A 62,067-nucleotide genomic window follows, 5' to 3' on the forward strand; every position below is an offset into this window, starting at 1 on the left:
ATAATTTATTAACTTACGTTAGTTTATGATCAATGCAAACAATTTATCAGGTTTTGGTAAATGATAAACCATTGCAACCTGAACATATTTCGACTTGTATAATGAAACTTTTTTAATTGTTGAGTTGCTTATAAAAAATCTTATTCAAATATTTGGTGATATTCTCAAATCTACTATAACTATAATTAGATTACATTTTTCATTATTATTAGAATAATTATTTAACCAAAATAAATTCAGTTCAAAATAAATATACTGTGTTTTTAATATAATTTTTTTTTTTAGTGAAACTTTATCATTATCAGCGGCCACAGTGCACTGTAATATTAACTAAATATTTGTTTTGAAATTCTCCGTAGTTTTTTGTTGAGCCTAGAAAAACTAATTCCACGAAATTAAATTTTCTATCTAAAAAATTGAAGCATACAAGAATTATATATTCAAAATATTGGTTTAATACAAACCTAAAAAAAGGTCAATCATGTGTTTTTTTTATTTTTTTTTTGTGTCTGTCACAGACTTTTAGGACAGTAAAAGTGCTTGGATTTTCTTCAACAATATATTTTCTGATAGGAAAGTGAATCTAGTTGGTACTGTAGGGGGTCAAAAGTAAATGTCTCAGTAGTTTTCAAAAGCGCCGTGAAAAACAAAAGAAAAATTAAGGAAAAACCGGAATTTTTAAGCAAAATCGGTTTTTCTAGAAAATCGATTTTGATTTTTGGTGTAACTCTAAAACAAATGAACGTTTATACGTGAAATTTTCACTGATTGTTTATATTTAAAATTTCTATACACGATAAAATTTTGAAAATATTTTAATTTGTTTGAACTGTTTAGGAACATTTTCAGTTATCAATTTTATTAGTATTTTTTTCTATGGATATCAATAAAACTTTATTTGTTGGTTAAAAAAGCTTGAAAATTTAATACAAGGCTCCTACTACATTGTTACAATGATATTTGAAAAATATTAAAAACCCTTAGTCACAGTTTTTATTTATAAGCATTTAAAGTTCAAATTTTGACAAAATACGGAAAAATCACGACAATTAACAAATTATTTTGAGTTGAGAATTCATAACATTCTTATTTTTAAATCTAAGATTTGAAAATGTAATTCAAGATAATCCATAAATTTGTCCATCTTTATCAAAAACAAAAATGTCTACAATAAAGTCAAATTAAATTTTTACGAACGTTTGAAATTCAAAATTTGATATTTACTCGATGTCTCATGTAACGATTTTCTTATTTTGTTGTAATTAACAAACGAATGACTGTAGATACTTGAAAATTTCACTGAATGTTCATATTATATATACAATAACATTTATAAAATAATAAGACTCTTTTTGAACTATTTACGGACATAGTCAGTTTTCAATTTTTTTAGTTTTTTTTTTCTATAAATATCAATAAAATTTTATTTGTTAGATAAAAAAGCGTGACAATTTTATGTGAGTCTCCTGATATATTGTTACAATATCAGTCGAAAAATATTAAAAATACATTGGCACAATTTTTTTTTATAAGCATTTAAAGTTCAAATTTTCACAAAATTTATCAAATTTATAATTTAATAATTATTTTGTAGTTAAAAATGTATAAAATGTTCAACTTTTATAGCTGAGGATTGAAAATTGAAAACAAGGCTCCACGTAAATAGGTTATATATAAATTACTTTATTCACAATAATATCATCAAATATACTTGGTAATATCATAGGCTGACTGACCGTTTTCGCTCAGAATCGTTTTTCTTATACAATGATATTATATCATTGAATTCAAATTTAACACCATCCATTACAGTGACTCACTTGTAACCTACTATACAGCAGAGTGACATCCACTTACCCACCTTTTTTTTATTACACTTGTATATTTTAATTTTGAAATTTCCATTTTTTCCACATCAAGTATCAAAAAGTACTGGTTATAACAACATAAAATGCATCTTGTCAAACTATTTCTGTGTAGTCAATAACTAATTATCTACAATAAATAAAATGAGTTTAATTAAAAAGTTTTAAATGTTACACAAGATAAAAAAAAATCCTTCTTCTCTACTATTGTGTACTAAGCTATATACCAGAAAAAAAGTAATGCAATAAATAAATAGATAAAATAAATCTGAACAAAAAGCAAATCTTAGGTATAGGATCTAAATTATTGGAAACATAACATTTACTTTTTTTTTTGTGCTCATAACGATCTGTTTTTATAGGTTGTATGTCTAATTTATTTGTGGGGGCTTAAAGGTATATCAGTATCGATAAAGCCAGCGAGATTTGTCAACTATTAACGAAGCCCACATTAAAAAGATATTATATTATCAATGTTCTTGAGTGGATTTTCAATTAAACGAACCATACATTCATTTCAAAACATTAACCATTTCTGATTATCAAAAACATTTAAGATAAGCACTTATAATTGTTTTTATTTGAATGATTGAACTAAATACTCGAAGGTTGTCGGTTGAAATAGTTTTATACAAAACGAATCACCGATATATTGTTAAATAGTATGTGATGCGGTGAGTACTTATTCGTTTTATTTTATATTATTAACTGCGTCTATAATACTACTATAATAGCCATTAGCTAATTAATAAAATAATTAGTGATTTTCTATTCACAGTGAATAAACATATATTTTATGAAAACCATATTTTATTTTTAGTAGCCTCTGACGAAAATTGAATTTTTCTATATCAACATAATATCAGAATACTATAAAATACAATATGTGCCAAATCAGTTAAATGTTTGTTATATTTAGTTTGTTTTGTTTTGAATAAATTAATAATTAATATACATATTTATATACACTAATTTAATAAACGTAATCAAATTCAGAATTAATATAGTTATTGTGGTTTCGGTGTTTTTATAAATACATAACATAACGTTGATTGAAACAACAGTTGTTACAAACAATATATTCATATAAATAATTAATTTGTAAGTATACTTATGAAACTTGTTTACATACCATTTAATGTCATTTAACGATACAGAACTATTTTTTTTTTTATAAGAAACTCTTGGTTATAGTATAACTAATTGATAAGCAGGTGATTTTTTTTTATGTAAAAATCAAAAAAAACTTACCTGCTTTAATAAATTAACCTTAATTTAAACCAGTTGTTTCAATTTTATTAATCTCTATTTACTAAGAATAATGTTCTATGATTCTATTAGTTGATAAAGATAATATTGAGATAAATGATTTGAAAATTATAGGTAGTATTTGTTAATAAATAATAATATATTCCAGTTAGGTATATGATTTGCAAAAATTGTTTGAGTTTAGTATAAATACTAGACTAGGTATAAAACATATTAGATATATTCTATAATCTACGGAAAACTATTTTAAAATTTAAAGGACTCATCCTTAGTACACAAAGTTTAATAATTCAAAAACTATACATCCAAATTTTAATTCAGATATCTACATAGATATTGAAAAAAAAAACCATCTGCAACAATTCAGTATAAAATGTAAGTATTTATTTCAATAATCATATTTGTACCTACTTTTGTAGTGATACGAATACTCTTCCTTAAATTGTATAAAACAATGTTACCTACTATATGATGAACATTCTTGGATAAATCACCCAGTTTATTTATAGATGTAGCACATTATTTTGCATTGGTTAGATTGTTGGGAATGAAAAATACAGTAAAATATAAGGAATTGAAAAAATAAACGTGGAGGTAAACCTAAAAATACAACTTACGTGAATATGAAGTGTTTAAACATTGAAATTTAAAATTTATACTAAGCCCATTGAATATATAGAAATAAAGCTGAAGTGTCCAGAATAAAGATTTCCATCTAGTAACAAATGGTTAGTGATAAGTCCGTAAACTAATACTTTTTCGAATAACTTCACTACTTCAGGTATTCAGCACCATATGCTATATATGCAAATGCTGTATAGATAAACCGTAGTATTCAGTTTTCAACTATATTTATAATAAATAGTTTTGCTAGAATTTACTACTTCAAAATATCGATGGTAATTCAAGTATGAAGATCCTTGGTATGTATTATTTAATTCTAACTGTCGGTGGTTTTAGATATAGTTTGTTTTATGGAACTTTTAAGTTTTCAACATTTTACATAATATAATGTATTTAAATGTTCAATATACATAATATTATAGTCTGTATAGATAATATCACTCGGTAATATCACTGACAAAGAAATGCGTATGCCACTTACATTATTTTAATTTATATAAATTATACGCAAAAAGGAAAAGTTTTTTAATATTTTTTGTAGTTATTGTATAATAAGGTATTAAAATAATAATTATACCTATATATATATATATATTTGAATGATTAGTACTGTATTATTATTATTATTTTTTTTTTTATTGGTCTTTTAAAGCCCGGCGACTATGGCCATTAGCTGATTGTCAGGTTTTATGATTGTAGGTAGTAGGGTTTGTAACGGTAGGGTTTTTACACGTGTGTGATGTGTTTGGCAGAATTTTTGATTGGGCACCCGTAGGTATCTGCCATGCCCAGGTGGGGGATGGCGGCACTTGTTCACCAGACACCGTGACTTGTCCGAAGAAAAATGCCGCTGGGCCAAGGAATCGAATTCGGGTCGGCTGCGTCACAGGCGACGCCTTTGTTCGCTCGGCCATGTATTATTATTGTGTAAATGTACAATATATTATACTTATATAATAAGTAGTAAGACAAAATAAGTACAAAATAATGACAAATAATAATTTCAAAATTACATTGAAAACTGAAAAGGTTTGGGCAATTTATGTTTCGACAGTATATTATTAGTATCAAGTTTGAATTATCTTTAATTTCGTTTGTATTTGTTTTATTTTATTTTTGGTGGGTGGTTGTTATTTTTGAACATTTGACATCCACGGCGGTAGTTGGCGGGGTGATATCTATTGTATATTGCACATATTGCGGACAATCGCAACTTTTAGTGCATGAGTCAGTTCGGTGAATATAGTCGCAGCGGACTTATCTGGGGCGATTGTTAGTTGTTACAGTGTGCTCTGATTTGACCATTGTTTTTACTTTTTACAAATTAGACATTGAGCCATTGAGGTACATGTTTATTGATTCGAGATGATTCTATTTTAATTTTAGTTTACCATAAATATTCACATATATATAAATACATATCTTTGTTGTATATTGCATGCGTTCTAAATCAACAAACAAATAGAGGTGGGGTTCATAGTGTTTTGCGCTAAGACAACTTTTTGTTCAAGTTCATCTTTAATATAGTCGAGTTTCATAGTGGAATGAAAATTTTCAATAACAATACGATATGGTATTTTAAGTTATGGATAAAAAATACAGTTAATAATTATTTTAAGAACTTGATAATAGCTGTGTAGCCATTTTGTGATGAATTATTAAGTTTAAGTAGCTCAGTAGACTTTTTGCAAGTGAATTCATCAGTTTGTTTTATTTTTATTTTTTCACAAAACTCTTGATAATCTATTATTTTGGATTTCATGAATATTGAAAGGGATATTTTTTGATAGTTTCGTTTACCCCGGTGGTTTCCATTTATCTTAACGTAGGTTTCTGATAAACTTTCAAATCTATTTGGCGTAGACAATTTTGTGCGTTAGTGGTTTTAATTGACTTAGATATGATGATAATCCGACTGCATTTAGACGTTTAATATGAGATTTAGGCGAAACGACTTGAGTCTAATCGAAATCTAAGATACTGTTTATATTTATATCTGGGTACACCATTAATAAGGATTTTCTTATTAGATTGTTGAATGGCGTTTTGGTTTGTAATGTTAATCGATAGCACTTTTATTTAAAGTGGGTTGAGGTATGTTTATAGGTAGTGACGTTTTTCTGTTCATTTTAGCGGATATCGATGATAATGTACGTGTATGTAATATTGGTTGGTTAAAAAAAATTGTTTTTGGGGAATGGTTGATGGATAAATGCCCTTAGGGCAGTAATACTAGCAGAAACGTGTTAGTATTATAGCCTATAGGAGTATCACTTAAAATCATTAAATTTAAATTATGATCAGCACACATTTGAAATAATATGAAGAACAGCACACGTACAGATCCGTGTCCGTACAGTACGCGTAGACTGGTACGAAACTGGCCTGAAAGATTTAAACATAAAATATATACTTGCGTGCCTATGAGCTTAATACAAAGTTGCATTTTTGTTAGTACGTCAAGATTTCTATAGTTCTATCTTCTGTTACATACATTTATCTAAAACTGGCATTAAAATAAAGTACCTATATTCGATTATCAAAGCTAAAAACCGGGATCTTTGACAAAACCACAAGTAATTATAGTTTTATACGACGATAGAAATATTTAGATAGCCTTAAGAAATTATTTTAAAGGACAGCTCGACGCCCCAGTTCAGAACTTCAACAAGGAACTCAAAATATTGGTTAATGATGGGGTATAATGTGTTTTCTATATTGTTTCTCTATGTAACGTTATAGCTCGAGTTTTTGCAGTTCTGAACTAGGGCGTCGAGCTTTTGTCCTGCTCAAAATATTTACGTATTTTAATAACTATATTTGTTTTTCAAGTATATAATATATGTATTTAATTATTTAAACCGCACAAAATCGAAATACATAATGAACTAGCCACAAAAACGATGTCCTCATTTTTATAATAATTGAAAGTTACACAATACGGCCAAATAGCGTGAGAGGTTATTTCATGTTATCATGAATCATCTGATCATCTTTATTTTGTTTTTTTCAACATTACGTCATACACGAACACTGCAAAGCCGACTAATTTGATAATTTAATAATCAGCACAAGTTACCAAACCTAATCGGGGGCGTTTACGACTATTGCCCAGGGACAAATATTATAATATATTGTAGGTACATCCAAAAATTCCAATTTCGTAACCAATTTGCCTTTCCAAATATTTGAAAATTGCATATTTTTTTTTTACATAACGTATACAATTCGTTTTGATAAATTAACCAGATATCAAATCACAGTGACGTATATTCAAATCATTGACGTTTGTCTTTTTTTGATTGAAGATCATTGATCTTCGACATCTTCAAAAATAATTTATTACCATATAGTGAGTTGTATAAATTTTAAGTAAATTTTAATAATTACAAACGAACAGTACTTACATTATATTTTATTATTGTTTTATCATTGTTTTATTTGATTATACGTTACCCACTCGTCAAATAACTCGCGTGTAGAGGACTTTTTGAGAATCGGTCATTATAATATTATGTATTATAATTCACAAATCGGTTCGTAAAACACGATTTACAAATGTTCAATTAATATACATAATGGTTTTAATACGTATATGTATATTATAATTAATAACAAAAAAAAATTTTAAATAATATAATAATATTACAATCAACACGATGACACTCCACAGTTATTTGAAATCACACTGAAATGTGTTATTTCAAAATAAGTTGAAAACTTCAAATCAACTGAATTATAATCATTTTAAAACTTAATGTTGAAAAGTAATGAATTTAATCAAATTTGATTACAATTTAAAAGTTTTAAACATAACTACATCTATCTGGAAACTAATTATAACTATGAGATGTACATTTAATAATTAATAAGATTTTAATATTCCGTGTCATTAATGTTGCAACAAAATAATGTGATTATATTATAAATAAGAGTAAATGTTTAATGCACTAACTTATTCCATTTGAACAGTTTATTGTCTAAAAGCATAATTCTTCCGTACTTTGTAAACAGTATGCTTTATTTATAACTGTTTGTTATTAGACAATTTTTCCTCTGAATTTTCTTTCGTTTGATAAGTTACAATAACGAGTACCACCTACTAATAGCCATCAGTTCTGTATAAACACCACAGCACCATGTCGATTTCCAGTACTAGAATAATTTTATAATTTCAGTGAATTTTTATAAAGTTAACTGTTACAATTCTATATTTATAAATATTTTGTAGAAATAATTATAAAAAGGCGGGTAAGTGGATATCGCTCTGCTGTACAGTAGGTTACAAGTGGGTCACTGTAATGGATGGTGTTAAATTTGAATTCAATGATATAATATCATTGTATAAGAAAAACGATTCTAAGCGAAAACGGTCAGTCAGCCTATGATATTACCAAGTATATTTGATGATATTATTGTGAATAAGGTAATTTATACCAGGTGATTCTTTTATCAAACAACACTCATTATTTCAAAAAGTGTAAATTTTTTTGAAAATATTTTTTTACATAGTTTTAAGTCGCTTATAAAACAACGTTTTTATTAAAAAGTTATATTTTTAAATATTTTTTATCCTTGTAATTTTTTAACTTTTTAACATTTTTGAATGACAACATAGGGTTTTAATTTTATATTCCAAAACCGAATATTTTTCTTAGTATTTTGATACATGAAAATCGAATTTGGGGCGAGTAGTTAATGAGTTATAACTTTATAAGTATTTAAAGTATTGATGAACGGAGTGGAGTGGTACGGGGTTACCCCACGAAATGTTCGTCCACGTTAAAACTTTGAATATTTATAACTCATAAACTACTCACCCCAAATTCGATTTTCATGTATCGAAATACTAAGATAAATATTCTGCTTTGGAATATAAAATTAAAACCCTATGTTGTCATTCAAAAAAGTAAAAAACTTAAAAAAATATTTAAAAATATAATTTTTTAATAAAAACGTTGTTGTATAAGTGACTTGAAACTATGTAAAAAAATATTTTCAAAAAAATTTACACTTTTTGACATAATGAGTGTTGTTTGATAAATGAATCACCCGGTATATAACCTATTTACGTGGAGCCTTGTTTTAAATGTTCAATCCATAGTTATAAAAGTTGAACATTTAATACATTTTTAACTACATAATAATTATTAAATTTTAAATTTGATACATTTTGTCAAAATTCGAACATTAAATCCTTATAAAAAAAAAAATGTTGTAAAAGTATAAATTTCAAACGCTCATAAAAATTTAATTTGACTTTTTTATAGACATTTTTTCTTGATAAAGGTAGACAAACTTATGGATAATCTTGTATTACATTTTCAAATCTTTGATTTAAAAAGAAAATTTGTTATGTATTTCTAACTTAAAATAATTTGCAAATTTTAGTCATTTTACGTATTTTGTCAATATTTGAACTTTAGAAGCTTATAGAAAAAAATTGTGACTAAGGATTTTTAATATTTTTCAAATATCATTGTAACAATATAGTAGTAGTCTTGTATTAAATTTTCACGCTTTTTTACGTAACAAATAAAATGTTATTGATATTTATAGAAAACAAAATGGAAACTGAAAATGTCCGTAAAGAGCTCAAAACAAATTAAAATATTTTTAAAATTGTATCGTGTGTAGAAAATGCAAATATAAACAACCAGTGAAAATTTCACGTATATATTTCACGTTCATTTGTTTTAGAGTTACACCAAAAACCAAAATCGATTTTTTCGAAAACAGATTTTGCGTAAAAATTCCCGTTTTTCCTTAATTTTTCTTTTGTTTTTCCACGGCGCTTTCGAAAACTACTAGGAAATTTTTACTTTTGACCCCCCAAAGTACCAACTAGATTTACTTTCCTATCAGAAAAGATACTGTTGAAAAAAATCTAAGCATTTTTACTGTCCTAAAAGGTGATGACAGAGACAAAAAAAAAGGTGGGTAAGTGGATGTCGCTCTGCTGTACAGTAGGTTACAAGTGGTTCACTGTAATGGATGGTGTTAAATTTGAATTCAATGATATAATATCATTATATAAGAAAAACGATTCTGAGCGGGGATGGTTCATCGGTCTGGCTATTATATTTTATTATAGCCTATATTATGTTGATTTAATATTATAAATTACAACAAAATAACTAAAATCGTTATTTTAATTTTTTTTTATGGTTTTTATTTTTTTTAAGTCAGTCAGCCTATGACATTACCAAGTATATTTGATGATATTATTGTGAAGAAAGTAATATATATACATAACATATTTACGTGGAGCCTTCTTTTAAACCTTGTTTCAATCCTTACTAGATTGTATGGATAGGACATAATATTTTAATTTTTTGATTTTTCAGTTTCATATATCCCCGAATAATATTTTTAAATTACAACAAAAACCAAAATCGTTAATATTGATTTTAACATGTAATTTCGTCCAAATTTGAATTTAAAATGTCTGTAACAAATAACTGTGTTAATGTATATTTTAGATTTTTTGGTTACAGTATGAACTATTTATGAGAATCTTTGTTTTAGATTTTCAATCCTTAGTTATAAAAACTGAACATTTTATAATTTTTTAATTACAGTGATTGACAATTTTCGAGATTTTGATAAATTTTGTCAAAATTTGAACTTCAAATGCTTATAAAAAAATTGTGTGCCTATGTATTTTTAATATTTTAAAATTGCTATTGTAACAATATATCAGGAGCCTTTGAATTTTCCCGCAGTTTTAACCAACAAATAAAATTTTATTGATATTTATAGAAAAAAAACTAAAAAAATTGAAAACTGACAATGTCCGTAAACAGCTCAAAAACATCATTGTAAAATCAATACATTCATCGTTCCACTCAGAATCTAAAATATATATATATTATATATATATTCAAATTTGTTAATATACGCATTATAAACGTATTTTTATGTAAAAATTAATTCACAAATAATGTTTTTTGACAATGCCTACTAGATTTTTTTTTGTTGCTTTATGATACTGCAATATTGTTAGTTGCAAGCCACACTAGGTACAATAATATTATGTAACTAGATATTATTATTTTTTTTTTTTAATTCCTTATAATATTCAGTATAGAAATATCAATATGGTTTAATGGAAGAACTCCTAACATTAAATGTAGGTACTATTAGAACATTTTTGAAACTCAAGTTTAATTAATTGTTTACGATAAATTTTTTAATTTTATATCTCAACATTCAAAATTAATTAACAATAATTATCGACCACTTGCAATGGTACATTTACAAAGGTTCTACATTCAAATAGATTTACATATTATAAAATACATTTTTGATTATTTCATTCTTTAATCTCCAAAATCATAATTTATTGTACTATTATGGTTCATTTAACTTATACGGTTTGACCATTTGTCGAGTAAACGCTTTTTTATGGTTAGGTACCTATGTAAATGTATGCAAATTCGTATGATGTAATTTCATTGATTTAAGTATTACAAATAGGACATTCGGATTAACTATTTGATTAATTCAAATTATTCAGTTAATGAAATTTCGTAAACCAATTAATTTCTATATTCAAAACAATAGTTATAAACTAACGAGTATGTAATATGCATTGTATACTTGTCCCGTTTGTTGTTTTTAATAATAATTACTAAATGTATTGTCATATTATATAAATTGATTAATTTAACATAGGTACCTTAAAATAACAAATCTCATTTAACAAAAGCACATTGCATTTATTGTTTTTATTATTTTTTTCAATTGTTTGCTAAATCGTAAAAAAAAGTACGATAGTCTTTTAAAATTCTTATCAAACACTACCACTTAAAACGTCAAACAGTCGTATATTATTTTGGTACAGTAGACCAATTAAACATTTTTACCCACCTTTAGGTAACTTCATATTGATTTTCTGTTATTTTCCAATTTGAAAATGTATGGTGGTGTTCATCCCCCACTAGTCACTGCTAACTATAGCGTCCAATTAATGTTACATCACAGCCAAGCAATCCGTATAGGTGTGTATTATTTGTTCTAATGATGTACTCTTGTGGTTTTGTATGCATAATAAGTATAAAGCATTTCTATTGTGTGATGGGAAAATAGATTTTCACAAGAATATATATATATAGGTACACAATAATACATTACGAGACCGACTTTTCCCACCGTTGGTTGCAGTCGTTTAAAATATATAATCTTTATTTTAATCACCTAGTTAAAAAGAGTAAGTTGAGTCAAAAAGTTAATATTTTTTAAACCTTTTACTTTCCTAACTACCTAGTTGGTTAATTTTGTAATTAACTTAAGAACTTAACTAGTTAAATAAAATGCTGAAATGCTAAGCATTTTTCGGTTGATTTATCAAGTTAAAATTAAAAATTTTTGTAATTTTTGGTTTTATACATTATAATAAAAATAACGTACTGTATACCTATACGGTTTTTGAAAAAATAATCTAATAACTATAATAGTAATAATAATATTATAATATATGTTAAGTTTCTTGATAAAATTAGATAATATTATTATAGTATACTGATAGGCACAAAATAATCGATAATATGTGGTCCATGTACTAGGACACTGGGTAATAACAAAGTAGATAAACTTTTTTTAAACTGAGTTAAGTTAATATTTTTTTCCATATCAAATTTAATATCAACTTAGTGAGTCAAATTTATTGTTTGGTTACTTTTACTTTTAACTCACTTGTAACTTAATGAGCTTGTGTTCACTGAACTTCGTTTGAGTTAACTATTTTTATTAACTTACCCATCTTTGCACTAATGTATATTATGAAATCTACTGTTATTAATTATTATAATCAACTCTATTGCGATTATTGCGATTAAAAGGTGATAACTCCCTATAATAATATAATATTAATATGGTTTTAAACAAATAGGTACCTTGGGTAAATTGTACTATTAATTATTGGCACTGCTATAGTTATTGGCACCAAGTAATATTTTGTTTTTTGTATAAATAATGTTTGATTATGAATTTTAGAAATATTATTTTCTTTTAATTGTGATTTATACCATGAACACATTCACACAGTTTTACGGTTCGTCGCTATTTACTTATCAGTCAAGCCAGCTAGTAGTACCTAATATTGTATGTAATAATATTATAACAATAATTATTATAAAATATATGATATGATAGTATTAACATATTATGTTTTTGGCAAAAATTGTTTTGACGTACCTACCATTTGGCATGTATTACTAATAGAAAAATAAATTAATAATATCAACACAAATATTATATAATAAAATATTCATAAAAATAACAGACCGTTTCTACTCAGAATCGTTTTTCGCATGGAATAATTTATTATTGCATTAAAATGTAACACATCCATTACAATGCCCCTTACTCAATGACGAGGTACACTCAAAACCTAGGCACTGTACAGCAGAGCGACTTCTCCGGTTTTTTCTTATTTATGTTTTATACGATAGGTATTATAAATTACCTTTAGTTACACGTTTTCAAACAATATTCATTTTAAATTATTTGCTTTTATCAATTAATTATAGTACCTACGATCACTACCTACATCAAACATTCTTGTTCTAACTAAACAAATTACCCATTGTGTCTAAACGTATGGTTAATAAGAATAATGCTAAAACCTACTAGGAATTTGCTATATTGCTTCAATTTTGAATGAAATGAATAAGGTAAAATTTACCTAATAAAGGTACCTACAATGTACTATGTACTATATAATTTAATACATTATAATATAGAGATTATTTGGAAATAAATTATCATAGTGTTTTCTAAAGGTTTTTTTTAAACTTTATTTTAAAAACAAAAAATTTGTAATTTATTTATTACAACGAGCCTGTATGCAGAATATATATATTTATGACTTGAGACACGTGAGAAAAGTGGCCACCCAATGACAACACTTTACTTAGGGATTCAGATGATCTTGCTATGATCATACATATTAATTATATTGATTTAGGTATATATTTATTTATTTATTTATAGCTTCTTTAGGCTGCAAGGAGGATTTCCAGGAATGGTTTTATTTTTAAATCCGTATTTAGTGTGTCATTTGATTTATGGAATGAGTCATTTGTAATTATACGAAGAATTATAGATTGGTAAGTTTGAATTTTGTATACATTTTATTTCTTGCTAATTTGCTAACTCTTGCTAACCTAACTTGATACTGGCTAATTTTACAAATTCCAATTAATTTTTAAATAGTATAAAAAAATGTTGATAAAAGAATAAACATTTGAAATAAGTTCTTGATTTATCACATGTGATTCATGATTTCAATATCCGTTATTGCCAACCACCATAACTTCTGCGAACGTACCCCGATTCGAATTAGGAATGATAAAATCTATATAAATATTTCTGAAGCTTGTAAATGGAATCGTAGGTTTTCCGATGATTTATATTATATATGGCTAAGATCAAAATTCTAGAAGCCAATTTAGATTGAAAACATACATAAAAAAAAGTTAGAGTAAAATATCATGCCATGATAAGAAATTGTAATTTTAAAATTATGCGAAGTTCAAAACTAGTACATTTTTATAGCCTCATTCGTTCTATATAATAATACAGTTTTCCCATTATTTGGTGAAAATGCTCAAACTCTTCAATATTTTATTTCACAACATTGTGCAAAGTAAAATACTGTATAGTACTATCTAATCTCAATGATATTACAAATAAACGCAAATCAAAAGATCGTTTAAAATGATTATGTATAATTACTAATTAAATAATTATATACATATTTAAATATTGTATAAATATAAAAAAAATGATTATGTAATGCATATAAATATATGCAGGGTGATTTCCCAAGCATGTTTCACCTCCATTTTTCATTTGTTAATGAATTTATTCAAAATATAATTTTTTTTAAAGTAGTCATTTTAAAATTCTCAAAATTCTTTGTACTACTTTTTTTTGTTATAGGCTATATCAATACCAACACGATTCTGTTTTGTTAGAGTATTATTGAGTGGATCATTTTTACGAAACTGTTAAAGTACATAATTCAAAATTCTAACAAGTTAAGTTCTCAATTATTAAAATGTTTTTACTAATAAGAAAATAGTCCTTGAAAATGATTTTTCAAGAACTAATGGATGTGATATTAGAATAAACTTTATAGAATTTGAGCATTTTATCCCAATGTTTGAGTTACAAATTGTGGTGAATTATAATTATAGCCTGTAGGTACCGTAGATTCATGATGAATAAAAAAAATGAATTACATTTTCAATGAGAATGCTGTTTAATATATAGGTACATAAAAATATACTAATTTATAAAGCTCAATGCAAGTAACATCTAAATATGTAAAAATCGTCCAGCTAACGATATAACGATGATGCTATAATTCACATAAAAATACATACCTATAAAAGATGAAACTATTATAAGTTATTTCGAGCAATGACCCGTCTCTTTTGATTTTAAATTTAATGAACCCACAGCTGCTGAAATATTACACCTGCATTTAGGAAACAGTGGCCTATAATTTGGCCTGCTTTATTCTTAACGATTGCAATTTGTACTTTAGCCCGACACTTTTATGAAATTTAAGGTTAAGACGTTATTTAAGTCGCAATCTCACAAAACAAGGTGTACTATGTACAAAATCATCTCGAAAAAAATAAACAGACAAGCGTTTTAATGGGTTTGTACATACTTTGTAAACTTACTACAAATGGACCAAAGGTGAATCGCTGATTTTGTTGTCATGCATAAAAACTAGTTATACTCAACTCCGGTATAATTTACAGTTTACACTATATAGTGGCAATCAACTCAGCGCTCCACTTAAAATTGTTTTGTATGTGTACCGTACACAAAGCGACCATTTCCGTTTATGAACTTTTCCGAGGGACATACGTGAAAAATCAACATTCGCCGCAATGTGTTGTTTTGCTTAAATTTTCGTACGTTGCACAACGTATGTGTTAAGAAAATAAAACATTTCCTGTTAAAATATTATTATTGTTGTTGTTGTTGTTGCAGTTGGGATAGAGAAGTGAAAGAATTGAATCTGCGATGGATACAAAATAACATTTTGGTTATATTTTTGCCACGTACGGAACGCAACCGGAGACTAAAATAAATTAATACTTTTACCTCGAAAGACCAAATAACGACAATCTAGTCAACTAATATGGCAGCCATGTTTGTGGAAATAAAATATTATCAGTGTAACGGTGTTTTTAAGGCGCCTCTGATTAAACTATAGCTAACAGACGTGTAATATACAGACCTAGCGCACACTGTATTTTACTGTGACCGTTTTCAAAAATAAATATAAATTTATTTTGTGCATAATTCGGTATTATCAATTTCATAATATTTGATTTTCTATATTATCATATAAATTTTAGACAAGAGATGATTAGTCGTACTTAAAATGTATTGAAGTCAATAATATTTTAACAAGGAATACGCGTGTCTATATTTTATGAGATATTAAATTTGCATTAGTTAAATGTATCATATTATTTTGTACAGTTGGGTAATGTTTTAATTGTGTTTCATTGAGATTTAAGTATCATCGGTTAAATATTATCATAAATCATAAAAAAATTCCTTAAAACATGCAGTTACTTTTTAACAATAACACACCTACTTATATTTTGCCTACCCAGTACCCGCATATTGTTTATAGTAATTAATTATATTTTATTAAACACAAACAAATTCATATAATCTTTGTTATTTATTACCATACCATTATAACCATTACTTAACCTTAATTATTTTTTTCTGTGATCCAGATAAATGGTAATTTATTAATTTCAATATTACACTATTATAATATATTTTAGACAACTTGTACCTTAAATGATTATATTATTATATTATATTATACCTACTTGAAATTATAATAAATTAATTTTACAGTAGTATGTCACATGTGTTTATCAACTATGTAGTTTATTTTACTACCACTTGTATAATATTGTTTAAAATAAAAATAATACCTACCTACTCAATTTATTAAATTTGCATTTTTTGAACACTAATTGCTGATTCGAGTTTATATTTCCTGAATAAATCTTGAACCTTAATAAGCTTTTATTATATTTAATTATTTGATGAGCTGTAAAGTAATTTATACATTTTATTGCTATAATTTATAAAAGAAAACAATATTATGTATATTGTACACTTTGTTGTAGGTACAGCTAATTATATTAGATGAAATAATATCATGCGATGTTTTTGGAAAAAATTAGTTTGACCTACACTTACTATATTATTAGTACAAAAATAAATTACTAATAGCTATATAAAATATAAATATATGATAAACTATCTTTAGGAATATAAGCTGACAAACCGTTTCAGCTCCAAATCACTTTTCGTGTGAAATTCTTTATTATTGAATTTTTAATTAACTTAACATTTTTTTTAAACTTTTAAATCGTATTTTACACATCCATTTCAGTGACTTACTCAATTACGAGGTATGCGCTACATCTATACTGATAGATTTATCATTGCATTAAAATTTAAAATTGTATCCATTGCAGTGACCTATATTAAATTTCTACTAACCACTAACGTAATTATAATATATTATATGTTTTGAGTTTTCACATACTTATAATTTGTATCATATAATATTATGGTCCATGGTAAATGCTGTTGTTTAAATTATACGTTGTTGATTTTTAAATGTTTGAGCGACAGAATATCTGGTCCAGACTTTTTATACTTTATGAACAAATTGTGAATAAAAAAAATATCGTTATTGTGGCAACCATGTCCAAAGAAAAAAATGTCACGTTCAATTCTCCTCTCCAATATTAAACAAGCATTACAAGCAGAATTAGGTTTATTCACGAACTCGAATTTTAAAAATGTAATAATAATAAAATCTATTTATACGAAAAAAGTGGTTGGATAATAGTTGTTGTAACTAAGCCAGTAAGCTATATAACTTATAATTTGATTACACATATTTTATTTTGTGAGTTGTATGTTATTATGTATTATTATATATTGCCACAATAAATGGCACAAAGAATTCGATCACTTATTATATTGAATGTACAATCCACGTAGCATACAGGTTGTTTCACCAGACACGCATATTGCATATACCATAAACTTGTCTTAAATGTTTTTAATTTCTAATATTTTTTTAATTTTGAATTTACCTAAGACCGTCATATTTTCAATATTTAAAAATTTTTTTGTTTGCCATCTAAGGAGTCCTTTGACAATACAAACAATTTTTTTCAAATGAGAAAACTATACCAAATGATATTATCTTTTTTATATATTTTGATGTAAATTGTTAAATCATAACCAAGGATTATTTCTCCTAACAAAGTACATTCATAAAGTTTAACAACTCTAAACCTACTCAGATTTCTATTAAGATGCATTATTTGAAAATTTACTTCAAAAATATTAATTGCTTAACAATTTTTCAATAAAAAGGCTATATCTAGTAGATATCTAAAAATATGGACTTAAATACACAAACAATATAAAATTAAAATAAATGCTTTATCAAAAGGGAAAATGGGGGGGGGGGAGTTAACCACTGACCATGTTTGTTGAATAACAATGTAAAAAAAAAAAACAACTTAAACAAAAAAAAAACGTAAACAACTTATTGTATAGGTACACTTGATAATAATTGTATTACTTTATAATTTTGAATTATTTAAGCTTCTAATATTGCTTGAGTTCTGGATACATTTTCCTAGAAACGTATGATTAAAAAACAAAACTATTGTATGTTTATATATATTATATACAATACCTATACATAATATATTTGACGTTCACTGCTTCAATGCTTATAAAAAATGTATAAAATTAGGCACATTTATCGTAACCAGATTAATAAATATATTATATACTTTAGTGTATTATACATATTTATACAAATTATGACTTTTTGTTAGGTTATCAAATTAAAACTTTTCAGTCTTTTTAATTCTAATTTTTTTTTTCAGTAGGTAATTTATATTAATTATAAATGTAACTTTTGTTTTTATTCTTATTATTTAATAAATTAATAGCATTCTTGAAGTTTATTTTTATCAAAACTCTCAAAATACTTAATTAATTATTTGATACAGATGTTTTAATTGTATATCTTTAAAAAATATGTATTGGTTAGTCTATTATGTATTATTATTCTGAGTTCAAAGTTGCGTAATTTCTTTAATGCATAGATATAGAATTACATTATTATTATAATTCATGCTTTCCTTCTTTTGACATCAAAGTGCTCTTTAATTTCCTACTCGTATTAAATATAATTTGTATTTTATAGGCTTTAGCCTATTATAGTAATGTCACTGCATAGATTCTTAATTTAAGCTTTTTGTTTATATAATTTTTTTTTTTAATTTTACTAATAAATTATTGATATTTCATATTAAATTATTAATGACTATTGGAAAAAAATAATTTGTTATTAGGTTTTAAGACGTATAACCAAATTGAAGAATTGATGGATTTAAAATAACCGGAACACTGTCGGGAAAAAGAATGGACGAGTGTGATAAAACCATACCCGCACAATAGATAGGTAGATAATATTATTATTGTAAGCGTATCACCGGTACCTAACCACATTATTCATTTTCTTTTCGTGTAAATTAAATTAATTTTCATCGATTACGCATATAATATAGTTTAATATTTTTTAAAGCGCTATACACGGTAATAGGATTTTTTTCATTCGACTAAAGTGTACATATATACATAGGTAGTAACAGCATCGTGTGTATACATAAATAATATTTTGCCGACGATAAATTGACGATTTTACAAGATCCGAAATGAAATTAATATCGTGACACACATCATATCCACATATTACAACGTTTCACAAATACCACGCGGTACCCATAATATTCACATAGACGTGCATATATTATTCTGCATCCGTGTTGCAAAATCACGATTTGATCGAACTGCAAAACGCATTATTAGATTTTTGTAATGAACGTTCATTTTTTTTTCAATTTCGTGTTGTCGACGCGGAGGTTGGTTAAGCGCAAATCTAACGCCGACAATATTATTATATATTGGCCATATAGCACGTTATATAAAAAAAACATATCCCTCGATATTCTCCATGATATTGGCATCCGCACACATTCCTCGTCACCGTGTTGGTTGTATTGGTTTGTCGTGGTTTGCAGGGGGGGAGGGGAGTAAAGTCTGTCGGTTTTTGAATCGTCGACTTTTTATTACGTTATTTTAACGACTTTTATGAAACGGACACCTGCAGTTCCGATGCACCTTCATGATTGTTGTTATTGTGCACATCAAATGGCCGAACATTATTAGGCGATGAAATAATACAGAATAATGATATGTACGAATGAATGTTGAAGTGCAAAAATTGAAAAATATAATAATATAATCGACTATTATAGCATATGAAAAATTTAAAACTCGTCCCAATATCGTTATGTTTGGGAATCAGGACTGAGGACATAATATGGTAGTACGTATATGTATATTATTATATTAAGTCTAACATTAATGTACACGTAAGTAGGCAGGTACTCGACATTTAGAACCTAGCATAATATTGTTAGGTTTTGTTCAGTTGGATATTTTATCACTACAGTGAATACATATGGTTTTAATATAGAGGGCATTCAATAAAATATGGTAAAATACGGTTCATTCGATATAATATTATACCTATATACCTAATATCCTAATGTTAGAATCATCTAGGTAGGTATCAAAATTATTATTCGATTGGAGCAAATAACTTCCTAAATTGGTTGCCATTATTGGTAATAAATTTGAATAAATAAAAACTGTTTATTCTGATTCCACGATGACTTGAATTAATGTTTATTAAATTATTTGCAATCATGGTCTACATTTATTTTTAAATCAATGCCATCTAAGGCAAATTCAACTCTAATTTTTTATGATTAATCTATTACGCATTGTATCTATAAAACAAATTTGTAAATCGTTGGCCATTTTTGAAAATGATTCACCTGAAAGTTCAGCCGTTACCTATTCATTTCGAGAAATTAAATTTACTCCAACATTAAAATAGGTAGGTATTTATATAAAATCTAAATAAATAGTATTTTAAGAATGATATTTTCCATAACTTACATAATCAAATACCTATATAATGTGTCTGTATTTAATACAGATTCATTTTTAAGCACTGATCACAGCTAAGTTGTCTTATTTTTTTAACTACAATTTGCGAGGAAGCTTATTGTATAGATATATGTAGTTCTTTAAAAATAACTTTTTATCTAATTATGACTAATGGTCTACATTTTTTTTTTTAAATCTGTCATAGTTTCTTAGATTTATCTAATATACGACTATCCTAAATTATTATTGTGTCACCATAATATAATATTATGCTTAGAATTTGAAATATTTAGATCATATATTATGTATAGTGTGATATTATATTAATATGCTTTATGCATGATTCACATGGTATTTGTATAAATGTTTTTTTTTTTACATCTTTCGCTGATATATTATTATATATAACATATATATTTTGTATTCATCTAAAGATAAAAAATAAATACAATAGATAATGTAGAAATATATATACGTAGTGTAGAAACAAAAACCAAAAACAGGTACATAATAATATAAGACGTTATTTTAGAAGTAGTTATTTATTATACACTTCACATACATTATTTATTTAAACTCAAAAACAAAATACTTTAAAACGTTTTATTTGAACACGTTATACATGTAACGGTAATTCGAATTCCTTAGCAATAAAAATAATAATTTAAAATACTATAGGTACTATATTATATATTATGGATATTCAGTATTTTCGCCGTGTTAAACATTATCGCCTATTTATTTTGAAAAATTATTTATACGGTATACGGGGTGATTCATTAAGCGTAAAACACTCATTATCTCAAAAAGTATATATGTTTTTGAAAATATTTTTTTACAAAGTTTCAAGTTGTTGAAAGAATAACGTTTTTATTAAAAAATCATATTTTTTATTCTTATATTTTTTTAAGTGTTTTACTTTTTTTAATGACAACATGGAGTTTTAATTTCATTTTTCAAAGCAGAATATTTTTCTAAGTATTTTAATACATAAAAATCGAATTTAGGACGAGTAGTTTATGAGTTAAAGTTTGGACAAGCGGAGTAGTGGACAAACATTTTGCGGGGCAACCCCATACCACTCCACTCTGCCCATTTAAAATTTAAATACTTATAACTCATACACTACTCGCCCTAAGTTCGATTTTTATGAATCAAAATATTTAGAAAAATATTGTTCTTTGGAATATGAAATTAAAACTCTATGCTATCGTTCAAAAAAGTAAAAAACTTAAAAAATTATAAGGATAAAAATATTTAAAAATATAATTTTTTGGTAAAAACGTTGTTTTTTTAATAACTTGAAACTATGTAAAAAATTTTTTTCAAAAACAAATACTTTTTGAAACAATGAGTGTTTTACACTTAATGAATCACTCTGTATATATAAGCAATGTTTGAAAGGTTGCCTTACATTATAGCACATAATATTATGTAGGATAACGATCTGTCGATATTTAGCGAGAACGACGACGACACGGCGCAGCCGAATTGCAAAATATAATAATAATAATAATAATAATAATAATAATAATAATAATAATAATAGCAATATCAATATCGTACGACGGAGTACTGTTTCGTGTGGTGGACTCATTTCGGACGATGAATGAACGTGTTTTAAGGGCGGTGACGACCATGAGGCGTATGTGGGGGGGGGGGGAGATTGTAGGGCGCACCAGAATAACAACGCCGTCATATATTTTATCGACTTACGAGACACGATAAAAATGAGAAAACAGTATCAGTGGGCAAATTGGTAGCGCAACGTATATAATATATATACATATATAACATGATAAGTTGACTGTATACAATACACGCCACATTATAAACATATATACATATATACATATAAATAAATTATAAACACATATATATATATATATATATATATATATAATATATACATAACACACTATGGTGGTGATATCGTAGCCGGCGCTGGTCGCGTACAACCCGGCGTAGGGGTGTGGCGCTTACGGGGTATGACTCACGGCCCGCATTGGCCGTTAAAGCACGTGACATCGGAGCACCGTTCATTCATCGCAGACCTAACGTACACCCACTCGCAACCCCGTAGAGACGGCGGCCGTCACTATAAAAATCTGCACCCGAAGCTCGCGACTCGAACTCTTCCGATCGCACGGTCAGTCGGCGCTCGTGGTTGTACCTATAGAAAACAACAGTAGCCTACAATAACAAATTATATTATACATTTATACGATTTGCTTTTCTTCCGTTGCTATACACAAAGGTATGTTTTTATCGAACACCAGCGACGAAATCGTTTAGACAATATTATGATTGTTATAACATATTGTGATGTCATAGCATTTATTATTGTATAAAATTATGACCGCGCAAGCCATATAGATCCTCGAACCAAATGACTCTGGTTTGCGATCTATAATTTTGTTCAACAGGGCTGTGCGCTTTATTTTTGTATTTGTGTTTTGTTCTCTTCTAGACGATGGCAGGTAAATTGTCCGTGTTGTTTCTCGTCGGATTCGTGGTCGCTGTGGTCGTCGCCCCGTACATGATGGCAGAGGCAAGATACCTACCCACCCGAGGAAATGACGACCGGTTGACCAGATTGAAAGAACTGTTGACGGATGTAAGTAGCTATATTATGTATTTTAGAGTAAAAAAAAAAAGCACGCAGAACACGTCCCATCCAACGTTCGATTTGAATCAGTTCGCCGAAAAAAGTTATTTATACCCAAAATATGTAATGGTTTTTCGTAACTGATATAGTTGTATAGAGTATAATATTAATAAAGGAATAGGTATACAAATTCAAATTTTAAAAATAATGATCTTATTAAATTATTTAAAAAAAAATTTTGTAAAATATGGTTTATTCGATGTTGAAGCCGTAATAAATGAATTTAAAAAAAATAATTTTTAATTATACAAATACAATTATTTAATTAGTTGCAAAAAAAATTTATATTATAAAATTAACTAATAAAATGTTTTAGATTTAGGTATGAAAGTTAATTTGTTATTTAACATTTTTACCTATTGATAGTTTTTGTAAAATATTTTTAAACTAATTCATAAACTATATTATATTAGATAATATTCCATGCAAAAATGATTTAACATAATATCGTAACAATAGTACAAAATATGTACAAAATATTTAACAATATTAATTTAATTTAAATAATGATTAATATTATTTGAAAAAAAAATATTTTCTGATAGAAAACGAAATTAGTATAAAACAGTGAAAACTGTTTCAATAAAAAAAAAATGAATAACTTTTTAATTCAATTCAACCGTTTTGTCATTTCATAAAAACTATCAAATCATTTTATGATAATTCATGTTTATCGAATGTTCCTATTTTATGAAATTATTTAATCCAAATAACAAATTTGACATATTTTATAAAATACAAAAATTGACAACTAAGTTTTGGGAAATTCAAAAAAGTATATTTTTTTTTAAATAATGTACATTTTACATTAATTACAGTTTTAAAATTTTTTTTATTTTTTCTTTATAGGTAGGTATATAAAAATATAGTATACGTAGTACTCACATAATATTTGCAAATAAATAGTAGTACACTAGTATAATGTAATCTATCTGTTATTGAAATGTATGTAAACTCGGAGCTTATTTAATACTAAAAAATAATCTTTAGGTCATTTTTTGAAAATTTAACTAAAGAAAAAAATTATTACTGGTGAATTTTAACTGTGTTCATTCCCTTTTTGTTTTATTTTTTTTTTATCTATAATCCCTATGCAGTTGAAAAATATATGATGAATTGTTTATTTGTTTCCATCACAATATTTTCAAATCTGCAAAGTGCAAAGTGTTTAAATATATATGATGTATAATACAGTGTATATATTATACATCATAACATAAGACGTGACGAACTGTTGATTTATCAGCATGATTTTTCCATTATGAAAAATGGTTATATTTAATGTATCCATACATGCAATGTGGATTTGCATTGTGTTTTAACAATGCCTTTGTAAAAATGCTAAAAAATAATCGTTGATGACTTAATTACTGTTGGGTGAATTTCTTTTTTTTTATTTTAGAATCTTTTTGAATTTCTGTAATTTTTTTTTTTACTAATTAGTTTTTATGGAAATTAGTCTAACAGGTAGATATAATACTAATTGTATTTATTTGCGAAAAGGTTGATGCACACACATAAATATGTAATATAATATATAATATTATTATATACGTATAATATGTTGATCCTTTATTAAGATACTGCGGGAAGAGAAATATATAATATTGTACGGTAAAAAAATGTGTTCCGAGAACAAAAACCAAAATTTAATGACAAAACCAGAATACCATAGAATTTTATATTTCAAAAAATAGTACCTATTTTGTAAGCAAAATTACACATGTGTATAATAAACTGCATAAATACATCGTGTAAGTAAATCACAATAGTTACCTACGTCCTACGTGTTTGGTACCTTTATGGTCGGTGAATTATAATTTTCATACACAAATGATTGTTTATAAAATAAGTTTAATTCTTTATAATGCTTTGCAAATTATTATAGACATATTATTCGTTTTCAATACTTATTAACATAATATATTAGTAATTAATATTATGATATCTGTTTGATGAAATATGATAGTCTAGGTACTGTGATAACTGTTGCGTTCTTGATTTTTTTAAGGGGTAATCATATAATTTATTCATTTTTTTATCAGCTGATGGACAGTATAGTTAACAACGTGTCGTTGTGCTAATTGAGTAGTCAAATGCACCGATATAATGCAATAACTTTTTTGTTTAAAAGATCCTGATTTTTTCAGAATACTGAATTTAAAATAAAGTTCCATTTATAAACTATAATATATTATAATATAATCAAGCTCCACTCAGACTATCGTTTCCTGACTGCAATTATTTATGTGCACCACAATGAACGCATCGGAACGTGAGTCTGACCGCTAATCTCTGTACACTGTAGGTATTTTTTTTTTGACACGGCAATTCAAACATAATCTGTCGAACCGAATAGGATACTTTTTACGTGGATTTTTTATAAGCAATGCGAATGTATTTATAGAACAGTCTTTGAGGGATCAAAATCGTTAATAGTGACTAATAATATTTTATAATGTCGAGATTTTTTTTATTGTGTACCATGAAACTAGAAAAAATCGTCATATATGATAATATGATCAATAAATATTCGTAATAATTACCTATATGTTAGAGAAAAAATAATCGGAAGTTGTCTAAACTGAGTAATTTCAAGAACAAAATATAATCGTTTAAATTTGACACGTCACTTTATATTGACTCATAATACCTCACACTTTTCTATAGATCATGTATAAATTGAAAAATACTACTGCAGTAGGTACTTTAATCTATTTTTTTTTTTAATAAAAATAACCATTTTAATAATTTGTGAAGTATATATGGAATGAATATAAGTCGGGAAGTTTGATTCTTCTTGTAACATATTATAAAACAAAGTCCATTTTTCTGTCTGTATGTATAGATCTTTAAAACTACACAACGGATTTTGATGTGGTTTTTTTTAATTGATAGAGTATGATTTAAGGGGAAGGTTTATATGTTTATGACATGCATAATATAGTAGATAAACACTGCCTCTTTTTTGTATGTACTAGCATATCTCGAAAAGAACTCTACTTAGTTTAATACGGTTTTCACTAATAAATTGGTTCGAGTCACGGGGAAGGTTTTAATGTATAATAATTTTGCTTGGTGAAATTAATTGGGTGGCTGAAAATAATAACAATCTAAGTCTATATACATAAAAATACATGTTTGTCTGTATGTCATTAAATCCTCCGAAACCACTGGACATTTTTTGTGTGTTTTTGAGTGAGTCCCTGAATGGTTTAGATTCACAATTAGACCCAGTTGGTTAAACTCGGAGAGATGCTCAAACAGGTATTTTGAAATTTACGTTAGACATTTTTGTTTATAAATGGTTGCTATTGGTTATAGGAGAAATAATTAGTAGAAACTAAAAATTAGTATTTTAAATGTTTGCCATTAGTTACTCTAGCAGATGAGGTTATGGTTATGGTTATGGTTTCGAATAAAGAAATTATATCTTAAAACAAATATGAGAGTTGAATGTATATTTATAGCTATTATATAGGTTCTTAAAAATTACTTGACCGATTTTGTGAACATTTCGAATTGTTCTTGGATATATCAGGAATGTTTAAAGAGTAGTTTGAACCACGTTCGATTTATACCAAGTGATATACCCGATCTACCACAAATAAATTGTTCACCTTGGTCGATTTAGTTCGCAAAGCTACCCAAATTTATTTGTGAACTGAGGTACCTAGGTATAGATACACTAAACCCAAGATACACTTATATAATCAACATTTTTTTAAAAATTTTTTGGTGCTGGAATCGGGTTATATGTGCAACTAAAATTGGTTATTGGTTTATCTGAAGTTAAAAGCCTCAAAAAATGATTGGACCGTTTTCAATAAAAGTTATTTTAATAGATTATTACTTGAAAATTGGAGGGTGTATACAGCTTGATTTTTCAACTCATATAGGCTGTAGATAGGTAAAGGGTAGCTCATACATGAGTTTTTTTAGCAAACAAAAAAAGGAATTTTTTTTGTCAACCTAAATGGTTGCAATTTGTTACATATTATATTAATATTATAATTAGAAGAAATATGGTACATACATTTTGTACGAATATATTTATTAAAAATACAAATCTTTGGCCTGGACAACGTCGGGTGGGACAGCTAGTTGAATATATAATAATCAATATAATTTTATATATCAAAATAATAAATGCTTACATTTTTAAAAAAAATAAATAGTTCACGTAATACCTATATACATATATTTGTTTTAAAGCCATGTAAGAAATAACTCATGTTTTATTATACAACAGTTTAAATAAGGAATTCATTTAATTATATACCTACATTTCAAAAGAGTTATATATGTTTGTTTTTATAAATAAAATTACTTTTTACAACAGCAGTTATTTAATTCGTTTAAAATGTCTGTACGGTACCTACGGCAATAATGGTAGGTACCTATGCAAAGGTTTGACGAGCCCAACATAATATTTTCTCTCAAGCTTCTTGTTAGATTCGAATATGATTTTAAATTTCTTTTGTTTTTTTACTGATAATGAGTATTATATCTTTTTTGATAAATCAATATTTAAGTTCTTAATTTATAACTATCAAAAACAACCTTTTTAATATGTGTGCTTTGAAGTTTGAATTATTATACTGAACAGGTTAAAAATAAATGGTATTTCAGATACATATTTCTGTTTGAAATGCCACCAAGAGTATTATATGATATTTAACTAAAATAACATATTGAACCGGACTAGACATTATATTGAAGTTAGTAATCATTTAAGTTTAAGATACATTTATGATACAGTATTGAGCTTACACATAAATGTAGTAATATTTTTAAATAAAGCTATTATAAAATGCATTTATATTATTTTCTACTATATAGTATATTATATAGGAAATTTATGACTATGACCCGTAACTCTAAGTTGAGTAATGTACAAAATAATTTCAATTTAAATCTTGCATCGTACTGACATGAATTTAAGAGCTTATAACTATTATTATAGGAAATAATTATTAACATAATGCTTGAAAAAGCTGAACAAATTCTTTGAATATTAATAACAAAGCATAACATAATGGTAGATTTATCTATTTTTACTTCCTTACAACTGGAATTCACTATTATATATTGGTCGAAAGATTTTAAACGTTTTTCTTATAATAGATAAACTATTTAGGTATATAATATTCTAATATTGCTGTGTTCCGTGACTTCAGTGCAGTAGTAAAAGTTCAGACTCGCTATTTATAAGTTTAAAATAACTTTAAATCAATGTAAGTTCATAATACTGAATACTATACACATGAACTATAAAATTTACTAAAAATATGTCCGTGTATTATTTATATATGTTAATAATCCACTGTTATTATAGATCTGATTTAAAAAGGACAAATTTGGCATATTTAATTATTATAAAAATTCATCAAATAAGTTCACATCACGTTATCGGTCTTTATCTATCATACCATATTATACATATCCCGTTTTTGAAAACATAACCTAACCTAACCTAACCTAACCTATACTAAAAAAATTGTGATTCTATAATAAAATGTACTATTAAAGTATTAACGTGAAAGTTGTATTAATTATATTTTTTAACAGTTAATTAGATACCTAAAAGGAATTAGGTACTCCAATTTGAGTAAACACCCATATAATTAGACTTTAGACTAACATAAACGATATCCGGGTAAAAATCGCATTGTAAAGTTACACGTGGGAAAACCATTCAGAGTCAATAATAATTACACGATTGAAAAATATTTAATTCTTTTTATTAGCGGAAATGTACATCAAACGCTTCTCGGTGAGAACCGCCGGTTTTTGTATATTCGCGACAACAGTACTAAATATTAATAAAATACCATAGGTACTTTGATGGACTGTAACTTTTCAAACAATTCATGAATCCACGTATTGATAATCAGATTATTGAACTCTGGTACCTATCCAGTAAAATTAACATATTAAAATATGTGTATTGTATAGGTATAGTATAAAGTAATATAAACTATATATTCGGTTAGCAAATAGTGTTGCCTATAAGCGCCCTTTACAGTTTGAATTCCATTCATATTGGTTCCCGGTAGCTGATCACAAATATAAATTAAATACCTACGTAGAACTTGGTCATATTATCTAAATTTAAATAACATATTATTATTGACGATATTATCAAATTTAAATTTTTTTTAAATTTATTAACATTATATATTTATAATAATATGTACATATAGGCACATGGTAAGGAATTACTTTGAATATAAAAACCATTGAACATATTACAGACTTTTTTTAAAAGATGATCAAAAACTGAAAACAAAAATTGCTCTTAAATGTCCGTATATAACTAATACATTATTTTTTGAAATTTATGTCAATTTTTGAAAAAATTACATATTAATTATCTACGGTGATTATCGTCTCTATAAATAAATTGACTATTATCATTTACGATGCCAAACTCAAAATGTTGTAAAATAATGAAAAACTGTCATACGCAGTTACTCAGGTCATCATCCCTCGGGCTACAGTCATAGTCAACAAGAACTCAATTGTTTTTACTAATGAAAAGAAAATACATTTATGTGTGTCTTTGCGTTTTTATATATACACGTAGAATATAATATTTAGAATTATTTGAATTATAAAAATAAAACAAGTCTGAGAACTCCTTATTATTTAATTATTGTTAATCTATTTTAAGTAGCAATTTTTTTTTTAACAATTTACCTTCGATTACTACTATATGACACTCGAAATACCAAAGCTTACTAAATTTGCCTATTGATTTTATAAAATATTATTCTATTCAGTTGCCTCCTCTATTTTAGGTAGTTAGCCATTTAGTACTGGAATCGCCTCTGATAGATAAATTAATTTATAGTTTAAAATGTTTGAATATTATTTTGTTAAATCTCAATATTTGTTTTTTTTAGGGAGGCCTCTACAGTCTGTTTAGTCTGCCTTTTTATTTTAACCTACATTTACCATAAATTGTTCTTATTGTTCTGTTTTTGTAACAGATTGAATAAAAACTTATGAACCAAAAAAAAAAAACAACAATTACAAACGCACACATAACGGTTAATCCAGAAATATACATGTCCACAATTACATTAAAGGACAAATTAATAAATTAAATAACAAATCAATATAAATGTGTGATGGTATAATGATAACAATTCAATATCCCTATTCTGCCTAATAATACGAAAATATTTATAATATGAATATAATCATAGTGAATAAATAGAACTTTGGCTACAGTCAATACCATAAATCATCAGTTGTAAAAAGTAATATTTCAATAATATTAGGCCAACACAGCAATAATTGGTGATAAAAGAGAACATAATAGCAAATAATTATACCTATGCCGACAAATAGTAGGTACAAAAGATAAAAATATTTTTGAACATTACGAAAATTGATATAACACACGCACCTATACTATCGGTCAATTAAATTATAGTCTAAGTATGCTATAATTGCCTCTGAAAACACCTGGAAGAAATTGGAATGAAAAATGTGTGAGCCCCCCTATCTATATGACTATATCCTACATTTTACGCACACTAAATTGTGTATAAAAAAGGAATAATTTCATTAAATTCTGATAAGCTTTTTTATAGGTATAATATAGGTACATAGGTGCATGTATATTATACCTACGAGAGAACATTAAAATATTGATGTTTTTCATTAGTTTGTTATTAGAAAATCAACTATTAATATTCAATTATTTTCTATACAAACATTCTTATTGGTGTGAACAAATACGATAATATATTATATGCATCTTATTTATGTGGAGGTAATTAAAAGTCAAACCAATAATTATATTGTGCCGTCAAAACATATATTTGTAAATCTATAGATAATGTAAATGTTATATTATTATATTTTAATTTCCATGTATTTATTTAAAGTTTAAATTGAACATCCTAAGCAACGGAATAGATCAAAGTCAAACATATTATATATTATATTGGTTGATTACGCTAAAATTGGGACTTAAGTATAAAACCAACTGCTTTCAGACTAAAACACACTGTCAGTTATGAAACACTTTCCGTGTACAAAAGAAAAAGAAATTTAAAAGAGTCATTTCCTAGAAGTATAAAGTCACATGAGTGTAATCGTTAAAATCATAACTATCTGTTTAATTGTTTTATGTAATCCAAAATGTTCACTTTCTTCCGTACATCAATTTAGACGCACGCAACAATCTACAAACTTTACGCGTGAATCTTTGTTTCCCACACTTCTTGTTTTCTCTTTATAAGCTAAATATATACATTCATACAGAACATTAAAACATGTATTGTTATTAATTATATCGTATAATATAGTATGAATTAATTATAGTTTTAATTTAAATAAGAAAAAAACTTAAAAAATAATACGCGAATCCACGCAGTTTCCCACTGAATTAAAAAAAAAAATGAAATGCCTTCTATAATATGCCTACCTATATGGCTATATTTACTTTGTTTCTATTTTGCTTAAATCATATTATTAAATAGAAACAACACTCAATTATTATAATATTTAAATCAAAATATTTATTCTCAAAAAATCATCTGAACACCATTTTGTAGAAAATGCATATTTATTTATGTAATTTTTTTTCGTTAGTACTCTATAACTATATAATAGGCTTAAGTATTAATATTAGTAAATGATAATGCAGTTTTAGGTTAATAACCATGGCAATTTATTATTAAATTAACTGATTAGTATTTTATCATAATATTACCTAATACCAATATATTGAATAATAATATCGTTGTTATTTGTTAGTCGACTTCATTCTATAATAAATTAAGAAGTAAATTATAAATATCAAGTCTAGGTATAAGTATCTACTAGTTAAAAATAATAATAAATTGGAATATTTTTTCTTGAATATCATTCTATTTCGTTATTTGAACTCATATCATTACAAAACGATAATATTTAATAAGCTGTATCTACCTACTCGAATTTAATAAGATAGGTATAATTATTAGTTACGTTAATGTATAAAGGTGATAAAGGATAGAGAATGACTGTTATAAAAATGTATAGAATAAGTATGGAAATTATATAACAATTGAACTACTTTTCATGAGCTGTTAAGTAGAGCAAGAAAAAAAATTCCATATTTTAAAACAATAGTTGCAATCCTTTTAATATAATTAACATGTTCAGTCTTAAATATTTAAGTGGATTATTTAAACTATAATTAGATAGTTGAAATAAAAGAAAACTACCATAACGCACCACCAAGACTAGTATAATAAATTATGCAATAATTATAGTTGTCGAGGATCGTTTAAATTGCATGGTACAAAATTATAATTATAATTTACACTATGTGTGTGGTTCAACATTATGTTGATTTATAAATTGTATACAATTACAATATGTACAAGAAGAACATAATTACGCCTACTTGATAATGAATTTAAATTACAATTTATTTATTTATATTCAACGGGACTTGGCATTTCTATAACCAGTAAACTATATATGGATAATTCCACAAGCACGCTCGTTTTCAAAAAAGAGTGATTCTCGTTTGAAAAAGGAAGTTGTCGGTAAAAAGCTTAAGAATTTGAAAAATTAGTTCTTGGGTATACTTTTTTTAATATTTCTGAAAATCATAATTTAAATTATTTTATTATTAAAGAAAATTGGAGTGAGGATGCTCGGTGAATCATTTATGTTATATGATTAAAGTTTTGAAAAAACAATTGTTCATATTTTATGAACGTAATTTTAAAATCAAATTCTGGACGTTTTCTCGTTACAATACTCTTTTGGCGAGGTAATAATATTAACATAATATTATTATACTTTAGAAAATTATACTAACATTTTATAGCAACATTGACGATGTTAATAATTTATGAAACCAAAAAAGATAAGCAGAAAACTATTAGTCAAATACAGCGAATATAATAATGACGAAATAATATAGTGGCTTATGCAAATTAAAACGAACAAATCTAAATAATTTGTTTACCAACTTATTTTACGGCACAAATAAAATAATCTCATATTTTGATAAATTAAAGGAGATGTATAATATACTCATTTTCCTACAACTATATGACAAAATATAATATACCTTCGACTAGTGACCACACTGAAATGGTGACGAAACGGCTTTAACGTTGTGAAAATAAAATACTACTATAGGCGTGTAATTATATCATGTGCTCAGCAGGAGTATAATATTAGATGGGGTATATTATAGTTAGTAGTTGGTATACTACAATATAATTTAGGCCAAATTAGAAAAAAATGAATAACATTAAAAGTGAAATACAAAATATATTATTATTCAATATTTTTAATATTTTAACGGAAAAATTGTGATTCAGCTAATAATCGATCAATAAAAAAAATTGATTATTACAATAAGATCACGTAGGTACCATATTATATAGGTACGTTTAAGAGGAGTGAAAGTGCGTAACTCGATCGTGGTGTATACACGGAGTGATTCACCGAGCATTTTTCCATTTAATAATGTATTTATTCAAATTCAGAATTTTAGAATATTTGAGTACGTATACTACGAGAGACCCCATTTTTAATAACTTAAATTTGTTATCTAAACCATTTAAGGAGTGTCCTGTGGTAACTGGTGATGCCAACTTCTTTTTTTCAATTAAAAACTTACTATTTTACTTTAAACTCTTAAGCAGATTTTTTTTTAATAGTTTAACAAATCTAAGTAATAAGAAATATGGTCTATACCAGGAATGGGCAACTCAATGCTACTAGAGGGTCAATTTTGAATGTGCGAAAATCTAGCGGACCAGAGAACATAGAAAGCAAAAAAAAAACATTTCGACATTTCGAAAACTATGACGACGATGATCATAATTTATTGTAATAATTACACAACAGGTGCGATATTTTACTATTTGTATGGTGCACTGTGCACATGTTAGCAGATAATGTGATTTATATACTATACTGCTTTGGTTTTCGTCTATATAATGCATTGTAATGTTATGTATTAATAGTCTACTAGGCATTGTTATAATATAATATGGTGATGCCGAAGTCTCCGTCTCTCAGTGTTGGGACGGTAATACGAATATTAATTATAATATTATAATACGTCATCATTTTAATTTATAATTATATTTTATCGATCAGCAATCATAATAAAATGTTTATGAAACTCGCTAGCGGGTAATCGTTCCATTCTGTAATATTATTTTCTATTATTATATAGGTACTCGAACAGTATATTATTATACGAATATTATAATATTATTATCATTGGTTATTTGTTTATAGATAGATAGCATGTGTAGGTACTATATAAAATCAATGATATTACATACCATGATTATTACAGTCTACAGATGCAATTATTGTCATGAGTGGCCGATTCAAAAGGTTTTAAGCGGACGTATTCTCGACCACGGCTATTATAAAGTGGATTGCGATTTCCAAATAGTCTATATAAACATGGAATTTAATTAATTATTGTTCATTATACGTAACTTCCAAAGATTATTATATCCACGCGGAAATTAAAAAATCTCCATCAACTAATTATCACACTTGAAGCCTTAATATTTTAAATGAACACAATTCAATACAATACGTCTACTTTTTTAAATTTTAATAACACGAATGTGATATTAAGCCTTACAAAGCAGCTATTATCTATTATAATAAACCTGCTTCAGAATTAATTACGACCTAACTTATAGATATATATTATATATATTGCTTTTTCTATGATTAATTATACATGCATTTACCAGTGAGATTTTAAATAATTACAAACTTTATATCTGAAATGATAATATACTGCGGTACCTATACAGAATTATAAAGACAAGTAAAATATAATTGCATTATTGGATGGTGTCGTTAACATTATTTAGTATTACATATTACAATATTTCAAGTATTAACCATCTAGTCTTACGTAAACTATAAAACGATTAAACCTATTGTAGATAATTATTTTATTACATAACTATGCGTTTATTGTCTAATTTATATTTAAATAGATGTTTAAAATTGTAGTTTTGTAATTTTTACTCAACAATATAAAATAAAACAACAGTAGAAAATTGCTTATAAGGAAATTAAGATTGAGAGAATTCAAATGTAATATAGAACATTTTTTATTTGGTGTCCACCAATGTATAGCAATGCAAATTTATTTCAGCAGTGTTTGCTTTTGGCATATTTACACTTTAAAAACGACCAACCAATATACTATATATGTATAGCACGTTTTTACTTTCACCAAAACGCTTTACAAATCCAAATCAAAATTTTGCGTTCGTGACCAAGGTTCGTACATGTAAAAATTGTTCACTTTAAATTAAAGAAAACGGTTTTGACTAAATTATTACTCATTAGTATTCCTATCAAGCATTCGGCTCAACAGGTTTCAATAAAAACAAATCAAATAATTTCGCTTTTGAAAACCTAAATGTTTATTTAACTCTAAATATTTAATAATAATCCAACGTCTTTATTTATATATTATTTAAAAATTTACTTTCTAGTTTCTACAGTCGTTGATTGTTTCATTAGTAATTGGTTTATAACCACGATTTAAAATAATAGTTGTCATAAATATTTAATTAAAACAATAATGCTTTACTATTTAATATTACACAATATATTCTACTCGCATCACTTATACAATTTATATATTTTAACCAAAGATGAAATTCTTTATTTTAAATTATTTAAATAAATTCAAAATTAATTATTAACAATACCGAACATCATGTATTTAGTTTTTATAAATTATTCTAATAACCATGAAATAAAGATATCGTTTAAAATGTAATTCATATCTAAGAACTGATTTATCATAAAACTTTTTTACCTTTTTTTAAAACTACCTAATTAAGAAAGTTCAACTACTTTAAAAAAAATTATATGAGAAAATAAAACTACCACTAAAAAGTGTTTTAAAGTATAATTGTTTTTTACTATTTCTTATGAAGAAAAATGGCTGAACTTTAAACTTTTACTTATGATGACATATAAGCTTCCGTAACTACGTTTACTTGACTTAAGCTATTAAAAATGAAATAACAATTTTAAGACGTTAATAAATTCTCCAACGAGGTTATTAATTTACAAATCAAGTAAAATTATATGGAGCTTGATAACAAAAAAAAAAATATAAATATATTTTTTTTTTATAATAGCCCATTCGTATTGTGTCAACTTTCAACGCTTAGTTATTTTTATCTACTGCAGATTCCATGAATGAAATACAATTCGTATACTAAACACTCAATCATTTGTTTGGAAGTGTTTTTATTAACAACATTCTGTATTGAAAAATTATGTAAACCTTGTACACGAATAGTATATAATTATAAGATAGTTAATTTTCAACTATGAAAATATTTATATTTATACACAATATACACTATAGTCCAGACTCTAGACCATAACGTTTCAGAAGTTAGTCACAATTATTCAGGATAGGTACTTTTATAGTTTAAATTCCTAAAAAATATATAATTGTTCATTAGCCTACGATAGCTCAATGTTGTATATAATTGTAACCGTTTTGAGGTGCTATAATAATATACAGTAATTGTGATATTATAAGACTCTGTGTTGTGTTGTTCTAAATACTCTTGCTGTGAGATAATCAACATCTTGAAAAAATCTATAATTCTTGATTTTTGTCCAGGACCGAATGCTTCTTTGGATAAGATGGTGTTCACTTTAAATTTTGTAGAAACGTATTGGTAGGTGGGACATTCTAAGGTTATGGGTCTTAAGGAGGGTACACAGAGGCTTGTGCCACACATGGGTTTAGCTTGTTTGCTGCGCCATAAATGTGAGAGTGTAAGTCTTGTGTGTCCAATGCGGCAATGTGTACTTTAGTGACCAATTTAAATTGTGTCGATAAAAATATGTATCATATTTTTAATATTATAATAATATACTGATAAGGATTTTTATTGAAATTCGAACACAGATGATCATTTATCAACGGATGTCTTCAAGACTTTTGTAACACGTATTGCACCTTTTTGCACTGGGGGTTACATTGAAAAGTGATTACTATTTGGAAAGTGTAAAAGTAACGTTATGACTTATACTGTTTTGAAAAGCATTTAAAATGATGAACAACTTTCTGAAATAATTTTTTTAGTATGCTGCAGAGTCAAATGTGACGCCAATATCCTCGCGTGATTTGTTTTCATGCGTTATCAATTTACTATTAGGCTTAACTTATTACTGAGTTACAAATGAATTCCTTTACAGCTAAGTCCACCATGTATCGTGAACGTGATACGTACACGACAAACAATGTCAAGGAAAGTGTACGGAAAGCGAGGGTTAATATGATATGTCCATTTGATGATTTAACCATAATATACCAATGACATTCAACATTTTTATGCTTAGGCATTATGCATGCGTGTACTGTATAATACTGGCACGTAAACGACAACTAAGTTAGTTTTTATTTTATTTTTATTTTAATTAATAGTATACATAACAATATAGAAACAATAAGCAATAATAGCAATAATTTCGAATTTCTACTCACATTATTTCTTTTGCCAGTTTCCACTGTATTGTTAAAGGTCTTTTTTCGCTGTGTGAATAATAATGAAGTATTGAATATGCAACAGGTTCACTACGTATCGTTCCACAATAATATTATAACCATCATGCGACGCATATCGCATACCTATGTGTATAACAATATTATTATTCGCATACCTATGTGTATAATAATATTATTGTGTATGTATATATAGTTTGCCTTACATGTTCTTGTTTCTAAAGTTATGTAAACTCAACACGAGCCCAAACCGTCGTCCAAAAATAATATTATTTGACTTTTTGCGGTGTGCTGCAGACTACCTACTGAATGTGAAATAAGTAACAACTAATAATATTAGTGATATTAATGATAATTCTATATCGTACGTACGTTCGTCGAACGATTTCGATCATCGATTGTCTCACTTGATTCACACACATGCCACAGCCGATGAACGAGGCAAATCTGAATACGAAAACCGATGTAATATGGAAATGTACCGTATAGGTATATACGTAACGATACGCAAGAGCATATTATTGACATAAGAATTATTTGAAACATTAACAGTCTTAACACACGTCTACGTAATAAGTACCTAATAACACATCATTTAATATTGTATAATAATATGTTGTTAATTGTCATAAATGTATATAATGAGTATTAATGATGCATGTTGTGCAATAGTGCAGTTCACCGTTATAATTATTATCATACTAAATCTAAATTAATACCTAATAATTCATATTTAATAAGAAACCGGACGTTTTACATTAAAATCATATTGTTATTTGTTATACACGTTAGTTCATGAAAAACAAGATGTCGCAGACTCGCAGCTCTTAAAATAGTGATTAGAATAGTGATTATATATTATTCTTAAACACGGTACAAGAGAATATGGCAAAATATTAGTTTGCCATATAAATTTAAAATATATACTATACACTTGCTTAACTTTTCAATGCCTGGGTAGCCACTAGCCTTGCTTTTCAGGCTATATCGGATCTTCATAAAACCTTGCGCATCCAACCAAAAATCGTAAATACGTCATTGCGCGTGATGATATACTATATGAATATGACTCTTGAACGACAATAATAATACAACCTTTTAATTTAAACTCAAGATCTTAGGTCTTAGATGGTAGCCGGGTTAAAATAACATATCTAGTCTTAGCGAAGGGGGTTCAACGGTCTACACTATTATACGTCAAGCTGTGCTCGGTCAACCCGCTCGAGTCTCGACGTATAATAAATAAATGTTTACAATTTTCAGCCAGTTTTCACTCATATATACATGTATTTACATTATTATGACTTATTGCTGGTTGCCTCTCGGAAAGCAAACAATTTCCGCATTATGGTCACACCGCAAGCACAGCACGCACAACCGACCACGCTTAAAGAGCAAAAAATAAGTTTAATATTGCAAATTGTTAAACAGGTTGACTTTTAAAGTTGCCGAAATTGGACTCATTTTCATATGCCTTTACAATGTAAATCAAACTAACAAACAGAAATGATTGCGATTAAAAAAATGGTATTATTATGGCTCATACCGTGGTGCATACTCATCAATAACCAGTTATGAATTTGGATGCAATTGCGTTTATGTGGTTTTCTTATAAAAAAACAGGATTGGAAAATTCCAAGTTCCAATTCCATTTCCATTGTATTATTGAGAGGTTATATATAATAAAATACCTATCATCAAAACTGTACAGGCGATTTCTGATTTTTGCCCGTTTTATATTTGTTTTTTTTGTTAACAATTATTTGTAGGACTTTAAATTGAAATATCGAAAATCGGACTTCTTACGGAACTAAATTTGAATCTCTTCTACAATTTTGTTTATAAATATTTTTTCAATAAAACCACTCGGTAACCCATCATATTTTTTGAACACAAAAATAAGTTTTTAAAGGAATTTTTCGCGTACGCATTTTAGTGGCATGTCCTCCGCAATAAATACGTGTCCAGCGCCCAAGGGATTCAATGGTTTTTATCAAGTAAATTAAAAGGTCCGCGTTTTAGGGATTTATTTCTTGTAATGTCATCTATATATTAATTTATTATTTACGATAAGGCACCGGAAAAGCTCTCGAAGCACACGCGTGAACGACATCAGTCACACTCTTGCTTAATAATATATAATATTATATTGCCTACCTTCAAAAGGGTTCACGCCACCGCAGCACATCAATACGCGAAGGAAAAACAAAAAAACTGTCCTGCTAATGTTGTGTTTTTCTCTTGCTATAACGATGTGCTGTTAGGCTGTAAATTGTAAGCGCCGTCGAGGCGACAATGTCGCGAAATCTATTTTTATCGTTTCAGAAACTGCCGGAAATCACTCGAATTCCAAAACGGAAGCTTGTCGTTGAACCTCAATTTTTGAACGTTGGAAAATAGTCACTTCTTGTTTTGTTATAATTATCATACTTGTAAGCAGGGCTCGGAAGTTCTAGCAAATGCATATTTTTCTTGGTTCGTACTAAAACATCCAAAGTAAGATACAAATATGTTTCATACTTTTCTGATGTCAATATGTCATTCGCGAAATTTTATTTTGCTATTTTTTGCATATTTACGGTTTTATTGCTATTTTTGGGTATATTTTCCTAGTATACATAATATAGGAAATTATCACATTGTATTGAAAATAATGATTAACTTGGTTAGGAAATAAATAGACCTTATAACTAGTTATAAGTACCCTTTTACGAACATATTTAAGTAATTTAATATTTTTGTTAACAGTTTATAATTCTGAATTTAACCAGTCCAGACAGTCCCTGACGACTATGAGCCCAAAAATGTTATAAAATTGTAAAATTACATTTAATTTTTTTATAAAAAATTTATAATTTTTTCAAGTTAAATGCATATTTTATAATTATTCGTGCTTTTTATAGCGCATATTTTGGAGTTTTTAAGTGCATATTTAAGAGCTATTTTAGTGCTACAACTGCCGAGCCCTGCTTATAAGTTATAATAATTATTTGTTATGTCGATTAATATTTTTATTTCATGCGTATTTTTTACTTTTCTTTATTGTTTAGGAATCTCTGTTAAATCCTGTCCTAAATAACTACCTAGGTACCTAACAACAACCCTAAAATAGTATAGTGAATAATGGTTTCATGCCATGATATTTTTCCACGTAATTACAATTAAAACTGCAGTTTAATTTACAAAATGATATCATCTCATCGAAAAACGTTCTAATGCAGATCGTAGATATATGTATACTGTATACACACTGACCAACTTACGTGTGGAAATGAGCAAACATTTTTTAAAAGTTCATAAGTTACAAATACAATTTTTATCAAAACATTACGTTTTTGATAATGGATCAGAAATCATTTTTGACACAGAGTTTTCATTTGCAACGGCCATTGTATTGATACCATAGTGAGCAATATACTAATAATATTATATTATATATATCACTATTATTGTGATATAACTGAACGACAATAATTCACATACGAGTTCACGTCTAATGATTGAATACAAACATAATAATATACTTAATAGGCACCTATATACGTCCTATAACATTCAATACGCACTATAATAGTATATAAAACTAGCTATCATGTGTGTAATACAAGTTTCCTCACCAGCTGTCATATTCGCCTTATTGATACGGTATCACCAATTTTACACAACAAAATTTCTCTTATAAGATCCATTCAGCGCTCACGACAACGCCGTTTTAATCACCGTTGATCATTATGTTTTAATAGACTTGACGATGCCGACAATTTAAAATTTACATGCACAACGTCTTTCTAAATGGGCAATAATATAAAAACCCTATGTTTAATAAGAACAACACTCAAGTGTCTAACCGACAATTATATACTATCCAGATAATTATAATTAAATGATGTGATACTTTGGTATACATTTATTTTTCGGAGCAAACCTTTAATATTAACCAATTAATTTTATATAATATTATATGTATATTATTATATGTAGAAAAAAATATTAAATAAATATTTTAAAATGTGTATAGAATATATTATATTACAAAAATTAAATGTGGATGTGTTATTATTTAGTAGGTAGTATAATATAAATGCAATGTATCTAATACTCGTCAGTCGTCATAAACTGTATAATTATTGTATTTAAAATATTTTTATACAAATATTTTTAAAAAGACGATTATAATTTATAAATTACGCTCGAGAATGATATTATTATATATTATTATATTTTATTATATTTTATTATTATTTATATTTAATATTTCAAAATTTTGCAAGAAAAAATTGAATAGTCTAAGTATGAAATTCAACCCAGTAACCAGTAACATGAACATGTTGAAAATCATATTTGAATCAGCTCCTGGTATTCTAATGCACATGTCATTATTTACATTTTCACATGAAACAATAATATAAGTATCATAAATACTTAGAAATCGATATCAAAATCGAGATGGATCTGGTTATACACCAATAGAAAATGCAATTGTCATCGTGATAACAATAATATGCAATTATAAAATATACCACTGAAACCGATCGGAAACAATAAATCACGTTTCGTTTTACACGCGAAGCAATCATTTTCATGTATTGTCCTATATTTTTTTTGATTATAACTTGAAGATCTATAGAACGACAAGTCATACCATAACTACACACAAATATTTAGTAGGTAGATCAAAATATTTCATGTTTATACTTTACGAAATTATATTAATATAGGTAAAGATCATAGCCAAGTAATTACAAGTTTCCGTCTATTTATAATTTGATTATAACATAAACCTTTTTTAAAATGTAAATAAATTGATAAACGATGATTGATGAATAATAACGAGTGCAAAAATAAAGAGACATGCTGGATGCAGACACCGGGTGTTGGGCACTCGTTTCCTTTCGGTTGTCTCGCCGCAGAACAGTGGTGTATTGTTTAATTATTTATTGATTATTATACATATTTTTGGAGGTAATAATAAATCAATTCATTTTGAAAGCAATAATAAATCAATTCATTTGAAAAATGAATGTGAGCAGAACTTTGTTAAAAACCAAACTTGCTGTGATAATTTAAATATTTTCCGCAATTAGCAGACAATAGTAAAAGCTTCTCATCGCGGTGTTTTAGACTCTTAAAATCAAAAAAATTACTTCTTCAAAGAACCTACCAATATTATTATACTAGACGGCTAGATTAATAGAGCTACTGTAACTCAGCTATATAAAACTAAAGGCTACAAATATTAACACAAAAAAATGTATTGTTAACTAAAAATTATTATGAATACCTATTTGTAAAAGTTACTTTTAATTTAATTAATTCATATCGAGTCAAAAATATTCAAGTTGTAAAAATTATTTTAAAATTATTGTTTATTATTATTCATTTTAAATATATTTTTAGATTACAACAATACTACACGTTTACGCAATTAATGTCGGTGACTAATTTTCCTAATAATTAAGTTTGTAAATGTATTAAAATGTATGTTAAATGTCATAAATTATTGTGCAAAAGAGAAAGTAAAAATAATATTGCATTTTAAGTTGAAAATAATTTTGTTGATCCATTTTTTGAACACAATAATAATAGAATGTATGAAATCATGTAATAAGGACATCATGGTGTATACCTATATATATATATATATGATGTTTATAAATATAAAGGTACAGAATGTTGAATTAAAAAATATGCCACCAAAAGTTATTTCTTAAGTTATAAAAGAATATTTGGTAAATTTATTTTTACGGATATAATATAATACATGAATCATGAATGGCCAAAAATTAAGAATATTCGAATGATATTTTTATTAAAATGTTAACATTTAATGAGATCTAATACCTTAACAGTTAAGTATATTTAACTATATTAATTTTATTATAATATTACTAAAGATGTCAAACTTTATAAACAGATTCAAAAACACTTAAAAATTTTAATTTTATACGTGTAATACAAATTACAAATCATTACAGATTAATGTACTATGAATTATTTTATATTAAATATGTAGACAAATAGGTTAAAATAGTTATGTGTGGTGTACATTTTGTATCAAATTATTCAAAATACTAATAATTTACTAACAATTTTAAATCTAAATAACTATTAATATTTTTCAGCTTTATTTATTTTTGATATTTTTTGTGTATTCAACATTAACATTGTCGAGCCAAGCTTCTATAAGAGCTTACAACAATTCATTAAAACTTGATAAACTATATAAAATCTTTAAATTTATTCAGCACTATTTCAATTTTTAAACAATCATCCAGTTCTGTTTGTGTTAGCTGACTGTTAAATGTTGAACATGTCTAAAGTTGAAAACAATTAGAAAAGAGGAAATGAACTCATAAATCTTTTCTCCAGACACAAGGCCACGATTGTTCTTCACTTAGAAAATATTTTTCAGTGTTGTCATTAGAGAATAATTTAAAAACATTTATGTTTTATAGCTTTAATTTAAAATAAGAATCTATACAATATATTTCATTTTGAAAATGAACGTTACTACATGAATGTAGCCACAATAATCATGAAAAAGTACTTATATAGACATTTAGGATAAATTGTATGAATATAAATAATATGTTGCTTGTCTATTGACCCTGCTGTCAAAAATGAAAAGAGGCATTTAGAATTAATGTGAAAATTAGATATTTCAAAACGTGGGAATAAAAAACGTTTTACAAGTACAAAATAAATGATTTTTGAAGTGCTAAATAGTAAATATTGACGATTGAATTAATTTTTTTTTTTTTTTTTTTTTTTTTTTTTTATTAGGAAAATAAGGCTTCGACATCACAGGTCATTAGCCTAGCTTGAATTAAGAGTACAAGACAAAAAAAAAAAAATTGTATAGCTTAATGACTACGGAAAGGGTTTTTACATTGTTAAAGTTTGTTTATTAGGTGGATTTGAGTAAGAAAAGAGATAATTTTAAAAATATTATTTTCGTTTAGTGCTTCATCCATATTCGGTGGTATAGCTAGATTGTTTCTTGCGTCCCTGTACTTTGAGCAATCCTGGATGATATGTTGTATTGAGAGGTCGGCATGGCATTCGTCGCAGGTGGGAGGTGGGTTTTTGTTGATGAGAAAAGCGTGGGTTGTGAAGGAATGTCCGATTCTGCATCTTGTGATGGCAACTTCTTGGCGCCTGTTGAGGAAGTACGGTGGGTTCCACTTTTTTGTGTCTTTCTTAGATGTGGCACCAGACGCAACGTATAAAACGATCATGACATTCTAATATATTATAAATAATAATCTTATTTCACTGAGAAATTATTTGACTACATGTTAATATGTTATTTCGGATTTCAGAATGAGTAAGAAGTAGTTTGTTTTTTTTTCGATCGTGACAGAATTTAACGTGTTTATAAACGTTCCAATGAAATTATTATTATTGCTCGGAATCTTCGCGGTGTTACCAATAGATTACGCGTGACTTAGGTACGCTGCTTGTATAGCGGTTGCCAAATCGTTTGCTAATAGATTGACATTTCCGGAGAGCTCGGTTAATGGCATTATCAGCTTACGTAAAAAAAAAATAGTACACAAGTGATTTTTGTTTGACTTGCAATACGATATTATAAGTACACACATGCACACGCGTGCCTATGTATATATAAATGTACATATCGTATACGTAAGGGTAAAGCAAATAAAACCACGTTGAATAGAAGAAAATCCATGTAACGTCGTGCAATTTCCTTTCCATCTAGTGTGCGTGTGTACTGAACAATGGGAAACACATGGTTTTTGAAGATCTAAGTGAAAGGAAAAATGGACGTGAAACATGTTACGTTTGACAGGGTATTGTCTCAGATACAGTGCAGGACACATGACGCTATATGGGAGAAGAAAAAATACACGTCGAAAAATCGACACGAAAACAATATTTAGGACGGACTACGTTATTATATTATGACGTGTTTGTTTACAGTATGTTTCACTTTAAATCGTGTTGTCCGAGTGGTCACATTCTTCTTTGTGCCCGCGTGCATACAAATTTTAACTTAATAGTAGGTAGGTAATATTAATAATATTATTATGTTACAAAATTTTATCACAAACGATATTTTACGCTCTTGTTATAATGTAGGTACATATGCCTCCTTTATATAAAATTCAAAATCATGACTGTATAGTATAATTAAAAGGTATAATCGTTTACGTTTATTATACTCGTAATCAGTAAGTAGGTGTAATAGGTAGACAATATAAAATATTTTTGTCTCTTTCAACCATTTTTTTTAGTATAATACTATTATTGTTTTGACTAGCGTCAGTGTAGTATATTATGTTTTCATCATCCGGTCGATTACGTTTTTAAATATTGTGTGTGTTGGGTTTGGCAGAGGTTTTGATTGGGCACGCGTAGGTATCTGCCATGTCCGGGTGGGGGATGGCGGCACTTGTTCTCCGGACACCGTGACTTGCCCGAAGAAAATATTTCGAATTAAAAACACATTAAAACACTATAAAATACAATATTCATAAAGGAAGCATATAATTAAACATATTATATTCTGATAAAAATGCATTTGTCGATTTTGGAGATTTGTTTATTTGAGTATAATATATTCTTGTTGGTATAAAAATATTCCATTCTAAATACCTAATAAATTTCACTAACTATCACATATTTATTATTGTAAGTATTTTTGATATAGGTACAATATATTATAAATGATTAATTATATATTTTATGGTTGTAATATAATGTAATACCTATGACCTATATTGTATCTCTATAACAGATTGCATATTGTATTATTATGGCGTATAAAACAATATTAATATGGCCAAAACACAAAGGGCGTTTATAAGATCATCGGTTTAATTTCGTGGTCCTATTTAATATGAACCACAATTGGCCAAACAAACAATTCATTCAACCATACCAAATCGCTTCAATATATATAATTTTATTATAATCGATACGTCTACCTATTTAATGTGTGTTCGATAAATACGTCTGAGTGAACCCACACAACTTTATTGTGGTTTTAGGGTATCTGGGTATATAATATTGTGTTCATTTTATCGGCGACAGCGTTTTTACATCGATACGAGTACCTATATACGGCCGAAATTCGAAAATTCTGAACTAAAACATCGCTGATAGCACTTAAGGAATCATCCCACAACGATATTTCATAGAAACCTTTTAGAAAACTCGTCGAATATGACTAAAATATTTAACCTATCAAAATATTAGGTTAAACACTAATTGTATTTAATATTTATGTTCGTTAGCAATAACACTCAATTCGATTCTGAAATAATACAATTCTATCTGCTAATAATAATAATTATGACAAAGAAAACTACAACTCCAGTTTTATGCGTGTTCTTGTGTTTTTCAGTTTTCATAATTCTAAAACGCAGCTATATAAATGTAAACAATTTAATTGCGTAACACAATTTTAAAAACATTCGCTGTGTCTATAACTATAACTTTTATTCATAAATCATAATATTATTATAATTTATAAACGTCGGAATAAAATGTTAATCGTGTAACACCTAAAATGTTTACATCATAGGAGTAGGAGTTTATACTCAATAATGCGTCGATAGCTACAATATTGTGCAATTTAACTAATAATTAATGTATATATCTTAGTGATCTTACAGACATGAAAAACAATCCAATTTATTGTAATATAATTATAGCTCGTTCGCAATAATTAAATACAAAGGCATAACTTACGGAACGTACAATGAATATTAAGATACAATAATATTTGCACGTTAATTTGCTTATAACTACTAGATTATACTCTTGTGGCCGTCTGTCAGATTTCATACGTATTATTAATTTATGTAATTTTTTCTTTTTTACTTCTATCTATACTCAACAGTAAGGATATTAATTTAGATTCATATGAGAGTAAACCTCGACAAGTTAGTTTAAAGGTACCTATATAACTATCGAGTACCTATACACGTATTTGGACGTATCTGGACGTCGCCAACCCGCATATGTGATCTCCGGCTTACACACGTACGATATAGACAAAACGCGTTTACGCAGTAAAAATCGCTCGATTTTGGTTCTAGACTTCTAGAGTAAAAATACCTATTATAAAACTGAATTGTGAATTTCTGAGAGAAGTTGTTGTGGTTTTTCCATCATATCTAATATAATGTTTAGAAATAGCAAAATTTTCAAAATTTTAAAATACCTTTAACTTTTTAAAATTTTAATTTTTTTTAAAAAAAACTCAACGTCTTGGCCTCCAAAATATTATCATCTTTTATTTTTGTAATAGGTATTTTTATTCTAAAACCAAAATTGAGCGAGTTCTACTCAGACTGCGTAAACGCGTTTTATCTATGTCGTACGTGTGTAAGACCGGAGACAACACATGCGGGTGTGACGTCCTCTTAAATAAAATAAATGTCGACATGCTAATCGCTCATTTGACTTATTTTGTCTATAAATCGTATAATTATATGAATAAACAATAAAAATAATGTAGGAAATTAATTATTTTTTTTTTTTTATTGAACTTAAGCCCGGCGACTATGACCATTAGCTGTTGTAGGGGTTATGAACTGTGGTAGGGGTAAGGTTGGTACGGTAGGTTGGTTTTTACGATTGTTTTTTAACGGTTGTTACTGTAGGTAGCAAACTCGTGTATGTGTGGCAAGGTTTTTAACTACTATGAACCCCGGTGGTCACCCATCCGGGAGCTAGTAGCTGTGGCCGTTACTTACTCCCAGTCGCATTCCGCGACTGGTAGCAGCCAACGTGCCACGCCAAGCCACTTAATTATTTTTATCCGATTATACCTTACAATTTTGTGGATAACATGGTTGAAATATATAATGTAATGTATTACAAATATTTTCACAACCTAATCTAAAAACAAAAATAATAATAAATTATTAATGGTTAGGTTAGGTTAGACACCCATAGGTTAGGTTAGGTCTGGTAGTTGTTTAAATTACTTTTGGCTCCGATTTTATTAAACGCGCGTGGTATAGAATATCTAAGCACAGCATTGCGTAATTATTGCACAGATTGCTTTGTCGTAAAAAAATATGCCCGTTGCGTTACACACATGTCATATAAGTACAACATTTACATTTTCCAAACCCTATACATGCAACTTATCAAACATTATTAGGTAGGTACTCGAAACCATATTTTTTTCAACAATAAAATAATAGCCAATATCTATAGGTACCTATTTGTTTTTATTGTTATCTTTCTATGTTATACACACTTATACATTATTGGTTATAGGTTATAACCTATAAGTATAATATAACCGTTATAGATATATTCCACCCGACTAAAATTTCCAGATAATATCTGATACACGTAAATTACACTCCTGCAGCAATGTTCAATTTAAAAAAACATATCTAACTTTATGTATATCGTACAACAAATTATATTGTATAATCGAAGTACTCGTGTTAAGCGATGATGCTCTAAATTCAGTCATGTTCCCAATCAATTAATTGCAGTTAATATTATTATGCCAATGAGAATAATTATTGAGAGTATAATAATACAATATTAATAATATAAGTATAAGATAATAGTAATAAAACTAATAACAAAATCAAATACAAATCAACTCTAATATTTTCTATTCTATAACAATTAAATCAAAAAATAAGAAAAAATCAGTTATCTCACTTTTGCCGTACATTAGGTTTCAAGTGAATCTCATATGGAAGACGTATTAAATATTTGTAAATTAAATTATAAAACCGTTGCATACTATAAAACTACTCTGAGTGAAGAAGAGAGGTTAGCATATATTTCTAAGGATAATTTTTGTTATATTTATAATATTATTATTAATAATTTGAATTAATTTCTATTGCATATAGATATTCTTGGTACAATTTGAGAGATTGTGTTAATTTTTGTCAAAAAAATCGCAAATACCATGTCAAGTACCGTAGAGTGGTGTGGACATGGTATAAATAGTTTAAAATTAGTCTAAACATTTTAAAAACTGCATTATTTATAAAATTAAAAAAAAATAGAAAACGTAATGATGGAATATATTTTGAGCCAGTGCGATTAATATTTACTTTAAATTATAACAAAAAACCTAAAATTGATTTAGGAAAAATGGTTATTTTTCGTTTAAATATCCAATTTCATCGAAATGTTAACTTCAAACACTTATATCTAAAAAAAAAATGCGACAATATTTTTCAATATTTTGTGACTTTTGTAAGACCAACTTATGAGTTATTACAAACGTAGTACCACATTTAAACCTTTTTGACTAAGAAACAGAAATTATGTCAACATAAATAAAAAAAAAACACATTATTGCATAACCAATACATTTCCCGCTCAGCTCATAAGCTAAAATAGATTAATCATTAAATACATTTTTTTAAATAGTGTTCATATGGCTGTAATCCTATAAAAAATCAGGGCAGAATATACACTAATTGTACCCAAACTCCAAAGTTGTGTATACAACTATTGTTAAATATCACAAAATGATGATTTTGTAAGATTTTTGAAAAACCGGTCACTGTCACTATACCAGCCTTATAGCATATCTTTGTTGCTCTGCGCACGTATGATAATAATATAATGTTATATGGTTCAAATATATCATATAATATATTATTACGTATACACATACTTATATAGAGGTCACCGTTCCGAATATCCTCGGATCCCCGAACACGGATACATCATGATACACGCCTACCGGTAGACAACATCTGGCTTACAAAAACAACAAATTCAAAAAAAAATTGTACAAACTAAAATTATAATACGCACAGAACACCAGCTACGTAGGTATATTATATATTATATTGTATTCGCTGTTACTTGATGAAATTAGGCGAGCAGTGTATTACGTAAAAAAGGCGAATGCGTGCGTGTGTACGAGAGTGTAAATTACTCGCATAATAACTCACGCGTACTTGCAGTGTGTTGGATAATAATAATAATAATAATAATAATAATAATAATAATAATAATAGTTATAAAATATAACACAACGACGACGTAGGTCCTATTTTTTTATAGACACACGCGCGCTCTCGCATAATATAATATAAAATGTAGGTATATCGTATATTTCTATATATTATGTACTCTATAACAATAAGACCCGGCGACACTACATAATAATAATATTATTATTATTGTTATAACATATATATGTAACGATTTAATGTTGTTATACATTTTATGTAACCATCGACGGTGACTGATGAATTTCGAGATATCGTACGCGTATATTGTTATAAGCTGTGTTATAATAACGACATAATAGGTACTTACACATCATTATTACAATATTACCGTACGACAGAAAAGCATAGACGTATCTATAATATACGTTTCTTCGGAAGTTATTTCGGCAATTATTTCGTTTTCTATAAATTATGTATTTCTTTTATCTATGTAAACGGGTGCCGTTCGCGGTTCTTCTACGCTGAGCCGACCCATTTGCCTGAACTAACGAGAGCCTGCAACTATGACGATGAGATGACGATCACAGTATTATAATATTATTATACCTATTTAAATTATAAATATTTACTCGTAAGTAAGTCTTAACTTACTAGAAAAAAAACAGCGTATTATAATTTCGTGTGGCTTTGGTAGGCACACTAATATTCTTGAAGACGTCACACATTCACATTTGTGTGAGCTGTTCTGTCTTTGAAACATACAATGAAGAAAAATATTATTTCGTTCTGTAGAACCAATTTTATATGTAATTATAGCATATACCTATATCTATATTTTTAACTTTTATCAAACTGAGAGGTCGAATATGTACAATATTTCAATTTTATTATTTTGCGATACATTAGCACCTATTATACTATCACCTACTCACAACTTGGAAAAAGATTGAAATATCGTAAAAAAGACTACGTACGAGACATTGTTCCAACCCTTAAGTTTGATAAAAGTTCAATGCTTCTTAATTCAGTCCAACATTGAAATTAACAAAACAAGATTGGTTCTGGTAAATGTAAATTTTGTACATTTAACGTGGGTCAGAGAGGGAAAGAGAGAGAGAAAACAAATAATGAGCTGACGTACTCTCAAAGCGCGGACGTGCTTCGAAATCAGTCAGAAAATAACGCCGTGATTGCGTAAGTAGCTACCTACGATGGCCAGAAACTGCATAATTAATATTATGTACCAGCTCGCATCAACAATTTGATAAAATATCATCACCGTACGGTTATCGCGAGGGTTGGAAAAAACAAAAAATACAAAAAAAGTTTAAAACAGTTTTAAAAAGATGGTTTTTTACATGTTCAAAACGCATTTTTTTGTTTTAAACGGCTTTTTAAACAAACAAAAAATTTTATACAAAAAAAACTATCTTTTAAAAACGTTTAATACGCTGTTTTAACGTTTTAAACGTTTTTTTTTGTTATTTATATTTTAATGGAACCCTATAAATTATAATAGACCATCATGTCATTGTGTTATTATTATTTTTTATAAATATATAGATTAGGTCCTCCTAACGGGACACCTTTTTTTTAAAACTTATTTTTTATTTATACTTATGTAGTTTTTGACGCTGAGAACGTCAGTACAATCAAAACATGGCTGGTGGGGGGGTCGTGCTTATTTTGAGTTATGGAGTTTAGTCTAAACAATTGGCCCAACTTTTTTGGATGCCATCGTTTTTAATTTTTTAAATCATTGAAATTGTTGATTTTCAACAAAAATATCGTTAAAAAAAAGTAACCCGCAGAGTGGAAATAATCCATAGATTATCTTAATTTAAAATTTACCAAAAATATTGTTTTAAACACACGTTTTTGTTTAAAACAAAATCAATATGTTTTTGATGTTCCAAACGTGTTTTAAACAAAAACGCCGAACCGGCGGTTTTAAACCATATAACAACCCTGGTTATCGCGTATATAGCTGTGTTTTTCTGAGCAAAGCCGTTTGAATAGCGAGTTGATACAGCTCAAGATTTTCGTCAGATAACAGCTGAACAGTCTCGCAGCGCTGGCATTGCAGTATTTTACGTAATATTCTATATACGCGAGTTTTCTCTTTTTCGTTTACATTTTACATTACTATACGCAGGTACGCATCATGGATATGTCAGGATATACATAATATATTTTGGTATAAACGCTTAATCGCAATTTCATTAGTGTGATTTATTTACTCGTTTAACGGCTGTTATATTGTGTAAAAGTGCGTATATTTAGATATACCTATATTATATTCACTGCCCGAACGGCTGCGCAAAAATGACATGATTTAATGACATAACACAGTGGATGAACATTTTCTTATTAAAACACTGCTACCTAACCTAACCTTTATATCTGTGCTACTTGTCAGTGTTTTCACGATCCACATTTTTCTCTCCAATCTTAGTTGTAGGTACTGTAATCCATTCAAACGGAATGAAACGCGAATAATAAAAATATATTATGAAATGAGTGTATTTTTGTTGCTATTTTTTACAGCGATTTGAAAAATAATAATTATAAATAATTTATATTTAAAAAAAAAAAACACTGAATAAAATATTTAACATGAAATAATAACTACTACGAATTAAACAAAAGCCAAGAAAATCAACTACTACCTATAAATTGTATCATCTAATGGTATCGTTGTTATATTCAAATTATTATTATTTTTATTAAACCCATTGTATAATATGAATTTTTATTTTTAATCGGTTGGTATCAAAATGTAGATTAGCCGAACGTAAAATATAACCAAACCAGTGCGTCATAAAATCTTAAAATATACTCTGCGTGTTTAAATAACTTATAATATACCAGTGAAACATTTCATACCTTAATTATCTTAAGTGCTCGAATCAGGAATAATATAATAGACGGAAAAATAGCTTCTCATTATTGTGAGTGTAATTTGTAATCGGTTTACACTGAACATACCCGTGAAAACAATTAGACTTCTGTATCGTATTCGAAGCTAGTGCTGATATTAAACTTCAAATTGGTAGGTATTCTTCGTTTCACGTTTTAACTAAACAAGTTGTTTTCTTCTATTTTAATTATAATTATTTTTATCAGCTATGATAAAACGTATAACTATTATTATACCTCATAGCCGTATTATATTTACTACTTAACAATACACATATGATACCTATAACTTTTAGATTCTGAGTGGAACGATGAATGTATTGATTTTACAATGATGTGTGTTATTTTTTTTTATTTTTGTGTCTGTGTACACGATAATTAGTCGAAATAATGATTGGATTTTCAACTTCAGTATCTTTTTCGATGGGATAGTAAATATCGTTGATGCATTGGCGAGGTCAAAATTTAAAATTTCCAATAGTTATCAAAAGCTCCGGGAAAAACAACATAAAAATTAAGGAAAAGCGGGAATTTTTACGCAAAATCGGGTTTCCACAAAATCGGTTTTGGTTTTTGGTGGAACTCTAAAACAAATGAACGTATGCACATGAAATTTTCATTGGTCATTTATATTAGCATTTTCTACACACGATAACATTTTTAAAATATTTTGATTAGTTTTTAACTAATAAGGAACATTTTCAGTTTCCAATTTTATTAGTATTTCTTTTCTAAGGATGTCAATAAAACTGTATTTGTTGGGTAAAAAGTTTGAAAATTTAATAGAAGGCTCCTAGGTTATTGTTTCAAAGGCAGATGAAAAAAATTAAAAATGCATAGTCACAATTTTTTTTTATAAGCATTTAAAGTTCAAATATTGACAAAATACGTACAAATTACGAAAATTTGCAAATTATTTTGAGTTAGAAATTTATAAAAAATTTTCTTTTTAAATCTAAGATTTGAAAATGTAATAAAAGATTCCTCATAAGTTCGTCTATCTTTATCAAAAACAAAAATGTCTACAAGAAAGTCAAATTAAATTTTTACGAGCGTTTGAAATTCATATTTTTACAACATTTGATATTCACTCGATGTCTCATGTAACAATTTTCTTATTTTGTTGTAAATAAAAAACGAATGACTGTAGATACTTGAAAATTTCACTGAATGTTCATATTAGCATTTACTATATACGATAAAATTTATAAAATAATTTGACTCTTTTTGAGCTTTTTACGGACATAGTCAGTTTTCAATTTTTTTTGTTTTTTTTTTCTATAAATATCAATAAAATTTTATTTGTTGGATAAAAAAGCGTGAACATTTTATGCAAGGCTCCTGATATATTGTTACAATAGCAGTTGAAAAATATTAAAAATACATTGGCACAATTTTTTTTTATAAGCATTTAAAGTTCAAATTTTGACAAAATTTATCAAATTTATAATTTAATAATTATTTTGTAGTTAAAAATTTATAAAATGTTCAACTTTTGTAGCTAAGAATTGAAAATTTAAAACAAGGTTCCACGTAAATAAGTAAATATATAAATTACTTTATTCACAATAATATCATCAAATATACTTAGTAATATCATAGGCTGACTGACCGTTTTCGCTCAGAATCGTTTTTCTTATACAATGATATTATATTATTGAATTCAAATTTAACACCATATATTACAGTGACCCACTTGTATCCTACTGTACAGCAGAGTGACATCCACTTACCCACCTTTTTTTTAAGCTTAAGGCATTTTTTAATATACTTTTTATTTATTTTGTTTAGGTATTATGTTATTGAAAAATTGTAAGACACCAACAAAACTATTTTGAGAACCATTGTTTTTATTTTATTTCTGGATTTTTACTTTTAGGAATATAACGGTTCGTGTTCTACAGTAAGTAAATCATATGCTTCAACATTTCACCTGAATGTTTTCGGGACAGAATTTACAATTATCCGAAGTGATACAGACGTACGGTTGACGGTGACAAGGGGACGTGGACCGTTGGTCTGACGCAGTGTGTGGCTGTCACTGTCACTCTGTGACTTTATTGTTTTATAGTGTAACAATTTATAACTAACCTATATTTTCGTTACAAGTATTATATTTTTAAATTCCGATCAAATCTTGAGAATTAGCCTACAAATTACTGATTTTCATCTGCAATAAAAATGAAATATATGATAAAATATTTGTGGTAATATTACCTCCAAATTCCAGAGTATTTGGAATATTACGAACCATGATTTTTAATTCTGGAATTGTACGTTCCGTATTACGGATTCTTATAGCCCTCCCGGCTCCCTGTATAATACAATAATAATATAATATACCTAACGTATATATTAGTAATACTACAGCGAGAATCGTTTTTCAATTGTGGTCATGGGCGTGATTTTGGAAGCAATTCAAGTTTAATGCATTGGTATCCACGAATCATACCCATACCATATTATAATAAACTGATAAATCGATATGATAATATTATGTTATTAGATAGTATCAATTATATTTGAAGTGCAAAAAATCTAGGAAAAGCTTTTTATTGATTTATTATTAGGTACTTACTTGTTTACTTAGGTTTATTTTTGCCTAAACATAAGTATTTTTAACTAATATTGCAAGTAAATTTAATCTTTTAAAAATTGATTTGGGTATATTATATGATAATTATTATTAAGTATTATAAGCTGTACATTATTCCAAATAAAGAGTACCTACCTATTAAAAAATTCGAAATCTTGTTTATAAAGTTGGTAGGTATAACAGAATAATATGATTACAGACTAGGACCAATAGACACTATACACGAACATTTTAGGGCACTTTCCATGCCCCAAAAAGGTTTACCAAATAGAAAACCTACTTAATTTATTAATCCAACAATAGCTCTATCGGTCCCCGTAGAATTAAACATAATATATGTATATATGTATATTATATAACCACGAACAGATAACAGTGATAAATTAAAAAGAAAAAAAAATAATATATTATATGTTATTATTTAATTAATTTATGTATACTCAATATCAATAAGGTTACAATCAAACAATAATTAAAATAACATTTAATTCAAAATTAATATAATTTGGAATAATAAATCATGCCTCATTGGTAATATGGCAATTCAAATAAATCATAAAACCAATAATTTAAAACTTTTCATGGATACACCGATTAAAAACTTTTCAAATTTAATTTAACCAATTTATGTATTTATTTGCAGTTTTTATGATTATAACTTATATACATTATACATTATACAATATATATTTATAAACAGAATATGATTTATTTGTGTTTTGAGTTTATAAGTGAAGATTTCAGTACCCACCTAAATTATCTTCATACTAAAATAGGTTGCTCACGTTAAATCTTAAGTTATTTATCTAATAAAATCATTAAATATATACTTACTACTTATGAATAATGTATCAATGATGTGATGACGTATCGAATATTTCGCGGAATTTAATGTTTCGTTAAATGTTTACTACTATTGCAATTGTTTACTAAAATATTACACGGATCGATGACTATGAATAGGTAACATTGCATATTTTTTTATTTTTTTTATTAAAGAAATAACCCTCGGCAACTTGGCCATTGGGATAAGATACATTTTTTCTTTTTACAAATAGGTGTTACAGTAAATATAAAGGTTTAATAACAACAAATGTCTAGACTATACATTGCATATTATTCTTATTATAAAATATCATAATACACTATTAACATAAAGACGGCTTAAGTCCTAAAGACTTAAGTATAACTTATAAATCTTGGTATTATTATTTTCATTGGTTTTAAAGTAAAAACCAATATCATAAATCAGTAACGATAAATCGACACACTATTATCATCGACCTTAAATTACGTTTTTAATTCAATTTTATTGTAACAATAATGAACAAAAAAATTGTATCAACGACGAAATTTCAACAATCAAAATTATAAATTTCTGAACTGTGATGTATTATCTTTTTCTGTTCCGGGTGTAACAAACGTGCATATAGTTACGTAAACGACATGCGTTGTGTGCACTGCCATGGTGGACAATGCAAAATAAAGTGGCTTATCCGTTGTCGTTATGATGTAGGAAGTAGTGCGTAAAAAATCGTATCATCCGCAAATAGTTAACCTTATTACATTTTATGTCCAAATCTCAGTAAGGATTCGATTCGAATACTAACGATACAATATTTAAGTACCTATCTGTTTCTAAAGAGAAATCGTAACATCGAAATTTACATATATGTATAAAATCATTATTATGATAAGTGTTTTATTTTTCATTCAACGATAAAAATAGAAAACGTTGGTGTATAATACCTATTTACTCAGTTGAGGCATTTGACATCAATTTGTATTTAAATACTTGATGCCTTGATGGTACAAGACTTCTTGTCTGTGAAAACTTGAATTATTTGTTTAGTTTATTTTATGTTGATTCTAAAAACGTTCTTAATAAATAAAAAATATATGTATCAAGCATTTCACATAGAGATAGAAGAAATGTACGTTAAGAAATTTAATAAGTAAATCGACAATAATTAATGGGTAAATACGTACTTATATGTACAAGGAAACAGTTACATTTACTAACCCGTCTATTCAATTTTCGTGTTACTTATATAGTTATAATAATATACAGCTTTTATCTAAAATGTAATAGTTTTAGTATAAACGTGTCAACATTATTTCATACAATACATACAACATTGTATTATAAGCAAACAGCGTGTTATCAGAAAAATATATATATCATAACTAAAATCCGAATAAATTCAAAGTTATTCGTATTTAATGTTTGACTAAGAATTTATTAAAAAACTCATCTTTAAGCTTATACACTTTACATTTGATATACTCGTGTACCTGATTAAATTAGCTATACAGTATATAATAGTAACTATTATATACCTACTGGCTACTACCTATTATTATTTGTATGGTTATTAAAACGAAAAATGTGTATATTTTTTCAGTTATTGGATTCAGGCGCGCAACCAAACTTGGAGATGGAAAGACCATACGTGGACGTGAACGGTGATTTTAGTAGACTAAGACCTAGAGAATACAACATACCTGAAAAGTCAATAATGGAACTATTCAACCCGACAGTGCCACACCATCAGAGGCCTAGGTCTTAAAGATGCGAAACTAATTTTTAATTTAAAAATATACATATAATATACAATATACATATACAAACTGTCTTAAGTCCGTTTGTTTTTTTCCATTTAAGTTATTTTATCGCTTTTTCAAGCCAAATAAATATTATTATATCTATACCTTTAATATTTTTCGTCACAAAATAAAATGTAGTCTGTAGATATTACTGCGTGAACAATCTATTTTCCTCTTAAAAATGTATTAACTAAAACTGTAAGTTTGAATGATATATCTTATGTTTGAAATTTGAATTGTTCCACATGTTAATGGAAAATAAATAAACGTTCGCTAAAATAATGAAGTTTCATAATTTATAAGAGTTCATTTATAAATGGAAAATATCATAGCAATGTTTTTAGGAACACAACGATGTTTATAATTAATTATTGAAAAATAAGACGACAAAAAGTACGAGTACTATTCACGAAGAACTTTTTGAAAGTTCAATATAAAGTATTACAGTGTATAAAGTTTCGAGGAATTTTATAATTTTCTTCCACAAATGGTTTTTCAATAAGGTATTTCCACATAGGTACATTTCACTGAATAAAATTAATAGAAAGCGAGAAATAAATAGATAAAAATGTTAAAAAAATATAATTTTAGTATCCGTTCTAAAGAATGGCAGTCAGAAATTTTTTTTTATAGTCTGACTTTCACGAGAATAATGTAACAATAGTTTTAAACAATAGCATTACGATTTACATTTGGATTATTATATTATATATACATCCGAAATATTTAACAATAATTATATGTAAATAAGATTTTATGTTTGAGCAAAATTGTAGAGCTATGATATTGTGTTTAAATCATTGAACAATAATAACAATATTATGTTTTAATATTATTTTGATCAGATGGGTATTATAAAATAAATTAAGAAAACTCAGTTCTACGAACTCTAACAGTGGAATTGAAGATATTTTAAAAGTATAATAAAATTCACACAAATAGTGATCGATAATAATGGTGACCATAAATGTTTTTAACCGATATTTTCCATTCCCTTTTAAATAATACAAGTTAATCAATATTCAACTACATTTGAAAATTAGTGGAAAACGTTCAATTTTGATTGACCAAAGTCCAAAAGAGAAATCATCAATTATTTATTATTTATTAATTAAATAATTTACAATCCCGTAAGTGTACAATACTTAGTAAAATGTGAAACTGAAACATTTACACATAATACTATAATAATAGTATGGAGTGAATAAGAATATACAATTTAAATTAATTTATTAATGCTATATCATAATTTATGAATCATAACTCATAAGTTTAGGATAGTTTAATATTTAATTTTGACTTTTTTTCTATGAAAAAATCTAAAATTTTTAATGAGTAACTTATAGTTAAGTTATTCAGTTATTCTGAGATTTTACTTAGAACGAAGTTGTTTGCTCGTGACTCACTGTAGAACAATGATGATAATAGATTATAACTTGAGGAACATTAAATTGTATAATTTTTAATAAATGTGAACTGTCAAGGCAAATATTTTTGAATGGTCAAAGATATGTCAGTTTATACATAAAAAATACATCCATACAATTTCATCTGGATTTTAATGATATCACAATGCAATAACGTTGCACCTCAGAAATTGGATTTAATCTGTTAGACCGAATTGTTTAGGGTTCCAAACAACTAACCCGAATTTAAGACCACATTTAACTAATGCATGGGCCATGGATCAAAGTTGTAAGGTACCTTATGCAATTTATTGAATCTTTCTTAAATACTTTTAATAAATACAACATTAATTGCTTATACATTTGCAGGTGGTATTTATTTAGTTATTATTTCAAATATAACGACAATGATATTGTACAATAAATAGTATGAACGTATAGTAAAAACGGTCAACAATATATTGTGTAGATATAAAAAAAAAAATTACTAGGTACTACACTTTTCTGGTTTTATTCAAATAAAAGCTAATTACAACGTATACATATTAGTATATTACATACTTTTCATTTTTAATTAAATTATATCATGACGTGATAAATACAAATTTGATTTCATTTATTTTATCCCAACCGCTTGCGATTCAAAATTTAATCGTAAATTCAAACACTTATCTAAATCCATATATCCGAGTTTATTAAAAACTGAGTGGCTGTAAATCCTGTGATAAATAATTCATTGTTAATATTTTTAAATTAGTACAATACGTGATTAAATATTAAATAATGAGTAGGTACCTATAAGTTAAGTCACAGTTATGACTCCTGAACTCATGAGAGACACAAACTGGGGGCTAATTAAAGTGTTTTGATTGAGAATTATGTAAAGAACGTAATACGTGTGAAGTGTAGCTAGTGATAAGCTTAAGAGCTGAAGTATAGTTAAATATCATATCATACGTCCCAAAAGTGTGAGCAATAGGCGATGGACAAGTTAAACCGATACAAATTCCAGGGATTATGACTTGGTGAGTTTCTTGAAGTGAGATACGTATTCAGGTCACGATAAAGAACTGATAAGAAGAGACTAGATGGAATAGGGGATAGGTCGTAATAATATTACTATTTATAGTGGAGATGGCAATATACAGGATCGGCATTCGCTACCCGATACGTCTGGAATCTGGATAGTCATAATTACTTATAATAATAAAATTGCTGACATTATTTTAAATTTATGTTATTTTAGCTTACAATGACGTGTATTTAGTTTCAAAAATATAAATTATTCTACTTAGTACAAAGGGTTATATAAAAAAATATTTATTAAATATATTAGCAAATAGTAAAATGTAAAAACAAAAGTTAACTTCTAGTAAATGTTGCAAAACAATTGTTTTTTAAGTAGGTATTATGCAGGGTGATTCATCAAGCATGCCCATCCTCATTTTTATATTTTTATAGATTAATATATTCATCACTAAAATTGTCAAATCACCGTAGCCGCTATATCTTACAAACCCATTA

At 27.0% G+C, this 62,067-nt stretch overlaps 1 protein-coding gene across 2 annotated transcripts; it reads left to right on the forward strand.

Moving 5' to 3' along the window:
- Positions 1 to 2,422: 2,422 nt before the first annotated feature.
- LOC132950563 (uncharacterized) lies at positions 2,423 to 59,419 on the forward strand. 2 transcript variants are annotated; one of them, XM_061022077.1, is made up of 3 exons: positions 2,423 to 2,539; positions 23,344 to 23,490; positions 58,936 to 59,419. In XM_061022077.1, the coding sequence occupies exons 2-3, from the start codon at positions 23,347 to 23,349 to the stop codon at positions 59,098 to 59,100; spliced, it is 309 nt and encodes a 102-aa protein (XP_060878060.1). In that variant the 5' UTR covers positions 2,423 to 2,539; positions 23,344 to 23,346; the 3' UTR covers positions 59,101 to 59,419. The 2 variants fall into 2 exon arrangements, with proteins under 2 accessions (XP_060878060.1, XP_060878059.1); XM_061022076.1 differs by lacking the exon at positions 2,423 to 2,539 and adding an exon at positions 22,926 to 23,130.
- The last annotated feature ends 2,648 nt before the right edge of the window (positions 59,420 to 62,067 follow it).

This window comes from Metopolophium dirhodum, chromosome 8, assembly GCF_019925205.1.
Source record: "Metopolophium dirhodum isolate CAU chromosome 8, ASM1992520v1, whole genome shotgun sequence".
Lineage (NCBI taxonomy): Eukaryota > Metazoa > Arthropoda > Insecta > Hemiptera > Aphididae > Metopolophium > Metopolophium dirhodum.

What these genes read in the sequence shown, in the direction of transcription:
- LOC132950563 (XM_061022077.1), top strand. Translation starts at nt 23,347, where the DNA reads ATGGCAGGTAAATTGTCCGTGTTGTTTCTCGTCGGATTCGTGGTCGCT. An exon ending in TGAAAGAACTGTTGACGGAT is followed by an intron (nt 23,491 to 58,935) that starts GTAAGTAGCTAT and finishes ATATTTTTTCAG; the next exon opens with TTATTGGATTCAGGCGCGCA.